Source organism: Eubalaena glacialis, chromosome 2 (genome assembly GCF_028564815.1).
Source record: "Eubalaena glacialis isolate mEubGla1 chromosome 2, mEubGla1.1.hap2.+ XY, whole genome shotgun sequence".
Taxonomy (NCBI): Eukaryota; Metazoa; Chordata; class Mammalia; order Artiodactyla; family Balaenidae; genus Eubalaena; species Eubalaena glacialis.
The window spans coordinates 186,577,171-186,649,259 of record NC_083717.1 but is presented as its reverse complement, the minus strand read 5'-3'; the positions used below and the strand labels follow the sequence as shown (position 1 = coordinate 186,649,259).

Below are 72,089 nucleotides of genomic sequence, written 5' to 3'. Positions count from 1 at the left end.
GGCATGAGATGACTAGATCCATGACTTTAAGAGGTCACTCCAGCAAAAGGATAGAAGGAGAATTATACCAAGGTGAGAAAACTATAAGAAAACCTGGCTGAGAGGCTGAAGAAAGAGTCCGTGAGAGAAAGTAAGACAGCTGAACCAGTGCCCCTGGCGTGAAGAGGGCAAAAATGGGGTGATTGACCTTTCAGAACCATAGACAGCTTCTTTTATTCCAGTGTCCTTTTGCCAGAATATTTTATATTTTATTCAATTGTTTTAAAAATAGCTACCATTTATGGAGTGCCAGGAAACTTGCATATATTATTCCTTTTAATCCCAAATAACAATTCTAAAAGGCAGCAGTTATTGGCCCTAGCTTGCTGGTGAAAAAAAAAAAAAGCATCTCACTGAGGAATCACGCAGTATCACACAACTGACAAGCAACACAGCCAGAATTTTATCCTGCTATTGACCATCACATTAGGCTACTACCACCAAATATCCTCCAATTCTGAAGTGTTAATTAGTTTTCCCACTTTCGTTAATTAAAAGTATATAGGAAGGTAGAGTGTTGGTTCCCATAGGCTGGGGGTGGGGTAAATGGGGAGATTTTGTTCAAGGATATAAACTTCCAGTTACAAGATGAATAAGTTCTGGGGATCTAATATACAGCATGGTGATTATAGTTAACAGTACTGTATTATATACTTGAAAGTTGCTGAGAGAGTAGACTTTAAATGTTATCACCACAAAAAGAAATGATAGTTATGTGACATGATGGTAATTATATGATGTTAACTGATGATATGTTGGTAATCATATAAATGTATCAAACCAACATGTTTTATACAATGTTATATGCCAATTCTATCTCAATAAAGCTGGACAAAGAATATGGCATATAATATCTACAATGGAATTTAAGATTGTTTGTTAATAAATGGATTATTTCTGAGGAAAAAAATTAAGTTATTACCAAAAAAAGTATATAGGAATTCTAACTGGCCACCCAGAACTGCCACACTGCACTGTCTATATTTATAGCCTCAACCAAAATGAGTTGGCATTCCTTCTTAGCTGGGTTGCTTTATTGTGAGTAACTACCGGGATATCTATGTGTTTTTTGAAATATTGGGATAGATTTGAACACCATTAAATCCTCCTTCAAGGGCCCCTAGGCATCTGGGGTCCTTAGATTGAGAACCAGGACATTGGAAGGCAAAGAAGACGTAGCATGGAACTCTGGCACTCTTATTAAGGTTTATAAATTGGTCTTCTCTGGAAAGCTGAAAAATAGTCAGCCCTGTCACCCCCTTTTCCCATCTTGGGTACATTTCCTTCCATTTTCCCAAAGTCAAGCCTGTGATTATTTTCAATTCCAATATGAGCTTGCCCCTGCGTGTGGAATGAAAATGGGTTGGATGTCAGATAAATGCCTGATAAAGTTCCTGCCTCATAAACCAGGGGAATGTTCAGAGAACTTTCAACACAAATGAGAATTCTATTATGGTATGTTTGGGGACATCATTTGTTTCTTTGGTCAGAGTTCAGGCCCTTACCACTTCTCCCCGGGATTTTGCAGCCATTTCCAAGTTGTCTCCCTTCATTCTGTCCTGCACACAGCATCAGGTTAATATTCAGTAGGGCAACTCTATTAGAGTTACTTCCCTGCTTCAAGACCCTCAATGGCTCCCCATCTAGTTTACAGTCCTTTGCTGAGTATTGAGGGCCCTTCACAATTTAGCTATAGCCTGTCATTCTAACCTCATACCCTGCTGTGTCTCTCCACAAGCATTATGGTCCAGCCACATGAGTCTGATTGCTATTCCACAAATCTATTGCCCAGGAAGTGCAAATTGCCTTAGCCTCACCTTCTCATCAAGACAATCCCATAAGGCAAGTGATGGACAAGGCAATAGCTTCCTGGACCATTGCTCAGGGTATTTCATTGCTGTAATGTCCTTTGCCCATATAGGCACTTGTAATAGTTATCTATTGCATAACAAATCAACACGAAGTTAGCAGCTTACTACATCACACATTTACTATCTCAGTTTCTGTGGATCAGGAATCAGCAGAGCCTAGCTGGGACCTTTGTTCAGGATCTCTCACAAGACTATCATTGAGGTGTTAGACCTGACTGGGGTCTAATCTGAAGGCTCAACTGAGGAAGGGTCCACTTCCAAGCTCATCTATATGCTTGCTGACAGGATTCAGTTCCTTTAGGGTGGTTGGGCTCAGGCCCTTAATTACTAGGTGCCTATTGGCCAGAGGTTGCCTCCAGTTCTTTGCCACATGGATCTCCCCCAAATGGCAACATGTTTCGTCAAAATCATCAGTAAAGGGAGTCAGCAAAACAGAAGTCAGAATCTTTTGTAATCTGATCATGGAAGTGACTTCCCCTCCACACTGTGGTTTTCTATTCATTAGAAGCAAATTACTTAAGGGAAGGGGATTACACAAGGCTGTGGTTGCCAGAAGGTGGGGTCATTGGGAGTTATCTTAAGAAGCTGCCTACCTGTTGAAGTTCTACCAACTCTTTAAAACTTGGGCCAAATCCTACCTCTCAGAGATCTTTCCATATGTCTTATTAGAATAATTCTCTCTCGCTCTGTAAGATCAACTCCCACTTTGCTTTATTTTTCCTTCTAGAGGAACACTTGCCTTAACACCTGCATCAGAGACACTTAGAGATGTCTGTCTTTTCCACAATCTTAGGGCCCCTGGAGCCCAGGAACCATGTCTTTTCTCTGTCTTTGCATTTTACACAGCTTAACAGAACAGAGGAGATGCTCAGGAAATGTTTGTTGAAGGGAATTGGCCAACTCTTCTGCTCCTTTAGAATTAGTTTTTAGCCTTCTATAGCAAACATAGAAAGTAGTTCACCAAGAGGACGTTGATCTTGGGTGGCAAGGGAATATATGCTTTTCTCAGATTTTACAAAATCCAGCATTTGACATGCTAAGAAATAGGAATTTATCATGAACTGGAGCAGAGAGAAGCAAGTTTCTCTGCAAACATTCATGTTGACAATACATAAAACTCAACAAGTTAATAATAATAAGAGTCATAAATAACATTTACCATGCCAAGAATTCTATGTTTACCTGCCTTGTACTACTTAAACACCACAGTAGTCCTACCTTGTTGGTGCATTTATTATCCTCATTCTATAGATGAGAAAGGTGAGAATTAAAGAGGTAAGTAACCTGCCCAAGATTACAGTGCTCTTAACCACTCTCCTATGTGCCTCCTATAAATAAAGAATTTCCTTTTTCCAATTACTACTTGAGAGTTGCCTTGGGTGTGTTCTAAAGCATAGCTTCAGGGACAGCTCATTGGTCCACATGCCAAGAGAGCTGGACTTTTGTTTCACTTATGCCCCAAACTTGCAGCACAATCTTGGAAAAGCCACTTACCTTCCCAGGGTCCCAATTTTCTCTTCTGAAAACAGAGGCAACCTAGGTAATACCTAAGGTACAATACAACTCTAAAGTATATAAGATTTCATATAAACCATCATTGATATTTTAAATTGTATTGCTAAAATATGTATTAAAATTAGACCATTGCTACTTTTGTCAAAAATCCTCTTTTTAAGAAATTTTTTACAAAGGGAGAACCATTTAAAGTTACATTTCAAAACGTCACCATGGAATAGAGAATAAGCTTCAGTTATGTCATTTGGGACACTTTTTTTAATGAAGCCTGTTCTAAAAAATCTTATCAATAAGTTATAATAGACTGTGTTCCCTATGCCAGACCCGGAGCTTCCATTACAGACCATTTAGAAAGATTAAAGAACATTCTCTCCAGGGGGACTTGGTTCCCAGAGCATCTAGGATATCCCATTAAGCATCTGAAATACTCATTTTCAGTTCCTAACAGTGGATTAATGAATCTACAAAGAACACACTTATTATCAACGACATATGCTGAGGGATAATGACCTAATCCATATTCTCATCTGTCTCTTTCTGCCTGTAAGTAAAGAGAAAAGGAAGGTGAGAGTGAAGTAGCTTCCCACCCCGGCAGTCTTATCTTCTTAGTTGTGTGGTGGGGGTGGCGGGGGTGGGGGGAAGTGTAATGGATTGAACACTGTCTTGGGGTCAAGTACATGGATCTAAGTCCTGACTGCCACTCACCTTGTACAAATCACCTGACCCTCTCTAGCACTCCATTTCTTTGTTTTCAAAATAAGCCAGACCATTGATTTTCAAAATGTATTTCACGGAGCTCTAGGCATTTCTTACTCAGTGCCTGTGGGAATGCTATTGGGTGATAACTTGATGAAAGCATTTCTCAGCATTAAATGTTTTTGTTAAAAAACCACTGGGCTGGTTGATCTCTAGAGTCTTTTCCAGTTACTTAGGTCTTGGAGGTGCTAGAAAAAAATCTATTAATTTTTAAAAATTCTTAAATTTAAAACTTTTCAAAATTCTGAAATATGTATATTCTTTTCTAGCTAAAATAATGTATGAATTGGTACCACCTTGTCAGATTGAGCCTCACTGGGGCCTCCTAAGTGTCAATGTCAGAATTTTCTCTTATAAATATCATCAGATTCCCAGAGCCGGAAGAAACTAGGAGAGATTCATTTAAGAAGGAAACTGAGGCTCAGAGGTCATGCAACCAGGAGTGGTACAGGCGTCAAGTTTTCAGGCTCCCAGCCCACGATGCTTTCTGCTATGCCAGGCTTCTTGCCCTGCTCTTCATCCTATGACATCTCTGCTTTGTAGTATAATTACTTGTGGGCATCATAACATTCTTTCTAAACTGTTAGATCCTGAAGGGTCAGGACTCTTCTGCCACAACAACCCACAGTTTACGTTTCATCTGCCATCTTCTGATGGAGCTGCAGACATTCATCATCATCAGGAAAAGAAAAGGAAGACCTTGTGAAGATAAATCAGTTTTCTTTCCTTTCATGAGAAATGCAATAAACTGGAACCCATCTCCACAAAGTATGGAACACAGGTACCGAGGTGTCATCTTCTGCAGGAAACAATGATTCGCCCAAGTTTTCCTGACTAGAGATTTAAATTGGGCTGTCCATCAACTTGATGTCAACCAGCTTCTCCTATTCTGAGCCCCACGTGCAGAAATAGAATCAAAACGTCTTCCCTCCAAGGGTGAGCAGGGCTAGGTTTTGTCACTTGGACGTTGCCTTGTAATCCAGCCAGTTGACAAACGTAGCAAGTCCCTACTGAGTGTCAGGCACCATGTTAGGGTCCAGGGTGTATGGCCATGAGGAAGGCATGGACCTCCCCTGCATTCATTATCCATTGTTCTCATAACAAATTACCACAAATTTAGCAGCTTAAAACAGCATACATTTATTATCTCACAATTTCTTTAGGTCAGAAATCCAGCACTGGGCTAAAATCAAATGTCAGCAGGACCACATTCTTATGGAGGCTCTGGGGAAGATTTCGCTTTTGCGCTTATTCAGGTCGTTGGCAAAATTTCATTCCTTGTGTTTGTAGGACTGAGGTCCCCATTTCCTTGTTGACCATAAACAGGGGGCCTTCTTTGCTCCTAGAGGCTTCTCTGGGCTTTGCATGTGGCCTCCTATATCTCAGAATCAGCAATAGCCTATCAAATCCTTCTCATACTTGGACTCTCTCTGACTTCCCCTTCTGCTGCATCTCTCTGACTCCAGCCAAAGAAAATTCTCTGCTTTTAAGGGCTCATATGAATAGATTGAGACCACACAGATAATTCAGGATAATCTATTTTGAAATCCCTAACCTCAATTATATCTGCAGAATTCCTTCACAACAATACCTAGAAGTGTGTTTGATTAAACAATCAGGAGAAGGGGATCTTGGAGAATGTGATGGTTAATTTTATGTGTTGATTTGACTGGGCCACAGGGTGTCCAGATATGTGGTCACACATGATTCTGGGTATGTGTGCGAGAGTGTTTTCTGGATGAGACTATCATTTGAATTAGTAGACTGAGTCAAGCAGATTGCTCTCCCCAGTGTGGGTGGGCCTCATCTAATCGGTTGAAGGCCTGAGTAGAACAAAATGGCTGTCCCTGCCATGAATAAGAGGAGTCCTCCTGCCTGCCTGCCTTTGAGATGGGACTTTTTTTTTTTTTTCCTGCTTTCAGACTTGAATTGAAATATTGGCTCTTCCTGGATCTCAAGCCTGTTGACATTCTGACTGGAATACACCATTGGTTCTCCTGGATTTCTGGTTTGCAGACTGTTGGCCTTGGGACTTGTCATTTCCCATAATCATGTGAGCCAATTCCTTATAATAAACCTCTTTCTCTATATATACATTGTGCTGATTCTGTTTCTCTGGAGAACCCCAACAAATACAGGGAAACATCTCTGAACACACCCCTTCAAAGAGCTCACTGTGGCAGAACTCCAGCAGGGGTTGCAACTCAAATGCCTTCAGGGTCAGGGCAAGGAATTATGGGACAGGAAGTAATGCAATAGGGCAGTGGTGGGGTCTGTGGCAAAAGAACCTCAGAGAAAGGAAGGTTGGAGAACGCTTTCACCGGAAAGAGACTTGCATTGAGCCTTGATGGCTAAATATAAGTTGTCCAGGCCAAGCAGGAAGAAAGGCACTATCGACAGAGAGAACAGCATAAGCAAAGGCACAGAGTCTTGATAGTGGCCACGACTGCTGTGCAGTGGGCAGGCGCCTAGGGGACCAGGCGTGTAGCTCGAGGGGTAGGTGGGAGTCAGCCTCGGGAGGACTGCTGTCAGGACAATAGCCCTGCTGCCCTCATACTCCCTGAGGCACAAGGCAGGCCTGGGCTGAGGGCTGCAAATCAGTCAGAGATTCATTTCACTTTCTATAAAGGGATTTCACTGTGAGGGATTGGAGGAATGCGGCCAGCATAGCCATAAACACCTTGCCTCCTCTTGTTCCCAGCAGGCAGGGCTGACCTGCACACAGGGGCCTGGGCTGGAGGGGCTGGCCCCCTGGGGGCCTCGGCACCTCCTTCTCCCACCTTATTCATTCTCACCGCCAGCACCCCTCATTATTAATGATTTAATTCTCTTGATTGAATACCTGACCCCTAGGCAGGTCATTCCCCAGCTTAAGCCTAGGAAAGCCTGCAGCCCACCCAGGTGCTAGGAGGCAGCTCCTATGGGGGAAAGGACCCAGGCAGGGTCTGTGAGTTGGGTCCCTCTCCATCCTTGACCAGCTATCTTCCTGGGATCCCAGCCCTGCCCTAGTCCCAATTCCCATCTCCTGAGGAGTCATGGCCTTGGGCTGGTTACCTCCCAGGATCTGTCCAGGCTCCTGAGTTCTGGGGTGACTCTAAGTGCAAGTCCAGGCTTCCGTAGATCTTTAGGCAGAAAGAGAAGAAATCCTATAGAGGCAGCAAAAGTAGAGTGAGAAATTGCAGGAAAAGGACTGGGTTTCACTTTTGCCTAAGGTTGGGGTTTGGAGGAGTTGGTAAATAGGACTCTTTTTTTTTTTTTCCACACCAAGTTCAGAACACATTACAGAGAAAAGACACAGGAGCCAGACAGGGGAGCCTCAAACCTCGGCTAAGAAAAGTGAGGCAAGGGGCTCAGTTGTGAGACGTCCGGGTCATTGTACCTGTGAGTTACTGTGCCATCTCAGCAACTGGCTGTCAGAGAGGCCCCGGAACGCGCTGGGCCCAGCAAGCGTGGTTCCCTCTCCCAGGCGCCCGGTCAGGCAAAGGCTGCCCCCCTTCCCTGAGGAGGTGTGAATGAGTGAGGGGGAGAGACCAAGAGTCTCACCTTAGTGGAAGTCCCTTCACAGGGAAACACAAGGAGTGGGGAAAAAATGTTCCCCCCAAGAGCTGGTGAGAATAATGACGGTAACAATTAATACCATACATTAACTGCTTAACGTGCCAGGCTCTGAAAGCGCTATTATCTTGACTCCTCAAGACAATCTCATAAGACAGATGATGGAGAAATTGAGAAAACGTTATGGGGCCAAAGGCCACATGCCTGGTCACCCACGGCAGGCGGTCTGACTGCAAAGTTCTCCTTCCAAACCACCTTGTCTAGGGCGGCTCCCTCTTTACAGCTGTGGGACCCGAGGCAAAGCTCAGGACCATTCGGGTCTTGGGCCCCTTATCTGTAGAAAGAGAGTCACAGGAATACTGGTCACACCAGGCTGTGAATACAGAAACTCCTGTATTTTATAGTTAATCAGAGTGGAGAGACGGACGATGCAGCAGGGCTGCAGGGTTAACCAAGAGGCTCCGGGTCCTCACACTTCAAAAGAAATAATGATATCGACATCACGTAGCTCCACATCTGAGCACAGGACGATTGTGATTGTAATCTTATAATATTATAATGATTACAGCTATCGTGCAAAATGTCTAATAGCTGTTATTTTGTTGTTATTGCTGTTATCATAGCTTTGAAGTCTCCTGCCCTCCTTCCCCTTTTAGGCTCTGAACTGATTGAGAGAAGATGCTCTGTCTCTTCCCTCTGTATCCCCAGAACTATGACAATGCCTGGTGTATAATAGTCAGTTGGTGAATACTAGGTGAACTGAAATCGGCTTCATTTCCTTCCTGACCACGCAGCTCGGGTGAGGTCTTTGCACTCTTGTTCTCTTAGCATCCTGAGTTTCCACTTAGAAGAGCACTCACCACCCTTGTAATAGATTGTTGAAGTGCTTTCCCTATCACACTGGTGGAGGTCTATGTCTTTCTTATTCACCATTTACCTCCACTCTTGGCAGAGTGCGGGGAATCAGAAAATGAATGTGACCCTATGCAATTCCAGAAATGACCGACAGAGGGCGCTCTGCTCTATAGCTCGTAAAGATAATGAGATTTCTGTCTTGTAAAGATTTACGCGTACTGAGTGGCTTATGTTATCAGACATGTGGCTTTAAGTAATGCCCTATTTAACTGTCTCATCTGAAGCTGCCCACGCCCCACCTCTGAGCTCCCAGCATGGCTGGGGCAGTAAGACAGCCTTGTTAGGACTAAAAAGCCATTTATGCATTTTGAAGATATTGGAGCAACCCCAGTCTGGCATATGCAGTGGCCTAACTTTATCAGTGGAGTCTTCACATTTTTGAATCAGGCATTCGAGGTGGTGGGATTCGCACTGGCATGGAAATCCTGCTATTGTGCTCCCTTATACAAGACCTTGGGTAAGAGGCTTTATTCATTCATTCATTCATCCATTCATTCATTCCCCTTACGGAGCAAACTTTTTCTGAGTGTTAATTATGCCCCAAGCACAAGGATATTAGAGTTGAAAAACCAAACCCTTGACCTTAGGGAGCTCAGAGTCGAAAGGGGAAGATAGACATGAAACAGACATGTCAAATCCCAGCACCACCTAGGGACCTCGTGGGATGCTACAGGAACGCGGAGAGAGAGCATCTGCTTCCTCCAGGGTGTTGGCCAGGCGCGGGGTGGGGGGTGGGGGTCAGAAAACCCTTCCAGGAAGAGGTGTCCTTCAAGCTTAGCCGAGAAGGCGAGTGGACAGGCGCAGTGATGGAGTTGCTGGCGGGAGGACCAGCAAGAGCAAACACGAGGAGGCTTGGAGGCACCTATCCTGCTCGGAAAATTTTAGTAAGTACACTTATAGTGAAGAAGCCTCCTGCAGGGCCCAGGTAACACAGGGCCTTTGGTACCAACAGGGGAGGTGTCACTATATCCCAATGGCAAGGAGGAACTTCTGAAGGACTTTAAGCAGGTGTGTCATGAATTCAGCTTAGAGTTTGTTTTTTTTTTTAAACTTTGTTCTCATGGAATTTTTTTTTTAATTAATTAATTTATTTATTTTTGGCTGTGTTGGGTCTTCGTTGTTGTGCGAGGGCTTTCTCCAGTTGGGGCGAGCAGGGGCCACTCTTCATCGCGGTGCACGGGCCTCTCACTATCGCGGCCTCTCGTTGCGGAGCACAGGCTCCAGACGCGCAGGCTCAGTAGTCGTGGCTCACGGGCCTAGCTGCTCCGTGGCATGTGGGATCTTCCCAGACCAGGGCTCGAACCCGTGTCCCCTGCATCGGCAGGCAGACTCTCAACCACTGCGCCACCAGGGAAGCCCCTCAGCTTAGAATTTGAAAGATCATTCTTGACTACGTGGAAAGGAGACTAGGGGGAGGGGAAGGGCAAGGGTGGCATCGGGGGACCTCTCTCACCTGAAATGTCGGAGTCTGGAAGAAGATGGTCTTGAAGGTAACTTTGGACGCCGAAATCCTCTTTTTCTACAGAGATAGACATAGTTGAGTCCTTTAGAGTGAACAGAGGTTATCGGAAACATATCACAACCAGGGGAAAGAAAAGTTTCCACAAGCCAGCGTCTAAAAATACCATTATTTCACCGGGCCTGCCTGTCCCACACTTATTCAGCGAGTCTGACAGGGTGTCAAGGAGCTGGTGTCAGTTCCTGTCTGCAGCTCCAGTTAAGAAGAGGCTGGAGGTTAAGGTAAGCAAGAAAGGAAGATGTCACTCACCTTGCTTGATGGGCATCCTGCTGGGACGACTCTATCCCAGCAAAGTGTCCGAAGGCAGGAGGAATTAGAGTCAGATGCCTGACTGCAGTCAGCCCAGATTTTCCTGAGAGGGAGTGGCTTTGACTGCCTTCAGAAAACAGTCCCAGTATGGCCTTTTTGGAACCCGCCTGCCATTTTTTTTTTTTTTTGGCCATGCTGCGCAGCTTGCAGGATCTTAGTTCCCCTACCAGGGATCAAACCAGGGCCCCCCTGGCAGTGAAAGCCTGGAATCTTATCCACTGGACCACCAGGGAATTTCCCCTGCCTGCCCTTAGAATGCCAAGGGCTCAGGAAGCAACATTCTCTATCATTCATCCCAGGTGCCCCATATTCAGGAGGGCTCAGTTCTGCTCACAAGACAGGGTGGCAGTGAAGGGGACATCTGTGAGAAGGGGGCATGGTCCTTAATTTGCAAGGTCACCAGATGCAGACGGCAGGAAGGCTGTTCCAGGGAGAGGAAATAGCATCAGTAGTAGCCCCAAGCTGGGAACCATAGTGACCTAATGCATTCATTCTGGAACAGGGTTCGAGTGTTGCTTTTTCAGTCACTGGGGCTCCTCTAATGTCAGAGGAGACGGAGTGTGCAAGGGGTCTTGATGGCACAGTGATGAGGCTGGTAGGACCCGTTACACCAGGGATCTCCTAGTCCTTGCATACATTAAATATTGGAAACATTCTCCTCGAAAACCACCTGGTTCGGCAATTGTAACAAATGTACGTGCCTCTGGTTTTAACTAACAACTGAATGCCTTCTGGGGTGGCCACTGGACCGGCTGCATAGCTGAGGACGGATGAGTCCAAGCGCATGTCCAGCTCTTGGAGTCTGGGCTAGTCCTAGGACTGGTGCTGCTGTCCATAGTGGGAGAGGTCGTGGGTTGCAGGGCGCAGCAGGAAGCATGGGGAAACTCTCTACTTTCTGCTCAATTTTCCTGTGAACCTAAAACTGCTCTAAAAAATAAAGTCTATGTTTTCAATGAAAAAAAACCCAAAAAGCAAAAAACCACCTGGGCCTGGCAAGGGTGTGTGTGTGTGTTTGTGTGTATTTTTAAAACTTGCCACAGAGTATATGCAGTATGATTCTATGTGTGTACATTTGAAAAACATACAAGATACTACTATAAATTGTTTTGATATTTATCTTGAAATTGTGAAAGTGTAAAAATATGGGCAGGAGGTCTCTATGCTAACTTCAATACAGAGATAACTTCTGGGAGGAGGGAGGTGAAAGTTTGGTACTATCTGCAGTATTTTTCTTCAAAGAAAATATGCTGTGACATTGTCTTTACTTTTTTATAGGTGTTTTAAGAATTTCATAATTTAGTATTAAAATATGAAAACAGAAATCATTGTCAGCAGGAATGAAATGAGAGCTCTCTGCTGGAGTTCATTCAGCCTCTGGCCCAGCAGGGCTCCGCCCCCTGCCCCATCCCCTAGCTGGGGCAGCCAACCCCACCCCTACTCCCAGGGGCCCCAGTGGAGACAGCCTTTCTCCCACTCTCTTTCTCCCAGAGTAGGTGGCATCTTAGAATCGAGCCACTTTCTCCAGACCCCTGACCTATCAACACCATGGGCCTTTCTGAGACTGATCGGTGATGCAAAGATGGGGTCTGATGCCTGCATTGTCACTGGGTTCAATCCCTCTGCCACCTCCTGCTCAATCCCGGCACAGGCCCTAAAAGTGACCTTCTGCTTTGGATACTGTTCTGAGAGTAGATGGGCTAGAAGTTGCCCCTCGTGGGGTGTTTCTGATGCATGGGTACAGGATCAACCCCCTTGGCTGTAGGTAAGCCCTCTAAAGCTCTCCCTTCCCTCCCTTCTTGGCCACCATCCCACCTGTAAACCCCTCCACCTCCCTATATTGCTCCCTGACCCAAATTTCCTCTGCTCTCCTTACCTCCCCATTCCTCTCCCCATGCTCTGTGGAACCCCCTCCTGTGGAACAGAATTTCCATCTACCCTGAACCTCTCAGCCCACCCTCTGCATCCCACCCTGAGGCCAGGCTCTCCCCCAGGTACCATTTCCCTGACAGGCCCCTCCAATGAACGCTGCTTGTTCTCACGTCACGATCAGAGACAGGCTAAGCATCCTTCTCAGTCCCCGCAGCCCCCTCTAGACCAACTTCACATACAAACCTTTTTAAGAATCACATCCTCAGGCTCCATGGTTCCATGGCCTTTCCCTCCTGCTAACCATCTCCCAAGCTCCTGGACATTCTTTTATTAATGGAGAACTTGGGCACCTGAATTCCACCACGAATGACTTTGACTAACAGATTGCAAACTAGAGGGGCCGCAGGCTGAATCAGCCTGTACACATTTATATGTTTGTTTTAAAGAAGGAATGTGTGATACTCAATTTTGCATCCATAACAAATACCATAAACTGGGTGGTTTAAAGAACAGGTATTTATCTTCTCACAGTTCTGGAGGCTGGAAGTCCCAGACCAAGGTACCAACATGGTCAGCTCCTGGTGAGGGCTCTCTTCCTGGTTTGCAGATGGCTGCCTTCTTGCTGTGTGCTCACATGGCCTTTTCTCTGTGTGCACACGGAGGAAAGTGAGGGAAGGGGGCAAATGGGGAGAGAAAGACCTCTCTGGAGTCTCTTCTTACCAGGACACTACTCCTATCGGATTAGAGCCCCACTCATGTTATTTTAATTACTTCCTCAGTGCCCCATCTCAAATACAACCACACTGGAGGTTAGGGCTTGGACGTATGAATTTGGGGGGACACAAACATTCAGCTCCTAACAGAAGGTGAAGGCCTTTAAGCTTGCATGCACTCTCATTTGCTACAGTCTCCACCTCTCCCTATGTCTTCTCCTATCCTGCTGCAATCATTTGTCTATGCATCATGCATGCCGATCTGCACGGTCTTCACTCCTGTCCATCTCGGCATCCCAGTTCAGCTACATCCTGAACTGTGTTGTCACCCAGAACCCTTGAACCCCTGAATCCCCTAGGACCCAGCAATTCCACACCCCTCTGGTCCCAGCCTCCTAACTTTCTATCCTGCTGAACTGGATCCATTGGATAAAGCCCAGAACTCTGCTTCTAAGTCCCAGGTCTTGGGATGGCTTCCTAACCAGGAGCCTCAACCTGGCTCTGTTCTCCACACCTGAGTAAGGCCAACAAACCTGGCCAAACCCCAAACGAGAAGAGCCCTGGAACTGGAGTCAGGAAACTGGGGGTCAGGAGCAAATCACAGCCTTTGGGGGCCTCAACTTTCCCATTTGTAAATGGGAAAATACCAGTTCCTCCTTCCCAAGGTTTTTGTGGAAATTAAACTGGAGGTCTGTGGAAGCACTTTATAAACAGCAAGCACTGGGCACAGGGAGGCAGTTGTCACTCGGGAAGCATATGTCCCCCTAGTGGATGCTGGAGAGTCACCGTCTCCTTATACTGAGGTGTTCGGGTTTTGCAGAGTAGAACCAATTCGATGTGTAGTTCAGTCTGAAAGCCGGCAGGCTCATGGCTCAAGAAGAGCCAATTATTTAGTTCTAGTCTGAAGGCAGGAGAAGACAGAGTCCCAGCTCAAGCAGTCAGGAAGGAGGAGTTTCCTCTTTCTCAGCCTTTTTATTCTTCTCAGGTCCTCAGCGGATTAGCTGATGCCCACCCACATTGGAGAGGGAAATCTGCTTTACTCAGTCTACAGATACAAATGCTAATCTCATCCAGAAACACCCTCACAGACACACCCAGAATCATGTGTGACCAAATATCTGGGCATTCTGTGGCCTAGTCAAGTTGACATGTAAAATTAACCATCACAACAGAGGACATAGAATTCCCAAGGTCAGTAATTTCTTCTCCTTTTGTACACATAGATGAGAATCCTGGTCATTTAAACAGTCCCGCAGGTGCTTTGTCATCAATTGCCTTAGACTTTATTACGTTCAAGGATGACAAACTAACGGGGCCAAGACAGTAAAGTAAGGGTGCTTTGTAAAAGCGGAAAGTTGCCATAGGCATGTCTAGTGGTGTTGTATCAAACTGTATAACAAGTTCAAATTGGCTCAGACCAACGTTTACTTTCTGAGAACCAATCACTAGCAAGACCTGCCCACTAGAAGCCCAGCTGGAGAGAGATAAAGGTCTTGGCGTCCCTAAAGCATCCTGGTTCCATGCGCAACATAAGTCCGCCTGAGAGCAGGTTGACGGTATGACCTTGGGGCTCTCCCTGGGTCTCAGTGTCCTCATCTGAAAAAGAAGGCTCAAAACAAGGTAAGGACATGTCGTACCATCATAAACTGAAGGTCCAAGAAACTGAAGTCAAGTCCCTGACATCTCTGAGCCTCAGTTTCCTTGTGGGTGAATGAAATGAGTCATCATTGCCGTCATTGTTTGTTGTGAGTATTCATGAGGTAGTGTCATGAAGACACAGGGCATGTGTGGCAGGTGCCCAAAGGAACTTTACAAGTGCCACTTATTCGTGAGTTTGAACACTCATTAAACATGGATTGCCTGAGGGCTTTCTATGAGGAGGGGCTGTGCTAGGGGCTGGAGAAGCAACAGCAAATCAAGAAGCTAAGTAAAATTTCTACACATGGCATGTGGGCAAGGAGGGGGAAAAGCAAGTAGGAAAAATATTTGCAGCAAAGAGTTACTGTCTTTATTCTGTAAAGAATTGATACCCATTAGTAAGAAAAACATTTAGCTTTCTGTAGTAAAATGAATAAAAGACACAATTTCCAAAAGAAAAAAGGACACAGTCAGTAGGGAGGCCTATGAGAAGATGCTCTTCTTTGTAGTAACAAAGAAAATGGAAGCTGAGATGAGGATGAGCTCCCGTCTGCATCTAGCAATGCGGCTAGTGTAGGACAATTCCAGGCTGACAAGCAATAGAACCAAAAGCTTTCTGCTCCTTTGTCTGTGCCTTGGCCGGCGGGGGGCGGGGGGGGGGGCATCATCTGGTGAGACAACTTGTCTTCTTAAAAAGACTTTTGATAAACACATAATATACAGAGGGCTTTGTGTTATAGGCAAGAGAGAGCAACTTAATATTTCCCTAGAGCTCCAGGGCTAAACTAAGAGAGATGAAAGGACTTGTCAAGGTCATTCATTTATTCTCTTACCCATTCTACAACTATTTATTGAGTATCTGCTATGTACAAGGCATAGAACTACAGGATCTGCCGGTACAGCTGTGAAAAGATGGACATGGTCTCCCAGCCAGCTCGTCCCTGCCTTCCCCCTCAATCCATCTATAATGTTGTACTGAGAAGAACTTCAAGCAGCTTTTCGGGGCATTAGGGTCTCCCCTCCAACATGTGAAAGAGGCAGAGTGCATCTGACCCTGCAGAGAGCCAGGAGCCTCTGGTAATTAGAGTCTCTCAATAATTTAGGTTGACACGACACCTTGGGGATACTCACTAAGGAGGAGGTAGCTGCCATGGCAGGATCTGGAGGCCAATGACCTGGATTCGGGACTTGACTTGGCTCTTTTCTGCCTGTGAGCTCCTGAGTGAGTCACTAACCCCGTGGCTGTGACCACCAGCCCTACCCATGGAGTGAGTGGCAGAGGGTTCAAGGTACCCCTGGTGTGAAAGCATTTGGCAAACTGTCATGTGTCCAATAAATAGGAGGGATGTTCCTTACTCAGGACACCAAGCGGCTGTTTATTTCGATTAATGCCGCAGAATCTGACCCCTCCCGCCAGGGCTGCAGCATCCCAGGTGAGGGCTGGGTTTCCCTTCTCAGTCTCGTGTTTGCTTACAGGAAGGCTGTTCCACGTGGTCATGACTCCACGTTCCGTCCAGCAGTTATAGAACTCTAACGACTTGATGGCTAATTCTGTTCTGATTCACATATTGGTTAATTAGGATTTTTACCCTGTAACAGATGGCTGTCTTCATTAAATCATGGTCCATTTGCTCTGACTGGAAGCAGCTGGTTTGGGGTGGGGGTGATGGCAATTTATTTCCTGTGTGTCAAAACTGAGCCATGAGGAAGGGAATTCAGATGGAAATAATGCAATTTGTTTCATTTCATGTTATCTGTTAAATTAGGGCTTTCCGCCCTCCCCCGCCCCCTTGAGCCTTTTAGAGGTCCCCACTATGATCTTTACAAACCTTAAGCAGTCGGGGAGGCTGGAGGCAGGGTCATCTCCTGGGAAACTGATGGAGGGAGCAGGCGCCGTTGATGCTGTCTGGGCCTCCAGGGCCTGGGGGTACAGCGGCAGCAGCCAGATAGCACCAAGGCAGACCAGTTTTGTCACACTGAGAGGCAAACCCATTGCTCTTGAAAAGGGAAGTGTTTTTTTATTTTTTCATTTCTTTTCTTTTACAGACAGGAGAGTAAGGCTCAGCGAGGAAGGTCACTTGCCCAGGTCCACAGACTGGATCCTCACTAGACATCATGGGGTCCCTGGACCAGTATCATTGGCATCACCTCGGAGCTTGTGAGAGATGCAGAGTCTACACCCCACTGACCTGCTGAACCAGAACTGGCACTTTATCAAGACCCTCAAGTGATGTGTGTGCTTGTGAAGGGGACGGCAGTGACTTGGGCATGACTACCTTGGCAGTTTTCATTTGTGGAGCACATACCAGGGACCAGGAGCTTTACAGCTGTTGCAAGATGCTTCATGTGTTTTATCTCATTTAATATTCACAAAAGTGTTGAATGCAAAGCAGGTACTTTATTCCCATTTTGCTGATGGAGAAATCGAGGCCCTGAGAGGTGAGTTTATTTGCCCAAAGCCACACAGATAGTAGATAAGATTTCAAGCTAGCTTTGTCTAATGGCTAAGTCTGGGCTTAACAACTGTTATAGCCAACATTATCTCGAATGCCAATGACTTTTTTAAAAATTAATTTTATTGGAGTATACTTGATTTACAATGTTGTGTTAGTTTCTGCTGTATAGCAAAGTGAATCAGTTATATATATACGTATTTCCACTCTTTTTCAGATTCTATTCCCATATAGATCATTACAGAGTATTGAGTAGAGTTCCCTGTGCTATACAGTAGGTTCTTATTAGTTATCTATTTTATATATAGTAGTGTGTATAGGTTAATCCCAATCTCCCAATTTATCCCTCTCGCTCCCCCTCTTCCCCCTTGGTAACCATAAGTTTGTTTTCTACACCTGTGACTTTATTTCTGTTTTGTAAATAGGTTCATTTGTACCATTTTTTTTAGATTCCACATATAAGCGATATCATACGATATTTGTCTTTCTCTGTCTGACTTACTTCACTCAGTATGACAAGCTCCAGGTCCATCCATTTCACTGCAAATGGCATGATTTCATTCTTTTTTATGGCTGAGTAATATTCCATTGTATATATGTACATCTTCTTTATCCATTCCTCTGTCAATGGACATTTAGGTTGCTTCCATGTCCTGGATATTGTAAATGCCAATGACTTTTTAACCACAGGTAGAACCAAAGATGTCTTCAGTATCTTTCTAAATGTATTACATTCATCCCTGCCCTCTGAAATTAAGTAGCTGAAAATTAATGTTACCTTTCAAAATTATAAACTTCATAATGAATATCTATTATTTTAGAATACAAGGAGATCCTAAGAAAGTGTGCAGAACTGTTTGTCCCTTTACTGAATGAACGTAGTCTGCTGAATTTTTAAATAAACTTTTAATTTTAGAATAATTTTAAATTTATAGGAAAATTGCAATGATAGTACAGGAGTTCCCATATACCGTGTATGCAGTTTCCCCTATTATTATCTTACATTAGTGTGGTATATTTGTCACAATTAATGAACCAAACTTTGTTCAGATGTCCTTAGCTTTTAATCATCTTCTTTTTCTGTCCCAAGATCTCATCCAGGACACCACAACACATTTAGTTGTCATGTCTCCTTAGACTCCTCTTGGCTGCGATGGTTTCTCGGATTCTCCTTGTTTTTGAGGACTTTGCCAGTTTTGAGGAGTCAGGTATTTTGTAAAATGTCCCTCAGCTGGAATTTGTCTGATGTTTTCCTCATGATTAGGCTGGGCTTATGGGCTTTAGGGAAGAAGATCACAGAGATCATGACATCATAACAGGGGAGGGTACACACTGCCAACATGACTTATCACTGTTGATGTTGACCTTGATCACCTGGCCAAGGGGTCATGTTTGTTAGATTTCTCCACTGCAAAATTATTCATTCCCCATCTGCACATTTCCATACTGTACCCTTTAGAAGGGAGTTTAGGGGAGGAAAATCTCTACCCATCTTAGCTTCATTGGCTGAGGCCCTGCAAATTAGATTTACAAAAGACAGATTAACAAGAGAAAAACAAAGAAGTTTATTAACATGTGCATCGTGCATACAAGTGGGAGTACTCAGTGATGAATAACTCAAAGGGGTGATTAGAACATGGGCTTTAAAGCATTTTAACAAAACAATGAATTTTGTAGAGAAGTGACAGGACAAAGGAAAAGGATTTTGAGTTTCTAGGGAGGGCAAATGGTGGCAACGCAAATATATGGGGGAACTAATGGAAGATAAGGGCTAGTTAATATAGTTTGTTATGTAGATTTCCCTGGTGCTATCTTGGGGCTGAGACTAGAGTTGTCTCCTATGATTAACTCTGTCCTTCCTGGTAGAGAGGGGAATGGAGACATCTTTACAAATTTATGCACTGCTTTTCTACAAATAGAGAGACGTCAGAGAGCTTTTCTTGTGTCTGCTTATTCTCAATTGCCTTCAGCTCAGAATAATCCTTATGCCAAAATGGTACATTTTGGGGTGGCATATTCTGCCATCCTTCAGAAGTCATTGTGAGGTGTCCGCTCTTGAGGAGTGGGGAGTTGTGCTCTACCTTCTTGAGGATGGAAGATCTATTGATACATAAAATATTCGGAATTCTTCTGTAGGCAAGATTTACCTTTTCTCCCTCATTTATTTAGTCAATCATGTGTTTATATCACCACGGACTCATGGATATTTATTTCATGCTTTGGGTGATAATCCAATACTACTTTATTTATCTTGATGCTCCAGCTGTGGTCACCGGGAGCTTTTTCAGTGGGCTGCTGTATCCCTTTGGCATACTCCCATCACTGTGGATTTTCTTTTTTAGCACTTCCTTACTTTCTGACACTCCAAGATGCTCCAGGTTCACCTTGTCTATTCCCTTCCCCAGCCCTAGAATCAGCCATTTCCCCAAGGACCACATTATGTTTGAGTTTGTGTTTACATATGCCATCTAGTCTGATCTTCCCAACAGCTCTGTGACATGGGGAGCTTTATCCTCCTTCACAAATATGGCTCAGAAAGGAGAAGCTGTTTGCCAAGAGAATGAAGGTTGGAGCCAGTATCTGAGTTAACATCTGCCTGCTCCAAAGCCTTCGCCACCTATACTGACCTGTTATATTACAAAATGGAGCAATCTCTCTCAATTTGGGGGATCCATGAGGTTCCAAGGAGAGGAAGAATGGAGAAAGAGAGCTGAGCGGAGTCACTGAGAGGTAAGAAGGAGCTGGGGGTCCTGCTTTTATGAGATTTCTACGTCTACAGAATAGACACACAGCCTCCCTCTTCTTCAGCCCACCACTCAACCTACCTTGTGGCTACTTTTAGATATCCCCACCCCTGGGGCTTCCCTGGTGGCGCAGTGGTTGAGAATCTGCCTACTAATGCAGGGGACACGGGTTCGAGCCCTGGTCTGGGAAGATCCCACATGCCGCGGAGCAACTGGGCCCATGTGCCACAACTACTGAGCCTGCACGTCTGGAGCCTGTGCTCCGCAACAAGAGAGGCCGCGATAGTGAGAGGCCCACGCACCGCGATGAAGAGTGGCCCCCGCTTGCCGCAACTAGAGAAAGCCCTCGCGCAGAAACGAAGACCCAACGTAGCAATCAATCAATCAATAAATAAATCTTAAAAAAAAAAAGACATCCCCACCCCTTAGGTCTCCTTCCATGGAATCCTAGAATTCCGGTTCTAGAAGACACTCGGCAATCACATCATGAACTCTTCTCCTTTTACAGATGATACAATTGAAGGTCAGAGAAGGCAAGAGGCTTGTTCAAGGGTGAATAGCAACTACTTGCCAGAACTGGCGCTGGGATCCAGGTTCCCTGATTCCTAAATCACTGCCCCCAAGGGGCCTTCATCGTAGTAAGCTGGTTTCACCTGGGAGCCAGGAACCTGGGCGTTGCCATGAGGAATGGCGTCACTCATCCTTCGGTCCATCTCTTTTTGTGTCCTGGGCCTGCAGAGTATACCCTTGAAGATGGGGAGGGGTATTAACTTCCACCCTTTACCCACCTAAGGACTCTCCCTCAGCCCTACAGTTAGGCTTTAGCAAAAGACTCTTTTCTCGAAACTCACTCTGGGTCCTTCTCCTGCATTGCTCTTTTGCACATCCTCAAAACCCAGCCAGAGCAGCAGGGACTTGGCTATGGAGCCTGGAGTTCTCAATTATTGTTGGATCAGAATCCCTAGTTCATCAGGCCTGACACCCAGTGTTCGCCGGAGACAGAACCCACAGAATGATGGATAGTAACTGATTAATTTCCAGCCTGATGGCAGTAGAGCCGTCCACCTTGCCATTAAGAGAGCCATGTTTGGCAAGGGACATGCAGGCAGAGATGAATATTTTTATGATCCAACTCTGAGTGAATTCATCTGAGGGCCTGTTTAGCTTCAGGGCAAGCAGGAAGAGATTAAATAAGTTAATGGATGCGACAGCACTTTCTAAACTGTAAACTGGTTGTGAAAGCACTTTCTAACTGTAAAGTGTTATGTAAATTCTGAGAGAATGTTGGTGGAGTGTGGGTAGCAGCATTCCAGAGCTGAATACAGCAATGTCTGTCTGCTCCAGTATCTCCAGCTACTTTATGAATTTAGGTTTATAAACTTTGTAATCAAGTGAATCTTTTTTCTCCCATTTCAAATAACTTTCCTTTGCAGCAGACTGTGCCTCCCTTCCTTTATGGCTTCAACTTAAAAGTGCATGCAGACTGCAAGGGAAATTTTCAATGGCTCCCTCCCTTAATAAAATATCTAATTCTATATGAAATCAGCGAAACGTAGTAAATCCTAGAGAACAACAAACAATTCCTTGAAGATTTATAAAAGGCAAAAACGGCTCTATAAAGAATTTGATAGTTTTCTAACTAATAATTATTATTAGTGATTACATGGCTATTTACCTTGGTTAAAACCCATAAAGTTATACACTTAAAACTGGTAAATTTTGTAGTATGTAAATTACACCTCAATAAAGCTGATTTTTTAAAGGCATAAACACCCAGGAACAGTTTGGTATTTTTCAAATAATAGTTAAATTTCACCTAATATATTCCTAGGCATAGAATGTTTCTTTCCACATTATTTTAAAATTTGTCTTCAGGACAAACATCTCAAGCTGAGATAGAGTTCTGAAACTTTGGACAAGCTTCCCATCAAAAACTCCTCTCTAAGAATTTTCTCATATTTTGTAGCTTTGTATTTCAAATTAAAAAGCCATTGTTTTCTATAATTACTTCCTGCTAATTACAGGAAAGCTCTTGTTTAACTTCCTAACACATTTCATCAGGTAGAAAATTTTACCTGACTCTCTGCCGCATTCTTTACCGGGTAGATGCTCAGAGAGGAGATTTAAAGATTGTTTTCAACGGCACTGAGGGAAAGTGTGTCCCCTTCATCAGCTGTATTCTAGCCTAAGTTCCTAAGGATTCATAACTTTCTAGTCAGGCATGATAAACTTCTTCTTTGCAACAATCTAGCACTGACAGTGTGTCTAGCATTTTCAGTGATTCGTACTGTTATGTGGGAACACTTGTTTCTTACTCTTGGTATTTCCACTGTTAAGGAAGGAACATCATTAATGTACCTCCCAATGTTTCCTGGTTCCTTCCATGTGGAGGAACTTTGTTAGTGGCCTCTTTCTGCCCCTTTCCTCAATCCTGCTGAGAGGCTGAAATGACTTATCCAATTGGCAACTATGGAGAAATCAACCAGGCAAACTCAAGTTAATTCCTCCAGTCTTCATCTTGAGAGTGAGCCTCCCTGCTGAAGCATGAACTCTCTGCCCCTCCATGTCCTAAGACTAACCTGGGCAAACCCCCCCAACAGATGGACCCAGTGCCCTGTCCCACCCCAGCTGCTAGGACAGGGTTGTTAAGTCAGTCTAATACTAGGGTTTAATTTTAGTAAGCTCACTTACCCAAGGATAAAAGCCATGCCCCCCAATCTTGATGTTCCATCCACTTTCTTATCTGAACAGGGAAGGGGGTGTCATTAACGAACTACCCTCAAAGACCCCAGCACTTATAAGAGAAAGCAATGGACATGCACTGAATTCTCAGTCCAACCACCTAACTAGATTGTGACTATGGACCTGCTCCTTGAACTTTCTGAGCTCCATCTGTAAAACACAGAGGAAAACAGTACCAGCATCACAGCATCATCACAGTGTCAAATGAGATAATGAAAAGGAAAGAGGTTGGTAAACTGTGATGACCTCTGTACTTATGAGCTATGCCTAAAACTGTTTGCTCTAGACTAAATATTTGTGTCCCTCACAAAGTTCGTATGTTGAAACCTAATCCCTAATGGGATGGTATTAGGAGGTGGGGCCTCTGGGAGATGATTATGTCATGCAGGTGGAGCCCTCATGAATGGGATTAGTGCCGTTATAAAAGAGCATCCAGGGAGCTCCCTTGTCCCTTCCGCCACATGAGGATACAGCAAGAAGACAGTGAGTGGGTCCTCACCAGACACCGAATCTGCCAGCATCTTGATCTCAGGTGTCCCAGTCTCCAGACCCGTGAGAAGTAAATTTCTGTTGTTTAGAAGTCACTCAGTCTATGGTATTCTGTTATAGCAGCCCAGATGGGGTAAAACAACATTGTAACCAATCTTTAGTAAACAGATCCAAATGTACACATGCATGCAGAGATCTAATCTATTTACATGACACCTGTTCTCTTAGCATCTCATAGATCATCGACCAGTTTGTAGTCTTGGCTCTGGGACTAGCCCTGACAAGACTGTGTAGCAGGTGAAAGCACTGTTTATTGGATGTCACATAAATATAGTGAGGTGGCTGAGAGCATAGACTCTGGTGCCAAACCGAACTGGCTGGACTCCTGGCTCCACTACCCACTAGCTGGGCGTCTGTGGGTGAATTTTTTTTACCCCTTTGTCTGCAAAATGAGAATGATAATAAATGAGGGTAATACTGGACCTGCTTTGTAGGGTTATCATGAGGAATAAATGAAGTAAGGCATGGGATAAATTCAATTTGAGTTCTGGTACATCATAAGCATTCATTACATGTTAACAGACATTAGGATGTCTACCCACCATCTCCACATGGCACACATGATATTCACAACCCCCAGGCTAGTCAGGATTCTCACTGAAACTCCGCATCTGAGCCTAGCCTCCTTCTCAGCCCTTGTAGCCCACTCATCTCAGCACCACTCATGCTCTCAATTGCCCCACTCAAGCAGCCAGCTCATGCCCTGTTTGCCCCAAGCTCCTTGCAGGTGATCAGGAACTATGCTCGTTTGTTCATGCATTCATTCATTCAACAAGTGCGTACCTAGCACCTCCTCCATGCCAAACCCTGGGCTGGCAGTTGGGGCCATGGAGACACATCAGTCTCCTTCTCCCACCCTTGCTGAGCTCATCTGAATGGGTAACAGACACAAATGGCTCCACTCCACAGCTGGAGGGACAGGCGGTGCTTTGGAAGCACAGGACATGATTCCTTCCAAGTAGGTCATGTTCAACTAGAACTTGAAGGCAGGAGATGCTAAGAGCCTCCTGAGCTAAAGAAAGGGTGAGGAAAGGAACCAAGGTGGTCAAAGGCATGGAGGCAGGAAGCTACAAGGATTGTGAGAGGAAAGGTTCTGTGATGCAGAACCCAGGCCCACCAGGAAGAACTCTGTAATCAGAGATGAGGCTGCTAATTCCATGCTAAGGGCTGCTAGATGCTTGAGCAAAGGCTTGATGTAATCAGGGCTGCTCCGCAGGATGATGAATAGGGCAAGTTGGGAGGATGGGTTGTGACAGGGTGGGAAGGCTCAGATGCCGTCTGAAGACCACTGGACAGTGGTGGTCTTCATTCACTTGTTCACTCATTCGTCCGAGAAACGGTTATTGTGTTCCCGATGACAGGCAACAGCTGTGCGTCTTTGAATGGGACCCCTGAGCCTTCCTGGGCCTCCAGGAACCTTCTTCCGTCCATGAAGGAAAGATGTCAACATTCAGGGACTGAGGTTGTGCTGTCTGAAGCCAGGTCTTGGGCACAGGTTGCTTTCTGGAGTCTCCTGCAGCCTCAGGACTCCGCCCTGCCCAACCAGCAGTATTGGACTTGAGGACTTAAAAATATTTCATCAGCCTTTCCCAAGCTCCACTACAGTCTCATCTCTCTGATTGCAAAGGAAGATATTTCCATATCATCGGGGCACACATGGTGGGTGCTTGCTCAGAAACTGGATATCCCATGAATGTCAATATCCTCTGAAAGGAAATCCTCTCCAGACAGATGAGGAATCACGGATGCAAAGAGGGGATTTTAATCCGTTGAGCCTTGACATCACGCACAGATACTATGACTGGGAACTTTAATGGCCTTCACTTAACCCTCCAAAAACCCTAGGAAGAAGGTATTTGTACTCTCAAGTTCCCAAGGACCAAACTGAGGACCAGGGAGACAAAACAAGACATTTGCCTCAAGTCACAAAACAAAGACACAACAGAGCTGGGACCTAAGTCAGCTGGGGCTGGTTCCACATCCCACGTTCTTTCTGCTGTATCACTGTTTGGAATCACACTGGCCTCCTCCCCTGTCCTGCACATCTCATCCTCTGGGACTTGGGGTGGCCCCTGCATATCTCAGGATCTCTGGTATGATGGCTCACCCCGGCTCAAGGAGAAGCGTACTGCTGTGGTAACATGATCCAGGGAGGAAATACCACTTTAATGCATCTCGTCCATCACCCACTCCAACAGGAAAAACAAGTTATTAAACATGCCCCGTGTGCCCTTTCAAATCCTGGCAGAGAGCAACAATGAAAACTTCTCATTGCAGGAGTCACCCTGGAGACAAATGAAAGGAAACTGAATGTAAAATGGGGGGAGAGAGGATTTCTGTGGGGATCTGGGTAACTTCAGGGTTGTTCAGAGAGATGAGCATTTTACAGATGGTTTGCCAACAGTCTTTGGATAGAAACTCTCAAAAACAAGCCCAGAAGACTTCTCTGGTGGCGCAGTGGTTAAGAATCCGCCTGCCAATGCAGGGGACACGGGTTCGAGCCCTGGTCTGGGAAGATCCCACATGCCGCGGAGCAACTAACCCCATGCGCCATTAACGACTGAGCCTGTGTCTGGAGCCCGTGTGCCACAACCACTGAGCCTTCATGCCACAACTACTGAAGCCCGTGCGCCTAGAGCCCGTGCTCCACAACAAAGAGAAGCCACCACAATAAGAAGCCTGTGCACTGCAATGAAGAGTAGCCCCTGCTTGCCGCCAACTAGAGAAAGCCCATGCGCAGAAACGAAGACCCAGCACAGCCAAAAAAATAAATAAATAAAATAAATTTATTAAGAAAAAGCCTAGAAAATGTGTGGTCAGTGAAAAATAGCATTTATCAATATGAATATAAGTTGTGCACACACATTCATTTATAACAATGCTTTCTAACTTAAACAATAAAAGATGTTCATTAAAGAAAAAAATGAAAGTAATAGAAGCAGGAAGGGAGGAGAAATCGCCTTTGGTTCTACTCTTTTGCTTCCTTCCCTCGGCCAGTAAACAGGTTCTCTCAGAAATAGACTCACAGGTAACATCTGATTCACTTCATTCTACTTCTCTTTTCACCTGTTCAAAGCTATGATTTGGAGGGAAGAGGAAGTATTTATTTAACATCTACAATGTGCCAGGCAAGTACTTACTGCATTGCTCTTGTTGCCTTATTTAATTCTCATAATGATACTGTGAGGTCAGTATCATTATCCCTGTTTTATGGAGGAGGAAACTGAAACTCAGAGAGGTTCAAAAACTTACCCAAGTCATACGGCTTCTAAGTGGTGTAGACAGATTCCCACTGGGCTCCAACAAGACTCCAAAGTCCCTTTTACGCCTGGTACCTTGGGGGAAACACACGGAATAAGATTAAGACTTGGCCCTTATTCTCCAATTGCTCACAGTTGAACAGGGATGGTTAGATACACATGGGATTTATCTGAAGGCCAGACAAAATACAAATGGTAACAAAATGCAAATGGTAAGAAGATGTTTCGTTTAATTTAAATCCTTTGAGAATTCACAGAAGGAGCGTGGTACTTTCAGTTGGAGGAAGGCAAAGGGGGATCAGATTAATGGAAGGGGTGACATTTGACCTGATTCTTGAGAACAGGGTGGGATTTTAAAAGCCATACCGGTGGGGGGGAAGGAATGAAGGGCATTCTAGGCAGAGGTAACAGCCTGAAGAAAGAAAAGAGGTAGAACACTCAACAGCCACGAACAGGGGTTAGATTCATTTGGCTGGAACTTAAGGATGTATGAGTGGAAGACACAGAAAATGAAGCTGGAAATGAGGTTAGAGACAGATATTGAAGGACCATGAATGCTTGACTAAGAATCTGAATTTCTGTTATTGAACAGGGGAGTGACATGCTCTGACTAATAGTTTAAGAAAATCTCTCTAGCAGTAGAAGGCTGCAATCATCACAGAGAAAAGGGTGTTGATAACGGTGATGGGGAGGATAAGAGGAGGAAAGTACTGGAATATGAGATACGTTAGAGATGAGATTTCTGACCTGAGTTACAGATGGTGGAGCCATCAGTTGGGAGAGGGAACTTGGGGAGAGAAGCCTACTTGGAGGAAAAATACGACATCAACTTTTGTCCATTTGAGTTTGAGGTGCCTGTGAGGCATTTAAAGTGGAATGTCGAGTAGATGGTGGCTGTATGTGTCCAGCAGTAGAGACACTGGTCTAGCCAGTTTTAGCATATCCCATCGTAGACCCAGTGGGGGCTTTGGAGATGATCCATTCCAGTCTCATCATCCCTACAGCAAGCTGCATTGATTAGGTCTGCTAAAAATTCATGGTCTTTCCTAGATCAGGCCACCCATGTCATTGTTAAAACCTTTTACTTGTCCTTTTTCAGCTTCCTTTCCCACTTCATTTCCTCTCTCCTTGCTCCATAAATTCTCCCCTCTTTTTTCCTGCTTCTTTAACCTCCTCTTCTCAACTGCCTTCATGCTCAGATCTCTTTCACTTCAGCTGTCCTCCGATCTCTCACCTGTTGTTCTCTTCCCAACTTGTCAAGAGTTATCTTTAATGCCATTCACTGTCTTCCCTTCACTTCTTAGCCCATTAAAACTGGCTTTTACCTCCACCATCCTCTCGGAACTGCTCTTAGCAAGGTCAACAGTGAGCTTCTGAGAACCAATGGGACGTGTTCCTTCCATGCCTCGTCCCACTATGCTTGTCTCTGAGATTTGACTCTGCTGATCCCTGGATTTTTTTGAATCTCCTTATTCCCAAGGCTTCCACAGCATTGCAGCTTCTGGTTTATCGCATCCCACTTTCATTCTTTCCCGGGATTCATCATAGGCTCCTTCTGTTTCCATCCTTTACATGTTATTTCTTAACATTCTATTCTCAGCCTGTGGCTCTTTTAATTTTATACACACCCTTGCTTGGGGGCTCTTGTTCAGTGCCATTGTTCAAATGACCAACTAAATATTAACAACTCCAAAGATCGTATCATCATGCAAAACTCCTCAACAAAATACTAGCAAACAGAATCCAACAACACATTAAAAGGATCATACACCATGATCAAGGGGATTTATCCCAGGGACGCAAGGATTCTTCAATAGACACAAATCAATCAATGTGATAAACCATATTAACAAATTGAAAAATAAAATGATCATCTCAATAGATGCAGAAAAAGATTTTGACAAAATTCAACAGCCATTTATGATAAAAACTCTCCAGAAAGTGGGCATAGAGGGAACCTACCTCAACATAATAAAGGCCATATACGACAAACCCACAGCAAACATCATTCTCAATGGTGAAAACCTGAAAGCATTTCCTCTAAGATCAGGAACAAGACAAGGATGTTCGCTCTCACCACTCTTATTCAACATAGTTTTGGAAGTCCTAGCCATGGCAATCAGAGAAGAAAAAGAAATAAAAGGAATACAAATTGGAAAAGAAGAAGTAAAACTGTCACTGTTTGCAGATGACATGATACTATACATAGAGAATCCTAAAGATGCCACCAGAAAACTACTAGAGCTAATCAATGAATTTGGTAAAGTTGCAGGATACAAAATTAATGCACAGAAATCTTTTGCATTCCTATACACTAATGATGAAAAATCTGCAAGAGGAATTAAGCAAACAATCCCATTTACCACTGCAACAAACATAATAAAATACCTAGGAATAAACCTACCTAGGGAGACAAAAGACCTGTATGCAGAAAACTATAAGACACTGATGAAAGAAATTAAAGATGATACAAACAGATGGAGCGATATACCATGTTCTTGGATTGGAAGAATAAATATTGTGAAAATGACTATACTGCCCAAAGCAATTTACAGATTCAATGCAATCCCTATCAAATTACCAATGGCATTTTTTACAGAACTAGAACAAAAAAATCTTAAAATGTGTATGGAGACACAAAAGACCCCAAATAGCCAAAGCAGTCTTGAGGGGAAAAAAATGGAGCTGGAGGAATCAGGCTCCCCTACTTCAGACTATACTACAAAGCTACAGTAATCAAGACAGTATGGTACTGGCACAAAAACAGAAATATAGATCAATGGAACAGGATAGAAAGCCCAGAGGTAAACCCACACACTTATGGTCAACTAATCTATGACAAAAGAGGCACGGATATACAACGGAGAAAAAACAGTCTCTTCAATAAGTGGTGCTGGGAAAACTGGACAGCTACATGTAAAAGGATGAAATTAGAACACTCCCTAACACCATACACAAAAATAAACTCAAAATAGATTCGAGACCTAAATGTAAGACTGGACACTACAAAACTCTTAGAGGAAAACATAGGAAGAACACTCTTTGACATAAATCACAGCAAGATCTTTTTTGATCCACCTCCTAAAGTAATGGAAATAAAAACAAAAATAAACAAATGGGACCTAATGAAACTTCAAAGCTTTTGCAAAGCAAAGGAAACTATAAACAAGATCAAAAGACAACCCTCAGAATGGGAGAAAATATTTGCAAACGAATCAATGGACAAAGGATTAATCTCCAAAATATATAAACAGCTCATGCAGCTCAATATTAAAAAAACAAACAACCCAATCCAAAAATGGGCAGAAGACCTAAATAGACATTTCTCCAAAGAAGACATATAGATGGCCAAGAAGTACATGAAAAGCTGCTCAACATCACTAATTATTAGAGAAATGCAAATCAAAACTACAATGAGGTATCACCTCACACCAGTTAGAATGGGCATCATCAGAAAATCTACAAACAACAAATGCTGGAGAGGGTGTGGAGAAAAGGGAACCCTCCTGCACTGTTGGTGGGAATGTAAATTGATACAGCCACTATGGAGAACAGTATGGAGGTTCCTTAAGAAACGAAAAATAGAATTACCATATGACACAGCAATCCCACTACTGGGCATATACCCAGAGAAAACCATAATTCAAAAAGACACATGCACTGCAATGTTCATTGAAGCAGTATTTACAATAGCCAGGTCATGGAAGCAACCTAAATGCCCATCAACAGATGAACAGATAAAGAAGATGTGGTACATATATACAATGGAATATTACTCAGCCATGAAAAGGAATGAAACTGGGTCATTTGTAGAGATGTGGATGGATCTAGAGACTGTCACACAGAGTGAAGTAAGTCAGAAAGAGAAAAACAAATATCGTATATTAACGCATATATGTGGAACCTAGAAAAATGTTACAGATGAACCGGTTTGCAGGGCAGAAATAGAGACACAGATGTAGAGAACAAACGTATGGACACCAAGGGGGGAAAGCGGCAGGAGGGTGGGGTGGTGGTGTGATGAATTGGGAGATTGGGATTGACATATAGACACTAATATGTATAAAATGGATAACTAATAAGAACCTGCTGTATAAAAAAATAAATTTAAAAAAGTCTAAAATAAAAAAAAAAGATTGTATCATCAGCCAGAACTTCTTCCAATGAGCCAGACTCATACATATCTGCATTCCAGACCCTTCCACCTTGACACATCATTGGCTCCTCAAACTCAACGTGTCCAAAAGTGCCCTCTCTCTCTCTCTCTTAGTCAGTGGCATGACTATCTACTTGGTTAAACCTTGAAGTCATCCTTGACTCTTCCTCCCCTTACCCTTCACATCCAATAGATCTCCCAGTTCTGATTATTCTACCTCCCAAACATCTCTGAACCCGTTTCCTTCCTCAATATCTCCCAATGGTTCATATATTCTTAACGTCTCTCCCCGAATTCCTATAACCCTCTCCTCACTAGTCTCCTCTATACAGCTTTGTTTTCTTCAAAACTATCCTCTATACTGTTAAAGATAAATCCTGCAGAATCACTCTCCTTTGGAAAACATTTCCAAGACCCTTGATTACCCATAAACAGTGTTTGCCAAAGAGATTTTTAAAATACTGGTTTTTCAGAGTGTTACAAATTATTACCAAGTCAATAAATTGAACAGTTTTCTTCACTGAAGGATTCTCAGTTCCCTAATGTGCTACAGTTTATTAGGAATCTCTAAAGCATTGCCCATGCATACTTGGCCTTGGGACTTTTTCCCAAGGACCATGTCACAAGGCCAGTTTTCTAAGAAACATGCTTCAGAACTCAATTAGTCTACACAATAAACAGGGTTCCATACTGTTCTCCATAAAGAGAAAGACAAATATCATATGATATCACTTATATGTGGAATCTAAAAAATATCGTACAAATGAACCTATTTACAAAACAGAAATAGAGTCACAAATGTAGAAAACAGACCTACGGTTACCAGGGGGGAAAGGTGGGGAGGGATAAATTGAGAGATTGAGATTGACATATACACACTACTATATATAAAATAGATAACGAATAAGGACCTAATGCATAGCACAGGGAACTCTACTCAATACTCTGTAATGACCTATATGGGAAAAGAATCTAAAAAAGAGTGGACAAATGTATATGTATAACAGATTCACTTTGCTGTACGGCAGAAACTAACACAACATTGTTAAACAACTGTAGTCCAATAAAAATTTTTTAAAAAAGAGAGAGTTCCAGAGCTGGACATGGAAGGTCCTGTGATGTTCCTCCTGTGACTGCTCTAGCCTAACTCCTACCATGCCCTGCCTCACCTCCTAGGCTGTGGGAATAGCATACACACGTCCCACCCTACCTTTGTCATCCTGTCTCTCACCTCTATGAACTAAGAATGTCACCTGCCATATCAGTAAACAAAGGATGTCGCAGCCATCAAGCCATCACATTACAGCCACCTGGATGGTGAGCCCTGAGGGAACTCAGGATGGAAACAATGCCTATCCTGCAGCCACTCCCTGAGGGTGCACCCTGAGGAAACTCGGGGTGAGAAAGCACAGGATACTGGCCCCAGATATCTGAAGTGCACATCAGAGGAATGATTTCAGTAAGCCCAGACTCTTGCATCTTCCCATACATAGAAGAGAGCTAATTTCATTAACTTGAGATATCTGGTTTTCCTTATTTAACAGTAATCTTTTGATGTTCCGACTACCTGGTCTTTTGTTGCAAAAACCCCTATATATCCTGGCTCCCCCCTTGCCTCTCGGAATTATCTGAGATGCTGTGTCCTGGGCTTAAGTCTTCAGATTTGTCCACCAAATAAAACATAACCCTCAACTTTTAGGCTGTGCCTTTTTTTTCAGTTGACACCTCCTTGCTGTGTCCTCTGTTTGGATTGTTCCTCCAATCTATCTTCACATGACTAATTTCTAAGAGTTCTTCACATCTCAGCATAATTGTCACCTGCTCCGGGAAGCCCAGATCATGGAATTACACAATGGGGGAGTCAAGTAGCTAGAGGAGAATTGGGGCCAGCTCATACCCTGCCAATCATAGAGGGGCCAAGAAAGCGTCTAGTGAGTTACCAGGACTGGCCCGGGCCCCATCCAGGGCTGCTTACCCCATGGAGGAGAGGAGTGGGAGGGAAGCTCTACCCTCTAGAGTCTGCATAGGCCAATAGGAAGAGCCCAGAAGGGTCCAAGACACTCATGTACAGTCCCTTTACCCATCCCTCCAGCCAATTAAGTCGTTCTTCCTGCTTCCAGAAGTAGTCAATTGATAGGAGTGGACTAAAGGGTAGAAGCCACTTTCCAACATTTCCAAAAGAAAAAAAAGTTTCTATTTTACAGACCAAGGTAGAAAACTTGATTAAGAGAGAAAATAGTTTCTCCTTCACAAAAAACATTCTTAATAATAGTCTTAACAATAACAGGGAAATTGGCCATTTAAGTGCATCAAAAGAGCCACATAGAAGCCATGGCCTGCTGGCTTAACACAGGTGATGCCTTCTGAAATTCTTCTTGTGGCTCTGAGAAGGGGGACACAACAGAGCCTAGAAACAGAAAGTAAATAGGGATCAAATGGTTCCCTTTCCTGGCTGTTTGGAGAACTGAATTTTAAGTCTTTGATGAGCATTACCACGGTCTGAGTTACAGAAGTCACTCTCACTCCCCGTTTCTCATTTTCTCTGCAATCCCTCTGGTTATTCTAATTAGGAAGGTGCTTGGACTACATACTCAGCTTCTGTTTCTCTTTCTCCAAATGTATTCTGGATGCCCACTGTTTCACTCCGTTGTCCATGCCCTGAGGATCACTCCTTCCTTCCAAACGTTGGCTTCTTTTCCATTTTGCCTCCACTCAGCCCCTCTGGTTCCCATCAATCTAATTCGTCTCTGTCTCCCAAACCTTGGACTGCCCACGACGAGAGGAATGCAAAATGCTAAGTGCTAAATGCTGTGAAGCTGTTTCTCCATTGAATGCATCAGCAACTCTCTCCCCAGAAAGATGCCATTGTCTTTCCTTTGGTCCAGACCCACCTCGTTTCTGGCTGTCCCACCTTATTCTGATAGAGGTTGAGACACAGCTTGGTGCCGTGTAAGGGGCAGGCCTTGGTGTCCACAAAGCTCTGCTGCTTTAAGCAGTAAACAGCTGCTTCAGTTTAAGACACTTAACTAGTCTGGGCCTCAATTTCCCCATCTGTCAATGGAGATAATAATATACAAGGCAGAAAATTTGTGATAACAAATTAAAGGACCTCAGCACTGAAAAGCCCATAAATCCATCAGTTCACTGGAGACAGGCTGGGGTTTTCAGACCTTCCTGAAGAGTCATTCCTCATCATTAGGTGGTTGTGAGGCTCAGACGTGAATATGAGTGCGATGCCTGCAGTTCAATTCCAGGCTGATAGGAGCTCCCTTCCAGCCCTCGATCTTCCACGTGTCCCAGTGTCCTGTTCCTCCTGAACCCCCCAAGACCCTCTGAAAGATGCAGTTAACCCCCCGGCCTCCCTTTGAGCTGGACTCCCACCCTCCATGCCCTCTACTTACTTTACGTTGCCAGCTTACTGAGCCCTAATCACCTGTTTCATTAAAAATGGCTAAATTGATAAATGCCAATTGCTCAGAGAGAGAGAGAGAGAGAATACTTTAAAGAATGGTGTATGCAATAGACTCAGGGGACAAGCCACATAAATGAGGGCTTATCTTCTGTCTGGAATTTAGTGAACTCTTTCCAGATTTTAATTACATTTCTCAAAAACAAAAACAATACCCATTCTGCTATGAGGGGTTCACCCCCGTTTCATGGAGAGCAGAGCCAGCTGTGTTAACTGGCAGAAAAACAGTCAAGAGACAATCACAGGGGCTTCCCTGGTGGCGCAGTGGTTAAGAATCCGCCTGCCAATGCAGGGGACACGGGTTCGTGCCCCGGTCCGGGAAGATCCCACATGCCGCGGAACAACTGGGCCCGTGAGCCACAACTACTGAGCCTGCGCGTCTGGAGCCTGTGCTCCGCAACAAGAGAGGCCGTGACAGTGAGAGGCCCGCGCACCGCGATGAAGAGTGGCCCCTGCTCGCCACAACTAGAGAAAGCCCTCGCACAGAAACGAAGACCCAACACAGCCAAAAATAAATAAATAAATAAATAAATTTTTAAAAAAAGAGACAATCAGCTCACGGGGAGTGGGCAGGACAGCTGCCAAGCGCTGTGCTGACGGCTCCGCGTGGCATCTTCACAACAAGCAGGGGAGGTAGTGACTATTATTATCCCCGTTTTGCAGGTGGGGAAACTGAGGGTCAGGCAGGTTAAGCCATTTGCTCAAGGTGAGAAGGTATGGGCCCAGCGGAGCTAAAGCATGAACACGGCCGTCAGATCCCAGAGATCGTGTTCCCACTCCCAGGGCACCCTGCCTAAGGGAGGGAGAGAGACATACACGTCCCCCAGAGTTCACCATCGCAAATGACTGCAGGAATTGAACAGCCCCAGATCCCTCCTAACTTTGTAAACAGCAGCTCTGCAAGTGTAGAAACAGCCCTTGGACCTGGACTCAAAGGACCATCATTTGAGATTTGAATGATTCGAGGTTTCAGTTCTTGTTGGAAAAGTCACTCAACCTCCCTTCATCTCAGTCTACTCATCTATAAAACGGAGCTAATGATCTTCACTCTATGAACCTTCCAAGGTCGTTGGGGTGAAACAAGGAAGACACCAGACGTGAAGAGTCATGACCCAGGAACCCCTCGACAAGCTTTGTTATTGAAGGTAGAGGAGTCACGCTCAGCAAGGCTCTCTGTTCTCTGAGTTCAGGCAATGGGTGCAGAGAAGAAGGGTGATGCCCCACTGGTAGCTGCGGTGATTGAGGAATGTGGTGGCTTTTGTGCCTCCTGGTTCTGGGGGGTTCTCTCCATGAGTAGCTGGAACTGACCAAGTCCCCTGAACCTGACCGGAGAGATGCCCGTTTCGGTTCCATCAGGATGGGCTCTGTGGATGCTGCCTGGTGAAACATGTCAGCATGGAACAGTCTTGCTGGAATGCGCCCTTCAAGGCAGCCTGGATGGCTCACCCCCATCCCTCCAGCCCGACCTTTTGATCAGGAGGTAGGGGATGCTGACAGCTCAGGTAGAGTTCTCAGCCACGTTTTCCTTAAACAGGTACAATAGTGTCTGGGGATTCGTGTGCTGCGCCTTAAAGAGAGCTGGAGCAAGAACGAGGAAATGCAGCCCTCACATCTACACTTCTCATGAGGAATTCCCTAGATCAGGGGTTCTCTACTCCAGTGATTCTGGTCCCCAAGGGCATTTGGCCGTGTCTGGAGACATTTTAAGTCGTCACAACTCGGATGTGTGTGTGAGGGTGCCACTGGCATCTAGTGGATGGAGGTCAGGGATGCAGCTGAAAACCCTACAGGGCACAGGACAGACCCCCCCACAAAGAGTGGTCCAGGCCGGAATGTCAGTAGTGCTGAAGTTAGGAAACTTTGGTCTGGATAATATTTCAAGGTCTCCTTAACAGCAGCTGCTGTTACCCCCACTATCCTTTGCTTGTCTTTACTTAATGGCAAATGGCCCTTGGAGGGGGAGGTCCTGACCTACAATGCTTACCACCGTGAGCCCCCAAATGAGAGTTATTACCAAAGAAAGAATCATCTCTTTTGCATGGAATGATGATATTTGCCACCCTATTTTAGATAAGGGTTTTAGACTCATGCTACAGTAGCATACAGGCTAGCTTAACTCATCCAGCTCACTCCGTCTACCATCTCCCTAGTCTGCCATCCCATGAATGATGGTGTTAAGACTTGATCTGATGGTCAGGACAGGTAGGCTTGCAAGGGATAAAGGTCCTTTACATTCAAAGAATTTTCCTTTGCCAGTTAGATCTCTTCTCGTACACAATGAAGCATCGCCTTTGCAAATCACAGTGTTAGTTCAAAATTATATTAAATTCAAATAAGATCCAGCTCAAGCATTCATGCACTCATCAACCTGCCAACAGAAATGTACAGAGCACCCTTTATGCCCAAAACCTTCTGCTCCAGCCTGGAATTCTAAATAAGAAGCGGCGCTGCAACCCACACCGCCGACCACCCCCCTAGCGTGCACACTCGGATGGGAACACATACCTGCAGGGGAACAAGATGGATTTGGTGTGGAGGCTCGTGGTGGAGACTGACAGCTCCAAACCTACTTCCTTTCGTCTTGTGCATGCAGCTAGACGCCATTTCTCACCTTCCTCTGCAGCTGGATGCACCTGGGTCTCTGAGTTCTGGACGGTGAGCTGGAAGTGAGGAGAGTCGCTCACAACTTAGCCCATGAGAACCTCTCGGGCTTGGTCTCTCTTCTTTCCCATCTCCAAGCCAGAGACAGAGGATCCAGCAGCAGACTCCAAGACCCCAGGGTATGGCACAGCCATAGGATGGAAGGGTCCCAGGATGGCCGGGGGAAATACCACCCCTAAGCAAGAATGCCCACGTTGGAGTGAGACGTCAATTTGTATTGCATTAAGCTACTGAAATTTGGGGCATTGTTTTCACAGCAGCTAGGGTTACTTGTCCTAACTAATAGCAGATGTGCACCCAACCGTCCACCCAAGAGGAGCTGATTCTCCTTTGTGTCCCCATTATGATTTATAAAGACCTTTATCACAATACCTGGAAGGCCTTGCTGCACTAATTTGTTTATCTCTTTGTGTCCCTCCAGTGGTTGCCACAGACTTTTTTCATGGTAGGGGCTTAGGGGTGGCCATCTTACCACCAGGGGAGATAGGAAACTTGTCTTGAAGCTATAACTGCCTAGAAAATGCACCATTTCACTCTCAACCTAAAAAATAAGAAGATACATTTTGTTGGCATTTTTTCCAGCAAGGATTCTCCCCTAGATTCAACTAGGAAGGCAAAGTCAACATTCTACCAGGGTTCTTCTCCATTTTTATTCTCCTCTTAAAAAAATATAATAAAAGACTGTAATGCTATTTTGTTTGGAGCAGTCGAAGGTATGAGCCTACGTCCTCCCTGTAGCAATGCATGTTGCATTGAAGAATCACCCAGCTGTGCTACCTGCTTTTGAAAAGAGACCAGAGACTGCCCTAGGGGTCCAGGAGCCATCGGAGGATCTGGGCGGAAGACAATGGTCAGACTCGGGGGCTATTAAAACCAGAAGAGAGAGGCGGGGCGGAGGCGCCGCGGCCGCTGTTATCGTTCAACTGGGCTCCGCTGGGCGCTGTCTCGCTTGCCTCCGACCGTGTCGATTTCTCCCGCTTCCTCGCGGCCCTTCACTCCCGGCGGCGGCGGCGGGCGGAGCCCGGCGTTTCGAGGCCGAGCGGCGCCGTGGGGAGGGGCGCGGAGGAGGAGGAGCCGTGTGCCCTGTCGCCGGGCAGCCGCGGCCATGGCGTACGTCTGTCTCTTCAAGTACGTTATCATCGGCGACACAGGTGTTGGTAAATCATGCTTATTGCTACAGTTTACAGACAAGAGGTTTCAGCCAGTGCATGACGTTACTGTTGGTGTCGAGTTCGGTGCTCGAATGATAACTGTGGATGGGAAACAGATAAAACTTCAGATTTGGGATACAGCAGGTCAGGAGTCCTTTCGTTCCATCACAAGGTCGTATTACAGAGGTGCAGCAGGGGCTTTACTAGTGTATGATATTACAAGGAGAGACACATTCAACCACTTGACAACCTGGTTAGAATATGCCCGCCAGCATTCCAACATGGTCATTATGCTTATTGGAAATAAAAGTGATTTAGAATTTAGAAGAGAAGTAAAAAAAGAAGAAGGTGAAGCTTTTGCACGAGAACATGGACTTATCTTCATGGAAACTTCTGCTAAAACTGCTTCTAATGTAGAAGAGGCATTTATTAATACAGCAAAAGAAATTTATGAAAAAATCCAAGAAGGAGTCTTTGACATTAATAATGAGGCAAATGGCATTAAAATTGGCCCTCAGCATGCTGCTACTAACGCCACGCACGCAGGCAGTCGGGGAGGACAGCAGGCCGGGGAAAGCTGCTGTTGAGTTTGTTTTTACTGTCTCGCTGCCCAGAAGGGGCTCCTCACCTATTCTTTCACCCTCTCCTCCTGCCCAGCTGAGACATGAAACTCTTCCAAATGGCTTTATGCCACAGAAGAAGACTTTCATCCTTCAAATTCTTGGGTAACTTTGAATAAATGGTTAATGTTCACTTAAAAAGACAGATTTTGGAGATTGTATTCCTATCTATTTGCATCTGATTTCTAGGTCAATTGACGTGATTATTTTTGTTAAACGTTGTCTTGTGCCCTTACCTACGAACTGAATTGTATTGAACACTACAAAGTCATCTTGAGTATTTTAAATCGGTTCGTGTAGTTAGGTTTCCCCACACCTGTGGTTACCTAATGTTTAATATTATGGAATTGTCCTCAAAAGTTTTGTCAATTTTCAAGGCTATAAGGAAAACAGAAGGACTCTTTTAATTCTGTATTTATCATTTACTTTCTGTATATATAGTTTAATAACCTGCTTGGGTGTCATTTGCCAAGCTTGGATTCTTTAATGCATTTGCATAAATTCTATACTGTTTAGAGCTTAAAGCTACAGAAGCATCGTTAGGAATTGCTTGGACACTGAATTTTAAACTTTTTGACATTGTTAACAAGCATGGTCATCTTTTTCTTGTCACTAGTCCAAGAGAAATATGCTTAATGTACATTTTAAAGGCTATGTATGTGTTAACCTGTTTTAATGCCAAAAGTTTGCTATTTGTCCACAGTTTCTTTAAGACCTCTTCAGAAAAGGATTTATTTGCCTTAATGCATACTGTTGGGTAAAAACACAGTATAATGAGTGAGGTGGGCGGAAGAAAGAACTCCCCCCCCCCCCCCCCCCCCCGCCTGAGAGACGCCAGGAGGAATGACTGTCCACATTTAGATGGCACATTATGAGGACTTTAATCTTCCCTTGAACACAATCACGTTTTCTTTTTCTTTTATTCACATGATTTCTAAGTATATTTTTCACGCAGGACAGTTTTTCAACCTTGATGTACAGTGACTGTGTAAAATTTTTCTTTCAGTGGCGACCTATAATCTTTAAAATATGGTGAGCATCTCGTCTGTTTTGAAGAGGATATGACAATAAATCGACCAGATGGAAAATCCTGTTAAAAGTAGAAAAGCTTTAGTAATTTGCTCAGTGTGGTGGTTTTATCCTTCTTTTTCTTTTTCTCCCTTGGACTATAATGAAATTGTTATAGCAGTGCAAAATAAAATCCTATGTATAAAAAAAAATTAAAAAATTAAAATAAAACAAGAAGAACCTTAGGAATCATCTCAGGTTGTAGATGGGAAAGCTGAGGCCCCAGGAGGGGTCAGATCACCCAAGGTCATCAGCTGGGAAGCAACAGGTGTCCGAAAGTCTTCACTCTTAAGCATCCCCCACTAAGGTCCAGGTGAAAGCACCTGGGTTCTTCCTAAGGCATCCTTCCACCCTCTGTCCCCAGGATCTAGTGCAAGCAGAGTCATTCATGCTTGCTCCTCGAGAGGAAGGTGTGGGTGTCTGGGGACCTTGGCCCCAGCCTGAAGCCCTGATGTCACACTAGAAGACGACTGGGCCAAGGAGCTGAGTAAGGCTCATGGCAAACATTTCCAGGGAAAATAACCTCTGAGTCACAAGAAGGGTAGCCAGGTGGGTCATGTCCAGCAGCAAAGAGGGGGTCAAAGCCATGGGTCCCAGTACCCCTTGGGGTCATATTGCCTGCAGAATAACTTAGGGGATGGGGTGGATGGGGAGGAGGGGTGAGCGCAACAGAAATCTTGCTCATTGAGCTGCATCTGGGCAACCTGTCCAATTCAGTCCATCTCCAACCCCATGTCCAGTCCGATGTTCATTCGTCTAGACAGGTCACACTTGCTAGAGGTTAAAAGTACAACTCTGGGGCCAGACTGCCTGGGCTTGAATCCCTGTTCTCCTGCTTACCTGTGAGACTTTGGATAATCACTTACCTCTGCTTGACTCAGTTTCCTCCTCTGTAAAATGGGGACATTAATTGTACCTGCTTCATAGGGCTGCTGAGAGGATTACAAGGAGGCTGGCAGCTTATGAGCACTATATAGATACTATATATATACTATACATACATATATATATGAGCATAAATATATGTAAATGTGTATATACGAGATTACTTTATAATATACCTTGTGCTTGTCCGTTTCATGGTTTTACCCCAGGACGAGCCCACCTACCCTGGGGACAATGACTGTCCAGGCTGCTCTATGCATCACGAAAACTCTCTTTTTTGACTTAAACCAAAGGGAACAAATGTCTTCTGCTATCTGCAGTGTGACTGCTGCCGTAAGCTTGGTGGCCCACTGCCCCAAGACTGGCTTTTGGGGAAAAAGACCCAGGAGATGTGATCTAAAGGAGAATAAATATTTCCCCCTGTGTCTGGAATCAAGGGGCATTTGCTTTCAGCTTTGAGGAATCCATTCTTTTCTGTAGCCCCAAATAAATCTTTATGGAGGGAGGAAATTACCAGAGGTAAAACTGAGTCTGTTTAGTGGTGCCTGACTCACTTGGGGACAGCACTGGAATGCCAGTGGGCCCAGGCCCTGCTGGTCATCCCTCTCCCAGAGCAGGCTGCCCACTTAGAGGGCGGAAGTGGGGAAGGGGGCTACACTTCTGTCCTCTGGCCGACATCCTGCAGTGACCTCACCGCTGATGCTCTGGGTGGCCAGGAGAAAGATGCTTCACCTCTTTCTGGGCTTCTCTTTCCTCTTCAGTAAATTTAAGATAATAATGATGAGTCCTGCCTTGTATTATTAGCGTTGATTAAATCACAGATGCAAACACCTTTGCAAAAACACAAAGAGGTATTATTCCAATCAACTCATGGCTGATCTGCCCTCTCCCACCCACCAAACTCAGCCTCTCCTTCCTTTGATAACTCCAAAGGGGTTAAAAGATTTGCATCTTGGCTCTGCCATTTACTAGACTATGCCTTCAGACAATGCATCACTTCTCTGTGAAATGGGGATAATAATAGTACCTCCCTGCAGAATTGCGGTGAGAATTAAATGAACAAATCCATGGTAAAGCACTTAACTCACATCAGTACCTGCCACAAAGCAAATAGACATTGACAGAGATTAGCAGTAAGGGCACACTTAACATCTTGTGTGTAATTTGTCTCTTTTTGTGTCATTCCTATGCGATTGTGGGCTCCTCAAGCACAGGGGCATGACCTTTCTATTTTAATATATTCTCCTTTGCAGTGGGTATGGGATGCCTCCTGCATACCTCTCTCTCTAACGGAGTACAAGGCTCTCACCCCCCCCACCTCACCTCTTTTCCAGCCACTGCTGCCCTGGCCATTTCTGCTGAGCTTTGATCAGCTTTGTACAGGGGTCGCTTGGTCTCAGCTTTTGGCCATGTGTCTCTTATGCCCTGTCCCAGGGCTTCTCTCATGGGTGTCACAATCCTGGGCACTCATCCTTGCCCAACCGGAAGTGTGGGAAGTTAACACCGACGGGCAGGTCTTGACCAATGGGATAGGAGCCGATGCCTCCCACTGCCTTCCCCCAGGAGCATAGTCCTGAGAAGCATTTCATAAAGTGACTCAGAGTGTCCATGGGATGGAGCAGTCACTCAGAGTGGTGGCCAGTTTAATAAGGCCTCCTTGCATTGGGTTCTCCCTTCCTGTTTCACTTCCCCAGGCCCTCCCTCCTGCTCTCTGGTACTGTGTTCTCCAATAAACAGCCCCACTACAGGCCTTTCTCTCAGGTTCTGTCTGCAGGGGGCCCAGGCTAAGACATCCTCTTGCTGTGTTTCCCATCACAGGGAATGGCAACCCCATCCACACTGGTTCCAGGAAAGAATCTGGGGCGAGATTCCCTACTCTTCCTTTCCCTTCTTTACTCCTCCCCTCCAAACAAACCCATCCAAATGATTTTCTTTCTGTTGATTCTATTTTATTTTCTGTTGGTTTGATTTGACTTCCTGTTAATGTTATCCTCCTACTTATTGATTTTACTTTATTTCCTGCTGCTGCTTTTTTATTTCCTGTTGATTCTACTTCCTGCGAGCTTTTTCAACAGCTAGTTTCTCAGCATCTCAGCTGCCTCTGCCTTTGTATGGGCCACCACCATCCTTCTCCCAGCACACAGCAGCAATCTCAACGGTCTCCCTGCTTCCAGCACTCAACAAGGCCAGATCTCAAAGATTCTTGTATAGCTTGCTCTGTAGTTTGAGCTTTACCCTTACTCTGGTGGGAGGGGTATGGCGGGAGTGGAGGGTGGTGATAAGGAGAGTCTAGAGGCAGGGAGGTAATTCAGGAGGCTCCCACAAGAACCCCAGGCAAGAGGTGGTAAAATCCCAAGAAGCGGGAGATTTGGCAATAGATGTTTTGAGATCGCCCTCCACTTCTTGCTTCCTGGGAGTCCTGCAACTCATAACATTCACCTCCCAGATTTCAGTGGGAGGGAGCAGTCTCAGAATCTGAAGAATCCTGCACGTTTGGCATCAGGGGACTCAAGAACCCACCGTGAACAGGCTTCTTGTCCTCAAATAAAAGTGCTGCTTCATCTCCAGGCAGGGAATGGAGCCGCCAAAGGGAATTAAATTAATAAACTGCGTAAGGAGCCTAGACCCACTCCAGCCCTCTCTGTGAATCATCCCAGCACCAATGCCCTCAGCCTCTGTGCTGATTAACAGCAGCACCAGTCTGGGGGGCAGGGAGTCTGAGGTCTGCTATTTATATGTCTATCATTGTTACCCACAGGTGCTTGGTGGGGAGGAGGTCCAGAAAAAGCTTGTCTATGCTTAAACTGAAACTATAATACACTGTTTATTTCGGGACCAAGGAAGGCCATCTAGGGCCCATCTTTTATTTTCTTTTAACTAACATTTTTATGTCAACCATCATATGTAACTCCCCTAATCTTCTGAAGGGACACTTTTCCCCTCCATTTTACAGATGAAGAAACTGAGTCTCAGAGAAGCCAAGTAACTTGACTAAGATCATGCAGTTATGTCTCCATCCCCGCTATATGCTGAAAGTCCCTTTTAATCTTTTCCTTTAAAGGGCTGGTCAGAAAGACTTCTCTGGGTGGAAAGAATAGGCTATAATCATTGGCCCACTTTTCAAAGGTTATTTTTTATCTGGAGCCAAAGGACCTATTCCCTTTCATCCAGAGGCTGCCTGTCTTTTGAGGCCATTCCAGTACCCCTCCCCCACGAGGACCACTGGCAGCTCTCCAGGCCACACCAGCCACTCTTACCTTCAAGTTCCTATAGCACCTAAGCCTGTGCTGATCTTTTGGCTTTTAATTATCAGAATTCCATATAACTTCTCTTTCTTTATTATTTAACACTTGATGGTCATTTCATTTTAACAATAGAAACCTTCTAACTGAATATAGTATACCTACAGCAAATTGTAAATATTGTGAGTGTATATATAGCATGTTAAATGATCACAGACTGCATCCAGCTGTGCCACAGGACCCAGCCCATAAAGGAGAACGTGGCCAGACCCCTAGGAGCTTCCCTGTATCCCCTTCCAGCCACTATCTCCCCAACCCAGAATAACCACTCTCTTGACTTCTGATGCTACAGATTAGCTTTGCTTCTCTTGGTGCTTTCCATAAATGCAAATGTAAATGTCATGCAGTACATACCCCTTTGAGCCTGGCTTCTTCTGCCCACACAATGTCTGCGAGTTCACCCATGGCTGTTTAACTTTCCTCACCTTTCTGTTTGTGGGATTCATCCATTTTGTTGTGCATAGCTGTAATTTGTTCACTCTCATTGCCAAGTTGTATTCCATTGTATGGAAATACCATGATGGAATGAATACCGTTTGACCATTGATGGGCTTTTGAGTGGTTTCCAGTCTGAACAGTTTTGCAGTGAACATCCTAGTCCACGACTTCTGGCGGACACAGGTTCACATTTCTGCGGGGTGTGTACCTGGGAATGGAATTGTTGGGTCATCAGGTACATGTGTTTTCAGCACTAGGAGAAATTGTCAGATGATTTTCCAAATTGCATGAATTTACACTTCTACCAACAGGGCATAAAGATCCAGTTGTTCACAAGCTTACCAGAAGTTGATATTTTCTTTTTCCTTTTATCAATTCTGGTTAGTACACAGTGGTCTCTAATACTGGGTTTAACTTGCATTAAACCTGATGCCTAATGAACTTGAGCTTATTTTCATATGTCTATTGGCCATTTGGATAACCTCTTTCGTGAAGTCCCTATTCAAGTATTTTGCCAATTTATCTACTGGATTGCCTTTTTTTATATTGATTTATAGAAGTTCTTTACATATGTTGTGTAAGAGTCCTTTGTCAGATACATGTACTGAAAATACCTTCTCCCACTTGGTGAGTTGACTTTTTATTCTTTTATAGTGTACTATGTGAGTAGGCTTCCTCAATTTTAATATAGTCCACATTTATTTATTTTTTCTTTATGATTAGTGATTTTACGTTCTACTTAAGAAGCCTGTCTACTTCAGGGTCACAAAGATATTCTGTTATGTTTTCCTTTTAAAGTTTTATTATTTAACCTATCTCATTTAAATCTGCAATCCATCTGGAAATATTTTTTGCACATTGTATAAGATAAGGATTCATTTTGTTTCATGTATATATCCACTTCCCCCCATACCACTGGTTGAGAAGACCATCCTTTCCCCACTGCTTGTCAATTAAAAAAAAGACTTCTAGGATTTTGATTGGGCCTGCATTGAATCAACAGATCAATATAGGGGGAATTACCATCTTAACAATAGTGAATCTTCCAACCCATAAATATTCTATTTCTCTCCATTTATTCAGGCCTTCTTTAATTTCTCTCAGCTATGCTTTGTAGTAGTCAGTGTACAGCTCTTGCACATCTTTTGTCAGATTTCTCCCTAAGCATCTCATATTTGTATGCTATTCTAAATATTTTTAAAATTTCTGATTGTTGGTAATATTGAGAAATACAATTGATTTTTATATACTGATCTTCTAAAATTATTACTTCTAGTAGCTTTTTTAAAAATAGATTTCATCAGATTTCCTACGTAGGCAATCATGTCAACTGTGAATAAAGACAGTTTTCCTTCACCCTTTCCAATCTGATGTCTTTTATACCAGGGGTCCCCAAGCCCCGGTTAGGAGCTGGGCCGCACAGCAGGAGGTGAGGGTGGGCGAGCAAGTGAAGCTTCATCTGCCACTCCCCATCATTGGCATTATCTCCTGAACATCCCCATTCCCCCCACCCCACCCCGGGGTTTCATCTTCCACGAAACCAGTCTCTGGTGCCAAAAAGGTTGGGGACTGCTGTTTTATGTATTTTTCTTAATTTATTGCCCTGACTAGAAACTTCAGCACAATTTTGAATAGAATTTGTGGGAAGAGACATTCTTGCCTTGTTCCTAAACTTAGAAAGCATTAACTATTTACCATTAAGTATGTTAGCTATAGATTTTCATAGATTACCCTTTATCAGATTCGGCAAATTCCCTTTTATTCCTAGTTTCCAGAGACTTTTTATCAGGGATGGATGATGGATTTTGTCAAATGCTTTCTCTGCATTTACTGAGATGATCATATTTTTTTTTCTTTTTTTTTTAGTCTGTGAATATGGTAAATTACATTAATTCATTTCTGAGTGTTCAACTAACCTGGCATTCCTGGGATTTGGTGGGGTTTTTTTGTTTGTTGGTTGGTTTAGTTTATTATGCTTTCTTTTAGTTACTCTTGACTTATGAAATCTTTTATCTTTGCTTAATTTTCCCTAATCTCTGCTAAAGATTATTAATACCTATGTCTTCTCTCCACCACTTCCTTTCAACCAAGATAAGAACTTCAGCATTGATGCACTTAGAGGGTTCCTAACCTCCTGCCCAAAATTATGTTGTTATGTTATGTTTAATACTGGATTTTGAGGAGGATGTTTCTTTAAAAATCATTCCTTATTCATAGAACAATAAGCCTTACATATTCAGTGCCCATTCGTTACTTCCCATTCCATGTCTTTGCCTGCATGATACATTTTGACCACTTACATAGATATTGCTATGGTTGGAACAAAAAGCATAGGGTGTGGGGTAGTGGGGGAGAGGGTAGTGGAGGTTAAAGGCCAGATTATGATGGGCCTTGGCTGCTAAACTAAAGAATTTTTTTCCCAGAAGGCAATAGGAAGGTATAAATCAGGTATAAAGGAAAGGTAATTTTGATATCAAAAGTTATCATAAATGTAAAGTAAATAAAAGTATGGTATTGATGCAGCAATAGATAAATAGGAAAATGGAACATGATAGCTCAGATATATGTCCACACCTATGATCCTATGATAACCTGGCATATGGAAGAAGTATCTCATAGGGCACTAGGTAACAAATGCACTATTTGCTTAATGGAATGAGGAAATTTTGTGTGGAAAAAGTGAACTTTTACTTTACGTAACCCCCCAAAATGGCTTCCAGGCATACTGAAACCTAAATGTTAAAAAAATAAACAAACTTTAATATTTCTGAATCAAATATAACTAAATATGTTTATGACATCAGGGTAGAGGACCCTGGAGGGCTGGGATGTATTTTCCATTTTAGCCATTGTGGTGGGTAGGATTTCACTGTGGTCTAATTGACATTTCCCTGGTGAGTAAGGCGGTTCAGCCCTTTTTATATGTTTGTCGGTCATTTGGATCTCCTCTTCTGTGAAGTGTCTGTTCAAGTCTTTTGCCCACGCTTCTGTTAATTTGTTAGAATTCTTCATGTATTCTGGATGCGAGCAGTTTGCCAGTTCTAGACGTTGCAAATGTAACACTCTGGGTTTTTATTCTCTTTGATGAAGAGAAATCCTTAATTTCATGAAATCCAATTTACCAATGTTATCAAAGGTGAATTTAGGGTTGAGTTTGGTGACTCCCTGTGTCGCTCCACTCCCCGCTCCAGGTGACCCAACAGTTGACGGGAGAATGTGCTTCTGTCACTTCCCAATATAAGACTTTTCTGGACAGTAGTTTTCCCATTCCAGTATTTCTTAAGTGTCTTCTGTGTGTCAGGTTCCCGTAGGTGCTCAGGATACAAGGAAACAAGAGCAAGTCTCTCCCCTTATGGAGCTTACATTCCCGTGAGGAATTAGAAAAAGAGTAACTTGGAAATCTTCACTGTGAGTAAGGTAATAAATCAGCAAGACTGCTAAGTGGGCTGTGTGGGATCAGACATGATGAATGTATCAAAGCAGAAAAAAGCTACGACCTTCTCCAGCAGTCCTCAGAAACCTGGGAAGAGATCAAACCAACAGCAGAGAGTTGTAAATTAGAATGAGGGGAAAAAACGGCAAATGTTCCAGAAATATATTCCAGTCTCCCAAGGTTACTGCCACAACTGGTTTGTTTAGTTTTAACAAAATGTAGCAATGCCCAGATGAATCCAGTGGTCAGATTTTTGGCACAGATACAAACCAGGAAATGAACAAGATCATAGTGAGGACACAAAGCTTTAAGAAAAATGGCCCTTATGCAGCCTTTGCCATCCTTAGCCCCTCATCCTGATAAGGTCATGTAAATTTAGACAACAGATTAGAAGAAGGAAGATACACAGGCCCTCATTAAGGCGTGGTGAACAGGAAGAGGAGAGAAAGGAACTAAATGCCTTCGGAAGTAAATAGAACTAAAAAGGCACAGGAGTAGGGGGCGTACAAGCTATTAGGGAGATGGCCTGGGTGTTAAAACTTCTTATGAATATTTCCAAAGCATAATATGGTTAATCACTTTACCTGATAAGTCAATAAGAGAAAGCTTATTTATATTTAGTCTACTGTCTTTATGAACTCCAGGACAGATGTCATACTCTGGAGGAGAGATATTTTTCCCTAAAAATGATTTAAGTTGTCCTAAAGGAGAGGGAAAACTTCAGTTATCAAGAATCACAAATCACATGATGGATAATTCTTAATTTTTAGAGTCTTGGACCCTCTTCCTAGAAAAAAGTCGTATATTTCCACACAAATAAAATTGTACATACAATTCCAGGATCCTGGTGCCTAGCTTTGAATTTCAGATTGCAATCTCTGACTCATTTCCCAGCAATGTGAATAAACAGTGTTGCTATTTTTGTTCCACTTTGCCAAAGTTAATGAACCTTCCAGGAAGCCCTCTCTGCAGTTTTATTCTTTAATAATAATGTGCTTAAAATCCATGTTTATAAATATAGTGTAATCTTAGCTAATCTTCCCCAGCTCTATTTCATTGCTGAGTAATTTACATAGGACTAGAATTTATTCACTGATTCGTGGCACCACCAGATGCCCCACCCACTGGAGACATCTGGCCTGATCTCCGCTTCCTTCCATCCTTGCAGGTCTGTTTCCAGATCCCAGCATGCCTCCTGCCCAGGTGCACGTAAGTGTTGAAGCCCTGTGTCCCGCCTCCACCCTCCAATATTGCATCTGTATCAGTCAGGGTTCTCCAAAGAAATAGAACCAATAAGAGCTATCTATCTATTTATCTACCTATTTACTGATTGATCAATCCTTTTGGCTTGTTGACAAGGATTTAAAAAAAATTTATCCTTGATAATTTTTTTACAATGTATTTAGATATCTTTTCCCTTATTTATTCTATTCTGATGACATCAATTGTCTTTAGTTCTGGAAATTTCTCAATTATTTATCAAATACTGCCTCCCTTTTATTCTCTTTTCTCTGCTTCCGGAATTCTTATTAAATAGATATTGGAATTTGTGCATTTATCCTCCAGGTCTCTTAATTTCACACTTCCCAACTTTCAGTCTGTGATACATTTAGGAAGCCAATCTTCCAGGCTTCGATCTTATCTATTCTGCTATTCCAGGTACCTAGTGAGTCTTTAATTTCAACAGTTGCATATTTTGTTTCCAAGATAATAAGAACAAACATTAATTGAGTACTTACTATATGTTAGGAGCTACTCTAAACACTTTACAAATATTAACTATTTAATCTTCATAAAAACCCCATGAAGTAGATGTAATTTTATTATTCCCATCTTCCAAACAACAAACTCAAAGCACAGAGAAGGTAAGGGACTTGGGTTACAGACCCAGTAAGTGACTGATGGAATGTAGATCCAGGCAACCAATTCCAGAGCCTGTGCTTGTACCTCTACAGTACTGCATCTCCAGAATATGATTTAAAAAAAAAAATAACCACTTATACTTGTGTCATTGCCATAAAACACAACCTTACTTTCTGTAGGCATATCAATTATGCTTGTTTTAAATACTGCTTCTGGCTGTTTGGGTTGCTCTGTTCTCTTAGGTGTAAGTTCTTCTGTTTTTTGCCTCTCTTTCACGGTGTGTGTGTTCTTGCACCCTCCTGTGATTCCTTTCTGTGAGTTCATCTCAGAAGTTGTGCTCCCCTGTAAGAGTTTCAGCCGTCCTGGCTTTGGAAATCTATCTGGGGGATGGGCAGAACTTCTATTGGGCTTGTTTCTCTTCTTCTCCAGGGCTAAGGAGTTTGACTGGGTCTCCAGTGGGCAGGGGTGGGGGTCTTCTGCTTATTTATGGACTTCCTGCCCCCCTCCAGGGCACTGCCCCAACTCCTATCCTGAGTACCATTCCTCCAGAGAACAGATGTAATTTTTCCCTTAACCAGGGTGGTGGGTGTGGAGGTGGCAGTGAGATCTTCACGACAGCTGGACCAAACGCCCTGCTGTAAAATTCTAGTTAATCCTTTTGTTGCCACTTCCATTCCCTCCTCCCACTAAGTGTGACCATTTCTGTGCATGGAGCTCCCATCTTGTGACTCACACCTCATTTGGATGTACTTCCTTGTAAGCAGGCTTGCACTGCTTTCTCCTTTGATTGAATTTCTTTTTTCCCTCCACCATTACTCTTCATAAACCCTGAGTCAGTTTTAAAATATCTTTGTAAAGTATCTGGAGTTTGAGGAGAGAGACAAAGAGACAGGGAGAGGTGAAGAAAGGGAGGATGCTGCTTATCTTTTAAGCCACTTTTTGTGTTTTGCTAAACAATTTTTTCAATTTATCATTCTTTTCCATTTTTGTTTGTGGGTCTTGTTTCTTCATGAAAAAAAATACATTTCTTCCCAAGGTCATAGAAGTAGTCTTATGTTTTTCTTGTAATAGTTTTTAAGTTGTATTCTTCACTTGCCTATCCCCCACCAAAAAAAAAAAAAAAAAGAAAAATTGTGGAAATAAAAATAAAACTCCTGAAATGAAAAACTCAGTAGATAGGCTAAACTGCATAATGGATACCAGTAAAGAGTAAATTACTGAACTGAAAAATCAGTCTTAGGAAGTCTCCTGGGATGTATTAGCTAAAAGAGAAGGAAAGAATAAAAATGAGCTAAGACATGGAGGATGAATGCAGAAATATAAACACCTATTTAATAATGCTTCCAAAAGAAGAAAATAAAAAGAATGTGAGACAAACAATAAGTGAAGAAGTAATAGCTGAGAACTTTCTAGATCTAAATAAAAAACAACTTAGGTCTCATGGGCCAGAACTAAGGCATGTGGTCACCCCAAACCAAGAACTACCTTAGAGAAATCAGGATTTACCGATGAGCTGGGTCATCATTACTCCCAGTTACATGAAGAGCTTAGAGGTAGAGACCCCGCAAAATGAGGGTTCTGCAGCATGAAGAAGAAGGGAAATGCGGGCTGGTAGCTAACCTACGGCATTACAGTAACCGCTACACCACAAATGTAGATCATTTCAATAGATGCAAAATAGGCATCCAATAAAATTCCACGTATATGTTTAAAAAAAAAAGCTGAAGAACTAGGAATGGTAGGACATTCTTTAACTGATAAAGCATATCTATCAAAACTTTCAGCTAAGATCACGCTTACTGGTTAAACTTTAGAATTCTTATTAAAGACAGGAACACCTACCATCAACCACTCCTGTTATTTAACATATTTTAACAAACACCAAAAGTCAAGGAGACAGAGAGACCTAGAGACAGAGAGAAAGGGACAGAGGGAGAATAAGGGACAGAGGGAGAGGGAGAGGGAGACAGATAGACAGACATTAGGAAGTATAAGGATTGGAAAGGAAGAGGGAAAAAAAACTATTATTTGCAGATAAACCAACCATCAAAACTAATAAAAGAGCTTAGCAAGGATGCTGGGTGCAAAGTCAACACCAAAATTTTACACCAGAAAGGAGCATAAAAAATACCATTCAACAACAAGAATTTACTATATAGCACAGGGAACTATATTCAATATCTTGTAACAGAATTTTTAAAGAAGAATATATATATATTTGGTGTGTGTATATATATATATTTTTTATATATATATATATTAACCAAATCACTTTGCTGTACACCTGAAACTAACACAATAAATTAACTATAAATCAACTATACTTTAATTTTTAAAAAAGCTTAAAATCTCTAAAAAAACTACCATTCATGCATTCCCTCATGCAATTTTCTGCATGTATGTTATAGGTCAATAAAGAAACAATTTAAGTGTATCCTTTCCAACTTCTAAGGCATAGTTATCTTCTCACTGATACAAACACAGGGAAAATATGTTTCCATTGGCATGCAGTGACAGAGATGGATGCAACAATTCTAAATAAAATGATGGCAAATTAAAAAAATATATACCATTCACAAAAGCAACAAAACTACAAAATATCTAGAAGTAAGCAAAACAAAATATGTAACACTTTTAAAGGAGATATTTCAAAATGTTATTAAAGAATATGAGGTTTTCCTTGAAAAGACAGCCTCTTCAATAAGTGGTGCTGGGAAAACTGGACAGGTACATGTAAAAGTATGAAATTAGAACACTCCCTAACACCATACACAAAAATAAACTCAAAATGGATTAAAGACCTAAATGTAAGGCCAGACACTATCAAACTCTTAGAGGAAAACATAGGCAGAACACTCTATGACATAAATCACAGCAAGATCCTTTTTGACCCAACTCCTAGAGAAATGGAAATAAAAACACAAATAAACAAATGGGACCTAATGAAACTTAAAAGCTTTTGCACAGCAAAGGAAACCATAAACAAGACCAAAAGATAACCCTCAGAATGGGAGAAAATATTTGCAAAGGAAGCAACTGACAAAGGATTAATCTCCAAGATTTACAAGCAGCTCATGCAGCTCAATAACAAAAAAACAAACAACCCAATCCAAAAATGGGCAGAAGACCTAAACAGACATTTCTCCAAAGAAGATATACAGACTGCCAACAGACACATGAAAGAATGCTCAACATCATTAATCATTAGAGAAATGCAAATCAAAACTACAATGAGATATCATCTCACACCAGTCAGAATGGCCATCATCAAAAAATCTAGAAACAATAAATGCTGGAGAGGGTGTGGAGAAAAGGGAACACTCTTGCACTGTTGGTGGGAATGTAAATTGATACAGCCACTATGGAGAACAGTATGGAGGTTCCTTGAAAAACTAAAAATCGAACTACCATACGACACAGCAATCCCACTACTGGGCATATACCCTGAGAAAACCATAATTCAAAAAGAGTCATGTACCAAAATGTTCATTGCAGCTCTATTTACAATAGCCAGGACATGGAAGCAACCTAAGTGTCCATCATCGGATGAATGGATAAAGAAGATGTGGCACATATATACAATGGAATATTACTCAGCCATAAAAAGAAATGAAATGGAGGTATTTGTAGTGAGGTGGATGGAGTTAGAGTCTGTCATACAGAGTGAAGTAAGTCAGAAAGAGAAAAACAAATACAGTATGCTAACACATATATATGGAATCTAAGGAAAAAAAAAAAAAGTCATGAAGAACCTAGTGGCAAGACGGGAATAAAGACACAGACCTACTAGAGAATGGACTTGAGGACACGGGGAGGGGGAAGGGTAAACTGGGACAAAGTGAGAGAGTGGCATGGACATACATACACTACCAAATGTAAAATAGATAGCTAGTGGGAAGCAGCCGCATAGCACAGGGAGATCAGCTCCGTGCTTCGTGACCACCTAGAGGGGTGGGATAGGGAGGGTGGGAGGGAGGGAGACGCAAGAGGGAAGAGATATGGGAACATATGTATATGTATAACTGATTCACTTTGTTATAAAGCAGAAACTAACACACCATTGTAAGGCAATTATACTCCAATAAAGATGTTAAAAAAAAAAAAGAATATGAGGTTTTCCTTAACTGTACAAATTCAATGAACTGCCAGTAAAAATCCCAAAAGTATTCAGAAAAAATACAGACAGGGAGATCAGCTCCGTGCTTTGTGACCACCTAGAAGGGTGGGACAGGGAGGGTGGGAGGGAGATGCAAGAGGGAGGAGATATGGGGATATAAGTATATGTATAGCTGATTCCCTTTGTTATAAAGCAGAAACTAACACACCATTGTAAAGCAATTATACTCCAATAAAGATGTTAAAAAAAAAGAAAAAATACAAAGATGCAAAAGTACAATTTTGAAAAAAGAACAAAGAGGGAAGACCTATCCCATCAAGTATTTCAAATTCAAATTTGTAATAATTTTTTGTGTGGTTTTACCTTAGTAACAGTCAAATGGGACAGAACAGAGTCCAGAAACAGACTCATTTGTACATGGGAACTTCATATTTAATAGGGGCGCTGTCAGGGACTTCCCTGGAAGTCCAGTGGTTAGGACTCTGTGCTTCCAATGGAGGGGGCGTAGGTTCGATCCCTGGTCGGGGAACTAAGATCCCACACGCTGTGTGGTGTGCCCAAAACAATAAAATAATTCTATTTTAAAAATTTCTGCTGTCAGAAATCTTGTGTGGAAGGATAAATTATTCAGCAGTCTTTGGGAGATTGACTAAAAGTTTGGAAAAATTAAGATACAACTAGATTCTGACCTAGCACACAAAATAGACATATTAGTATATACATACTATATTTATATACCTCATGTAAAAATAAGTCTCCCATGCTGTTAATTGATGAGAATTCCATTTAAAATATCCTAAAATTGAAAAGCTAGGTCAAGAGATATTGTGCAAATGGGACAGAGGACATTTTCAGTATGAAAACTAAAAGCACTATACAGTTAATATATTTATCTCAGTTTATATATGTTAGAAGCATGAAGATGAAGAGCCACTTTTCTAGGAGGAATAAAGAGAAATGCAAAATATTTTTCTGAGGTCAAATTAATGCAATCAAACTAAATTAAAGAAGAACTGAGGGTGGAGCGAAAAGAACCATGCTGATGGGCAGCCCCAGCGACAGGGTGGGTACAATACCCAACGTGTGGAGTAATCCCATGCTGGAAAAGGGCTTCGGATACAAATTTAGGTAAGTTTTAACCTGTCTCCGGGCAAATGGGAGCCCCATTTCTAGCTCAAAGTGTCCGTTACAATTCTCTTGATACTACATGCTGCGCACTCCCCCAGTTTGTCAGGGTCAACCATTTTGTGTGTTTTGAGTAGGGGTTACGGGTGTTTGCTTTTGCAGTTGTGTTGTGTGTGTATTGGGTTAGCATAGGACCTTGTTACTTGGAGGTGGCTCATAGACTATCTGTGTCAGCCTCACCTTGGAGCTTGTTAGAAATTCAGGATCTCAACCCAACTCTCTCCAATTAGAATCTGCATTTTACCAAGGTCGCCATATACACCTTAGAGTCTGGGAAGTGCTTAAAACTTAAAGAAAACTCTGTTAAAGTTTAGAGAGAGACAGTAGCCATGCAAGGATTAAAGCTATGATCAGTCCCTGAGTTTTACTTAGTATATCCTTGTCTCAGATTCTCCATTAACCTAGAGACAAAATTTCATCCCTATGGGTTAAAGCTATAAAATCCCTTTTACCCTGAGCTCACTTAGTCATCAGCCTTAATGATCTAAAATATGGCCCAGGTGTAGGAATTAACAAGAACTACAACAAAACACTCCAGGCAATTAGCATGGAGGCAGCTTGTATATTTCACACAATGGCGACATCTCAGACCCTCACAATCCTAATAATCTTGGTGTTATGGTTCCCTGTACACAAAAGACTGGAAGCAGCAAATTAAAAGCAGAGCCTAGGAAAGGGAGAGCAGGCTTGGGGTGAGGCTCAGAATGAGAACTGACAGTAGAAAGAATGGCTTTAACATTTTCACGGTTATTTAGTTTTATAAGTCTTGGTCATACCTCAAAAACAGTAAGTCAGATCTTAGAGAAGTGGTTCTCAACCCTGGCTGCCCTTTAGACTCACCTGAGGAATCCTTTAAAAAATAAAACCCAAAGCCTCCGTCTCAGAGATCCTGGTCTCATTGCTCTGGGGTGGAGTCCAGGCACAGGTATTTTATGAAAGCTTCCCAGGTGATTCTAATAAACAGCCAGGGTTGTAATCCATTAGCTTAGTGGTTTGGAGCCACTCACTGTAGGGCCCAGAGCATCCATCTAGCTTGGCTCATCCATTACAGAAGTGTGGAGATGGGGCCAAGACAGCAAAGGATTTGCTAAGTTCATACGTGACAGAGGCAAAGTCAAAACGGGCTCCAAGTCAGGACATGTGTCAGTTAAGGATGCTATTTAAAAAATGAGTCAACATAATTGCTTTGTGTTACTTTCTATATGAAAGTTACTTTCTTTTTTTTTTTAATGAAGTCTTTTTTTTTTCTTTTTTTTTTTTTAAATTTATTTATTTATTTTTGGCTGTGTTGGGTCTTCGTTTCTGTGCGAGGGCTTTCTCTAGTTGCGGCAAGCGGGGGCCACTCTTCATCGCGGTGCGCAGGCCTCTCACTATCGCGGCCTCTCTTGTTGCAGAGCACACAGGCTCCAGACGCGCAGGCTCAGTAATTGTGGCTCACGGGCCCAGATGCTCCGCGGCATGTGGGATCTTCCCAGACCAGGGCTTGAACCTGTGTCCCCTGCATTGGCAGGCAGATTCTCAACCGCTGCGCCACCAGGGAAGCCTGAAAGTTACTTTCTATATGAAATTTCAGCTTGATTATCCTCAGGGAGCTTGCAGACCAACAAAGGCCAGAGTTGGAAAGGAGCACAGAACTCTAAAGCTAGGCTGGCTGGCCGTGAGCCCTAAGATGCAGCAGATAACATGCTGAAGGGGCTCCCCTGTCTCTGAGACCCCACAGGAGGTATGTTTTCCCTCTCATGGAATTTCCATAAAGAAGGCTCAGGTCTCCAACAGAAGCTGCTCGATGAACTCCACAGTCATGCTTATTTCACTCATCATTTTTTGGACCCGCTTCTCAAATGATTTTCTAAATCCTACACAAGAATGATGTATACTCCCATTCAATGTTAAGAAGCCCTCGTGTGGAACTGAAGAAGTATATTATTCTTTCAAAATGGGGGTGGGAGGAGAGGGGGAATCATATTCCCAGAACATTCAGAAGCGTATCCAGCCAAATGAGTTTGATCCTTGGTCCATTATTTGTGGCCTCTTAGAAAAGCAGAACGAGTGCTAATGAAATCAGCAGACCCAGTGGCATTGTGGGTCCTGGAGCCATCCATGTGGCTGAGTCAGTGGCCACAATGGCTCCTGGGTGCCCCCTTCCCTTGCCACAAGAGGTCATCCCAGCAGCACTGTTTAAGCTGGACTTGCTCTCGTTTTTGACCTCAAAGCTCAGGACCGGGCTGAGACTTCCTCAACAGAGTATATGACCATATTATCTTGCTCCCAGTGGCTATCTGGGTCCAGAATTAAGAACCATTCACAGGGAAAGCCGCCTGAAAGCCACAAGTCTGAATATTAAATAGTAGCACCATTACGGGCTGCAGTGGTAAAGAGGTTTGCTGGGCTCATGTCACCTGCCTCCACTCCCAACTTTACTTGGCTTTTGTCTTCTATTTTGTGTTCATGGTAAATATAATTATATCTCCATTACCTTAGGCCACCTCAGCACCTTCCTGGGAATTAGGCTGTCTGGTTAGGCAGAGAAGCAGATACATACCTTTGCTGACAGAGGGATCAGGTGTTAAGCTCATTTTCACTTGTGAGACATTTCAAAAGATCATAAATTATTTTCTTAGTGCCTAGTCAGAGAGACAAGGAAGAGCTGGAAGGTGAGGCACCAAACTGCTACTACCACTGGTATCGTTTGAGCAACGAGGCTGGAGCTCATTTTACATGTTTTTCGTATTTTATTTTCTTAATTGCCTTAATGGGCATGTGGTACAGCAAAATGAAGTGAAATTGTTTTCCTTGTTTGATGTAATTTACAGAGAAATGTTTGATTCTAGAGCCCAGGGACTTTATTTATTTATTTATTTTTGGCTGTGTTGGGTCTTCGTTTCTGCGCTAGGGCTTTCTCTAGTTGTGGCAAGCGGGGGCCACTCTTCATCGCAGTGCTCGGGCCTCTCACTATCGCGGCCTCTCTTGTTGCGGAGCACAGGCTCCAGTCGCGCAGGCTCAGTAGTTGTGGCTCACGGGCCTAGTTGCTCCGCGGCATGTGGGATCCTCCCAGACCAGGGCTCGAACCCATGTGCCCTGCATTGGCAGGCAGATTCTCAACCACTGCGCCACCAGGGAAGCCCCCTAGGGACTTTTCAAATCCATTGATCTTGGGGTGGAGGGAGGGGTTTCTTTTTAAGCATTCATTTTGAACGATGTTTTCACTAATGAATTCAAAGACTATAAAGGGAAAAACCCATGTTTCTTCACGACCATGTTTCAGAATAGCTATTAGATGACCACAGCATCATCAATGAGTGGAAAACGTGTTGGGGAGAGGGAAGGGGGGGCTTCAAGAGCTGCAATTTACCAAGGAAACTGACTTTGGTGCCCAGATCCACAGGCTGGCAGTGGTGCCGTGAACCTGGGAGAGGCCAGGCTTCGTTCAGGCTTGCACCATCTCTTCTGATCCCAGATGTGCAGGGGCCCTGGCTCTGGGTGGCCAAATGTCGACTGTGAGCTCCAAGCAGAGGCTCCGAGTCCCAGTCTCGAGCAGCCACACATAGTGGCTGTCTCGGACAGCGGGGCACGGGTGTCGAGGGGAGCGGAGGACGCAGGTGCCTCCTGACAGAAGAAAAGGCCAAAGCCACAGACCCGAGTGCCTCCCCAGCAGTGGGGAGTAGGGGATGGAGGGCGAGGCTGGCTGGCTGTGGGTATGGAGGAAGTCCTGGGTCTGTGGGGCTGGATCTGCCCTCCTAGACGCTGCCAGGGTCTCAGGGCACAAGGCAGGCCTCGGTGCAGGGTCAGATCCTGTTGTGCCCTGTCGCTTCGGCACGGCCCTCCGCCCCGCCCCGCCCCGCCCCGCCCCGCCCTGCCCCGCCCCGCCCCGCCCTCCTCCCGCTGCGCCCCGCCCCGCCCCGCCCCGCCGCTTGGGGGCGCCCGCGCACCGTCCCATTATAAAGCATCGAGGTTACGTAGCCCGTGGACCAGCGAGAAGCCCGGAGAGGCTCCAATCATTGCTTCCTAGACCGCTCGCGGCACCATGGGAGAGCTCCCTTTCTTCAGGGCGCACACGGCCTTGCACCCGGACCACCTGTGGATCTGGGAAAAGGCCGTGTATGTGGACGAGAACCAGCGCACCTGGCTGCCCGTAACCATCGAGGTACAGCCGCTTTGGGGTCGGGCGCGCGGGGCAGCATGGGCGTCCCATCCGTGGCCCGGGCTCTGGAGCCGGGTCGCCCCAGGCCGTGCAGGCCCTGGAGGAGCCCCTCACATGCCGCAGGGCGAGGGCGGCGGGGAGGCTCAGAAGGGCAGGTCCACCCAGGGCGGCCGGGGACTCACAGATGAAACCACTTTGCACTGAGCGCAAGGATGAGCGATTCTCCGGGCCGGGAAGGAGGGTGGGAGAAACACAGAGAAAGGCACGTTGGCCAAAGGATGGGGACCCAGTGTGTCTGGAGTGTATGAAGATGATCTTGAGTTAAATAAGACTTCTCTGGGCCTCAGGGTTCTAATCCATAAAATGGGAATAATCTCCAAAGTAAGTGATTCACACACGTGGCCAATTATCAAAATCTCCATAGATGAGCCCCAGAAATCTGTATTTTGAAAGAACCCTCAACAGATTATGATCAACCAAGTTTGGGAACCACTGCTATAGAGTTTGGAATATTTCATACCTCCTCTATGCTTTGGAAGAAACAAACTTCACAAGGCATATAGTAGTATAAAAGCCAGTATTGAATAGACATTGACTTTGTTTTATGTGTAATGTCTTAAGATGGATCTTTAGTTAATTTTTTTTTTTTTAAGAAATACAACTCTCTTACAGCACTTTCCATCGGAGCATGGGTTTCCTCAAACAAACTTAGATGAAAAATGTTGAAACTTTCCATATATAAACCAAAGAAAGAACGTATAAAAGAAAAATTTAAATGTCGTATTAGAACATTTATGTAATGTAATAGCAGGACAGCAAAAAGTTACTGAGAGTGACTGTGTTCCCATTTTATAGATGAAGAAACAGAGGCATAAAAATGTAAATCTGTTCAAAGTAGTGCTGCTTGTAGGTAATGGGGTTGGGATTCCAGACTCATAACAACCATCTAAACTTTGCATCTTTATTGGCTTTTAAGATTTTGAAATACATATTTATATACACATATATACTTTTAAAAATCAAGTCAAATATTCACTGTAAGTCAAGTATTTGAGGAAAATTTAAGTGAATACCTTTTTTTAATCTCTGGTTGGGACGTATCTTCTTCAACATGATGCTGAAACTGCGAAGCAGAGTTTTTCACCTAATCATTATAAATTCTGGACAAAACATAACACTTCAGCAAACCATGGGGCAGGATTTTTCCCACATAATTTAAAGGACCAGTATTCTTAATATGTAAAGATTTACATAAGTCAACGAGAGAGATGAATAAACAAACGTAAAATGGTTAAAGGATATGGAAGGCTATATACTAACACAGCAAGAATGGTGATTTCCACACTTACACCTTGCAGGATGATCTGAATTATTTTTTAACAGTGAGTTCTAATTTATTTCATAGACAAAAATTTTGAAAAGCTATTTCCACTTTGGAAAAATAATCATTGAACAAAGATAAGAGTCCAATTTTTATGCCAAGCAGGATTCTAGGCTGTGGGATTTTGCAGTGAATGTGATTAAATCTCACTGCTTGTGAAGCTGACATTCTGCTGGGGGAGAAGGACAGCAAACTAATTGAGGCCGGTGGTAAGTTCTGTAGGATAACTACAGTGGGAGGGCAGGCAAGAATGAGTGGGGTGGGGTCTTCAGGCAAGTCCCCTCCAGAGTTTTGTTTGTTTGTTTGTTTTTAATTTATTTTTTTGGCTGTGTTGGGTCTTCGTTGCTGTGCTCAGGCTTTCTCTAGTTGTGGCGAGTGGGAGCTACTCTTCGTTGCGGTGCACGGGCTTCTCATTGTGGTGGCTTCTCTTGTTGCAGAGCATGGGCTCTAGGCTCGTGGGCTTCAGTAGTTGTGGTTCCCAGGCTGTAGAATGCAGGCTCAGTAGTTGTGGTGCACAGGCTTAGTTGCTCCATGGCATGTGGGATCTTCCCGGACCAGGGCTCGAACCCGTGTCCCCTGAGTTGGCAGGCGGATTCTTAACCACTGCGCCACCAGGGAAGCCCTCCCCTCCAGAGTTTTAATTTGCATGTGCCTGCCACACTTTGCCCATCATTTTCTTTGAAACCTTCCTGGACATCTGTTTGGGGCATGCCTCTTATGTATATCGCAGAGTTGGATTTTGCTGACATTTGTCTTTATAGACATACATTTGAGCAGAGACCTGCCTTAAAAAAAGGGTGTGAGCCCTTCATGGATTTAGGGGAGAATGTTCCAGGCAGAGGACAGCAGGTGTGAGAGATTTCTGGGTGTGTGCACGTCCCAGACACGGCGAGGAGGCCTGTGTGGCTGGAATGGGTGGAGGGTCCAGGATGGAACAGAAGGAGATGAGACAGGGAGCTGCTCTGGGGGCCTTCGGGCCGTGGTGAAGATTTCAGTTCATCTGCCTGCGATTGGAAGGTGTCGGAGGGCAGCCAGCAGGGGAGTGACGTGACTTTTAGGTGCACACCTGGCTGCGGTGCTGAGTCTCGGCTGTGGGCCACAGGGCCGAGACGGCGGCAAGTTGGGCAGTTGTCACAGTAGCCCAGCGAGAGGCGATGAAACAGGAACAGTGGCGGAGATGGTGAAAAGTGGGCTGTCACCTGATTCTGGGGTCCGGGGAGATCTTGTTTAAAAGGGGTTGTATGATAAAGAAGAATCCAAGAAAATCCCCCATCAGCTGAAATAGGCACCAGACTCCATAGTTACAGAAGCTCCGGGGCCCCATGGCATACCCTGGCAACTAGGCATTTGTCACGAAGTGGCCCTTTTGTGGCCCTGTCTGGGTATCTAGACCCATTCGAGTGCTGGTCATCTCGGCCCAGCCAGAGTCCCTGAGAGGAGCGTGCCTGGCTTAGGGATTGGAGCTTCTGGAAACAGTGACCACCAGCATCTTAGATGCGGGCTGGGCTGGGTGGGCGGCAGGATGGACCGTGGGTATTTGTGCCTGCAGGGCCGTGAAGGTGTGCCCTGCCCCTCTCTTCTCTTCAGATAGAAAGTAGCCTCCAAGTCCTCATGCGTCAGGAAGATGTGCCCCTGGGGGATCCCGTGTGCCCCAGCCGGCTGGGTCCGTACCTGCTGCCCGTCATGTGGCAGCTCTACCCCGGACGAAGGTACCGAGGCTCAGACTCCAGTTTCTGGCGCATAGTGTACCACATCGAGGCAAGTGTGCGCTTCTCCGGGGACCCGTCAGGTCATCGTGGGTGGCCCTGCTCCCCTTCCCCCATGTCTGGCCTCTGTGGTCTATCTGCTCCCTCCATTTCTGTACCGGAAGCTAAAAAAATGGAGGGACTTTACAAGTGCAGATTTTTAAAGGACCAGATTGGAGAGACGTTAGAAGCGAATGACCAACCGCCCTCGGGGGTCTCCAGCGGAAGCTCCTGGGTGGCAGGAGCCTCTGTGGCGGGCAGTCCCAGGGTGAAGGCTGGTGGGAGGAGGGGCCCCTGGGGTCCCCCCCATGCAAGTTCCCTCCTGCCACTCCAAGCCCAGGGGCCGGGAGGGGAAGGAGAATCCCAGACTCTGGCCTCCAGCTCGTTCTCTCTCACAGTTCGGCGACACGGAAGACATGCTCCTGGAGCAGATGCCAGACCCAGAGTATGCGTGACGAGGTGAGCCCCCGGGGCCAGGTCAAGAAGAGGGAACGCCCCTCCTTCCCTCTGTGAAGGCAGAACTGACCCCCACCCCCCGACTGCGCTGCCCTGCCCTGCGACAGTCCCCAGGGTTGGGGACCAAGGCTCTCTCCTTTAACACCTCAGGAGCCAATCATTTTTAGGCCCCCTTAATATTAGGGGCACACAGCTGCACGGTGCTTTACAGGTGTGGGCACTGTCCCTTGATCTTCGCATCAACCAAGCTGGGTAGTATTTAACTTTACAGGTTATAAAAAGGGGTTTTGAGAAGCACAATGACTGGTCCAGATCACAGAGCCAGGTTTCAGATCTGGGTCTCCAGACACCAAGCCGCTGGCTCGGACGCAAGGCCTCGGCTCTGGAGACCAGCACCGACCACCCAGCTCCCCCATCCAGACTCATCCCGGCAGCTCCACTCCCACCCACCCCGCACCCTGCCCCTTCCTCCCCTTTGCCCTTGACCCTGTCTTCTCTTGTCCCAGGTCCTGCAGCTCCCATCTCCTCCCGCCCCCTGAGCCCCACGCCTGCCGCGACGATGTTCCTGCTTGTGTTCACCTTCGTGTACCACCCCTGTGTGTTCTGCTCCGCCACACCCAGGTCCAGTGGGGAAGGACGGGCAGAGGATGAGCCCCCCACACGGGAACTGCCTGCCGGAGAGGACGTGCGTGGGTACAGCTTCCTCCACGTGCCCCGCCGTACCCGTGTCTCCGGCTTTCTCAGCTGCCCGATGGTCTTCAGCCTCTGTCTCCGTTCTGTCCCTCCCAGCAACTAGTGTCACATCCTGCCTGCCCTGGGCTGCTTCCCATTCTGTCACCTCAGCTCCGTGTCCTTCCGGCCACAGGGAATGGGACCTACTCGCCCGAGCCTGGTCTCTGAGCCCCTGGACCAGCTGTCTCCTGTGGTGCCGGCCCACACGTGACTACGCCTCGGCCAGCGCCCCCGGCCCCAGCAGCCTCGAGTGCGGTTCACGGGAAGGCCTGAGGAGGGCCCAGGTCTGTGCTCAGGACTCAGAAGCCTGCCGGTCAGCGGTCCCCAGCCTGGGATGTGGCAGGAGGCTGGGCAGGCGAGCGCTGTGGACAGGCCCTCGGGTTGCCCACCTGTAGAAGCATAGAGGTTGGAGGTCCCCCTGTTTTACAGGTGCCCGCAGACCTGGATGTTATGAGGTTGTATGTAGCGTGAACACTTTGTAATGTGGATTGATTAAATGTAAGACAATTCATCTAACTTTGTGCCGGACCAGCTTCTATCCTTGACCCAGATTCTAGTGGAGAGAATCAGGAGCAGGTGGTCACTGAGTAAGAATATTTGAAACGGAAAGAATATTCGTGGATTTACTATATATTTTTTTACTTTGGAGATAAGGTTGGAATTTTTTTTTTTCCATATAATCCAAATGCTCAAAAGCCCGGTGTTCTTAGAGGTATAATTTTGAGAACCATTGGAATAAGTGACCTCAGAAAGTCTCGGTCAGCATCTCCTGGTATTCAAGACCCCCCCACCCCCGGCCCCGTCCTCCTCACCCTCCTGGCCCAGCCAGCTCTAGCTCCTCTGTCCTCACCTGGGTAGTTCCAATCCCAGCAGGAGTCCCTCCTCCCTGAAACTGTACCCAGCCATCCAACCAGAGTCCCTTCCCTACTTCCTGTGCCCCGCAGTCAACAGCCCAGCCCCGGAAGCCGCCTGCTTCCTTCTCAAGATCCGCTGCCCCTCGTCTACCTTCTGAACAGGTAAGCAGGACCTCAGGTATTACAAAGGGATGCCTTCCAGTCGAAGGAATCCGTTCTGTGTGGAATACTGCTCCTCTCCACTTAGTGTGACTTTATAGCTCTTCATCACAGAGCGATGTCAGGGTAATGACACAAATAGGTTGTTAGGTATCTAATATGAGAATTATATAAGAAAATACTGCTTTTCCTATTTTTTATTCTCTGATGCCAGTCTTCTTACTCGGCGCTAGACAGATAAGCGTCGGGTACCACACGTGCCAGGGTGTGCATCTTTTATCATTTTAACCCTATCGCCTTGCATGGTGCTTGGCAGTGTAAAAGTTTGGTCTGTCGAAGTGTCAAAACATCAGAGCAGGAGGAACATCAGTGATCAGCCAGTGGCCTCATTTTAGGAACAGGTCCAGGAAGAGGAAGGTTCTCATTTGGGGCTAAATGCTTGTGTCCCCCAAATTCATATGTTGACGCCTTAACCGCCAACGTGTGTATTTGGAGGTGGGACCTTTGGGAGGTGATTAGCGTGAGAAGAGGTCCTGAGGATGGGGCTTTCATGATGGAATTAGTGCCTTTTTAAGGAGAAGAAGAGAGAAAGGTCTCTCTCTTCACGTGCACACACCCAGGAAATGCCAGGTGAGGACACAGCGGACAGACAGCTGTTAACAAGCCAGGAGGAGGCCCTCACCAGACACTGGATCTGCCAGCACCTTAATGTTGGACTTCCAGCCTCAGAACTGTGAGAAATAAACATCTGTGCTTTAAGCGGCCATCACCACACCACATGGTGTCTGTGGTGGTCTGTTACAGCAGCCCGAGCAGACCAAGACAGTTCTTGTGCAAACTTCTCTTGTTCACGAAACTTTGGCCATCACCGTGAACTCTCCTGAGAGCTGCAGATATGGCAGTGAACAAAGCTAAGCCGCTCTCATGCAGCTTTCATTCTGGAAAAAGAAGAACAAGAAGCTTGGAACGTGCAAAATCCTACAACGAAAACAGAACACAGTAACCTGGTAGCGAGTTAGGTCAGGTGGTGAAGGAATTCCCACCTCTGTAGGTGGCCTTTAAGATCGAACCTTGAAAATGAGAGGGATCTAGATTCTTCTTAAATCAGGGAGGAGAGTCCCGGGACGAGGAGATGCAAGTGCTGTGCAGGTTTAATTTGCTACGGAGGGCTTCCCTGGTGGCACAGTGGTTAAGAGTCCGCCTGCCAGTGCAGGGGACGGGTTCGAGCCCTGGTCCGCGAAGATCCCACGTGCTGCAGAGCAACTAAGCCCACGCGCCACAACTACTGAGCCTGCGCTCTAGAGCCCACGAGCCACAACTACTGAAGCCTGCGCGCCTAGAGCCTGTGCTCCGCAATGAGAGAAGCCACCGCAGTGAGAAGCCTGCGCACCGCCATGAAGGGCAGCCCAGGCTCGCCGCAACTAGAGGAAGCCCGCGTGCAGCAACGAAGACTCAACACAGCCAAAAATAAATAAATAAAATTATTTTAAAAAAAAATTTGCTATGGAAATTGAAACAGCAAAAGATTTTCTTCTCACTAAAAGAAAATGCTCTTTTATGAGCATAAGTGGCCCTAATAAATTAACTATAAATGCGATGCAGAATCTCAGTTTTCCACAACAAGAATGACTTTGGGGCTGTGGCTGAGACAGCTGGGCGGACAGTGGTGGTGCTGAGGTGGAGGAGGTGTGGGCTCAGGCAGAGCAGAAACATCCAGAGTTATGTTGTACCTGCATGAGGTTTGAGATGCTTGTGGCACCTCCAGTTGGCGAGTCGATAGACTGTTGATTGAATATGGATCTAGAACTCAGGTCAGGACTAAAAATATCAATGTAGAAATCATTAAGATATCAATAGCAGTGAAAGCCAGGGGCCTGACCTAGGTCCCTCTTGGAGAGATGGTGGCATCTTTGAAACCGTGGAAGCAAGTGTTTCCAGAGGGCCGCCGTGGTGGGCTGGGGAGCACGCTGATGAGGGGCTGAATAGAGAGAAGTGAGTATCAGATTTGGCCACACGGAGGCTGGTGGTGACACTGTCAGGGAAAGTTTGCTGTGACAGGGGCATGGCCCAGTTGGGGTAGGCGTAGGAGGGAAGGGGAGGTGAGGAGGGGCAGCCCTTGCTAGGAGCTTTGCTGTGGAGGAGTGTGGCGTCGAGGGGGCTTCAGTGGGAGGTGATGGGGCCCATGCGTGCAGCCCAAGGAAAAGGTCAGCAGAAAGGACAAGCTGATGAGGCAGAGCAGAGAGGCTGTAGTCAAAGGACCAGCATTCCTGAGGAAGCTGAGCGAGATGGACCCAGGCACAAATGTATGTTGGCATCTGACAAAGAGCTTGAGCCGTGATCAGCATCACGCCAGTCTTGTTTCATTTCCGCCCATACAAAGTTGGGGTTTGTGTTTTTGCTGAAGTATTTTAAAGGCTTTATAATTTCACTCACAAGTATTTTATTATGTATCTCCACAGAGAAAACTTTTTATTCCTGATAGCCACAATATCATTGTCACCCCTAACAAAATTAACTATAATTCCTCAATACATTCAAAGCCCAGTCTGTTTGCACATTTCCCCAGTTGTCGCAAATGTCTTTCTGCAGCTGGTTTAAGTCAAGACTCAAGACTGCGTGTGGTTGACGCGTCTCAAGTCTCTTGTGATCTATAACCCGCTTCCTTCCTTAGAACAAACCAGATAAACTGTCCTGTAGACTTTCTGGATTTGGTGGACGGCATCCCAGAATGTCCTTTAATATGTTTCTCTTCCTCTTATTTCCTGTCTTTAGAGACTTGATTAGATTCTGGTTTAATTCTTTGGGCACAGATACCCACAGGTGGTGCTGTATGCTGCTCATTGCATCAGGTCAGGATGCGCATGATGTCAGGGTACCACTCTGGGTAAGACTGATCTATCATCCGTCGTGACGTTCGTCATCAACCTGTCATCTGCGCCTTTGGCATCTTTATGATGTGCCATCATCCTATCCAAGAATATGGTCTTCTCTTTGATTTAATTATACATTTGTGTCTTTCAGGAATGTTTTGTAGTTTTAATCATAAAAGTTTTGCATATTCTTTTTTTTTCGTTTTTTTATTTATTTGGCTGTGCCAGGTCTTAGTTGCGGCACGCAGTATCTTCGTTGTCACGTGCAGGATCTTTTTTTTTAACATCTTTATTGGAGTATAATTGCTTTACAATGGTGTGTTACTTTCTGCTTTATAACAAAGTGAATCAGCTATACATATACATATATCCCCATATCTCCTCCCTCTTGCGTCTCCCTCCCACCCTCCCTATCCCACCCGTCGAGGTGGTCACAAAGCACCGAGCTGATCTCCCTGTAAAAGTTTTGCATATTCTTGTTGAAACTATTCTCAGACATTTAATTTACTTTTTGTTATTGTAATGGTGTCTTCCCTTTCATTATATCTTTTAATAGGATATTGCTTGAGGGGTGTATGTGTATGTGTGTGTGTATAAAATAGCTGTTATTTTCTGTATGTCAATTTTATATTCTGCTATATTACTAAAATATCTTATTATTTTTTAAATTGAAATATAGCTGATTTACAATATTGTGTTAGTTCGGGTGTGTAACAAAGTGATTTGGTTATACATATATGTATATATCTATATTCTTCTTTCAGTTTTTTTCCATTATAGTTTATTACAGGATATTGAATATAGTTCCCTGTGATATACAGTAAATCCTTGTTGTTCATCTGTTTTATATATGGTAGTGTGCATCTGTTAATCCCATACTCCCAATTTATCCCCCCCCCCCACTTCCCCTTTGGTAACTGTTTTCTATGCCTGTGAGTCTGTTTCTGTTTTGTAAATAAGTTCATTTGTATTAGTTTTCAGATTCCCCATATAAATGATATCATATAATATTTATCTTTTTCTGTCTGACTTCACTTAGTATGAAAATTTCTAGGTCCATCCATGTTGCTGCAAATGGCATTATTTCATTCTTTTTTTATGGTTGAGTAATATTCCATTGTATGTATATATACCACACCTTCTTTATCCATTCATCTGTTGATGGACATTTAGGTTGCTTCCATGTCTTGACAGTTGTAAATAGTGCTGCTGTGAACATTGGGCTGCATGTGTCCTTCTGAATTAGAGTTTTTGTCTTTTCTGGATATGTGCCCAGGAGCGGGATTGCTGGATCATATGGCAACTCTATTTTTAGTTTTTTAAGGAACCTCCCTACTGTTTTCCATAGTGGCTGCACCGATTTACATTCCCACCAACAGTGCAGGAGGGTTCCCTTTTCTCCACACCCTCACCAGCTAAAATATCCTACTATTTACAGTAGTTTTAATTTATTCTTTGGGTATTCCAGATACATGGTGATAGCATCTGCAAATAGAGATATTATTACCTCTTCCTTTTTAACTCTTATTGTTGTAGTTCCTTTTTCTTGTCTAACATCTCCAAAGCTATCGTAAGTAGTAATAGGCAGTCTTTTATTTTCTTAACTTTATTGGGAAGGCCTCTGGAGTTTCCCTGTTAAGTATGATCCTGTCTTTGCAGCTTAAATATTTATATTTTATCAAGTTAAACAAGTATCTTTCAATTCCTATTTTAGAATTTTTAACTTGAACAGGTATTGAATTTTGTTACATGCCTTTTGAAGTCTAAGGAGATGATTAGATGATACTTTTATTAAACTCTGTTAGTATTATATTGATATTAGGGTATTGACTCTTTCTTACATTCCTGGAATGAACCACACTTGATCGTGATGAATAATGCATTAATGTATTGGTGGATCTCTTTGCTAATATTTTATTTTAAATTTTTGCATCATAGTTAAAATGGTCTGAAATTTTTTCTTTTTTCCCCCCTCTCAATCTTTGTCAGATTTTGGCATCAAAGTTATATTCACTTCATAAAAATAACTTAGAGGCTTTTCTTTTGTTCCACCCTGTAATACTGTAAACTGCATTAGGATTATCTTTTTTTTTTAGCTTGGGAGAATTCCATTCAAGCCTGGTGCTTTTTTGGAAGGAGCACTTCTTCTACAACTTCCTGTTTCTTCTATGGAAATTGGCTGTTTAAGCTTTTTATCTATACTGGATTCAACTTTGGTTAAATAAATTTTCCTAGAAAAGTATCCATTTCAGCTAGGTTTTATATTTTATTTTCATAGTTATTCAAAATAGTCTCAGGAATTTTAATATTCTCTCTGGATTATTATTGCCCCTTGTCATTTCTTATTTTGTCTTTTTTGTGCTTTATCCCATTTAGTAAAATTAGGTTTGTCTATTTTATTTCCCAAAAAGCCAACTTTTTGACTCATTTATTAATTCTGTTGTTTTGTTCGTTTGTTTTCTATATCATTGATGTCTGTTTTTATCTTTAATTCTTTAGTTATATATTTGTTTGTTTCTGTTGTCCCTTTTCTAGCTCTTTTGAGTGTTTATTTTCTTTTTAAATTTTTATATAGATATTTTATGTAACAGCTTTACTAAAATGTAATTGACGTACCATACAATTCACTCTTTCAAAGCGTACAATTCAGTTGTTTTTAGTATATTCACAGAGTTTTACAACCATCACCATGGTTGCCTATTCTGGATATTTCATATAAATGTCATCATACAGTATGTCTTCTTCTGTGACTGGATTCTTCAGCATAATATTGTCAAGGTTCACATGTATTATGGTGTATATTAGTATTTAATTCATTTTATGACTGAATAATATTCCATTACATGCATATGCCCCATTTTATACAATCATGGACATTTGGGTTATTTCTACTTTTTGCCTATTATAAATAATGCTGCTACAAACATTCACACATTGAGTGTTTGTGTGGACATGTGTTTTCATTTCTCTTGGTTATATACGTAGGAGTGGAATTGCTGAGTCATATGGTAACTTTTTTTAAACTTTTTGAGGAACTACCAGACTGTTCTCCAAAGTAGCTGCACATTCCCACCAACAGTGTATGAGAGTTTCAATTTCTTCACATCCTTGTCAACACTTGTTACCGGGCTTTTTGATTCTAGCCATATAGAAGGTATAAAATATCTCATTGTACTTTTGATTTTGTATATCAAAAATCAAATGGCACGGCCATTTGTATATCTTCTTTGGAGAAATGCCTATTAAGAGCTATTAAGATCTTTTGCCCATTTTTTTTATTGAGGTTTAATTGACATAAAACATATTAGTTTCAGGTATACAACATAGTAATTTGATATTTGTACATGTGGAAAGATCACCACAATAAGTCTAGTTAACATCAGTCCTCATACATAGATTTTTTTCTTGTGATGATAATTGTTACTCTCTTAGCACATTTCAAATGTGTAATACAGTATTATTAACTATAGTAACCTTGCTGTACATTGTCATCATGACTTATTTATTGCCCATTTTAAAAAATTGGGTTATTTTCTTTTTTATTACCAAGTTATAAGAGTTCTTTATATATTCTGGATTAAACTTCCTTATCAGATAAAATTTACAAATATTTTCCCCCAATCTGTGTATTGTCTTCTCACTTGTTGATGGTATCCTTTAAAGCACAAAACTTTTTAATTTTGATGAATCTAATGTATCTATTTTTTATCAGTTGTGTTTTTGATATTATATTGGGTTGGCCAAAAAGTTCATTTGGGTTTTTCGTAAGATGTTACGGAAAAACCCAAACAAACTTTTTGGCCAGCCGATATCTAAGAAGGCTTTGCCTAACCTTCACAGTCATAAGGTTACTCTACATTTTCTTCTAAGAGTTTTAAAGTTTGAACTCTTACATTAATGTATATAGTCCACTTCGAGTTAATTTTTATGTACGTTGTGAGGTAGGGGTCCATGTGTATAGCCAGTTGCCACAGCACCATTTGTTAGAGAGACTTCTTCCTCCCACTGAATTGTCTTAGCGCTCTTGTCAAAAATCAATTGACTGTAAAAGTAAGGGTTTATTTCTGGATCCTCAGTTCTATCTGATTGACGTACATATCTGTCCTTATGCCCATATCACACTGTCTTGATCACTATGTCTTTGTGGTAAGTTTTGAAATTGGGACACGTGAGTCTTCCAACTTTGTTCTCCCTTTTTTTTTTTTGGCTGCGCAGTGCAGCATGCAGGATCTTAGTTCCCAGGGATTGAACCCGTGCCCCCTGCAGTGGAAGCAGAGTCTTAACCTCTGGACTGCCAGGGAAGTCCCTGTTCTTCTTTTTCAAGATTGTTTTCATTATTCCATATTCCTTGAATATCCATATGAATTTCAAGACCAGCTTGTCAATTTCTGAAAAGAAGTCAGCTTGTGTTTTGATAGAGACTGTGTTGAATCTGTAGATTAATATGGAGAGAATTGCTGTCTGTATTAATCTGCTTAGGCTGCCAAGTCAAAATACCATAGATTGAGTATTTTGTTTCAATGGTTACCTTTATACTAATATCTTAGGGTAATATTCTTACTCCTTCTTTTAAAAATGCTATCTGTTGTAGCATTGTCCAAAGAACTTGCTATAATGATGGACATGTTCTGTATCTGTGTTCTCTAATGTGGAAGATGTACTGGCTACATGTAGTAGCGTATGGAGCACTTGAAATGTGGCTAATATGACTGAGAAACTGAATTTTAAATTTTATTTAATGCTAATTAAAATTTAAATAGCCAGGACTTCCCTGGTGGTCCATTGGTTAAGACTCTGTGCTTCCACTGCAGGTGGCGCAGGTTCGATCCCTGGTCAGGGAACTAAGATCCCACGTGCTGAGCGGCATGGCCAAAAAAAAAACAATTTTAAATAGCCATGTATGGCTGGTGGCTACCATGTTGGATGGTGCAGGTCTTTTGGTTCCCTACTATGAAC

General features: G+C 43.9%; 2 protein-coding genes across 3 annotated transcripts; both read left to right on the top strand.

The window, feature by feature from the left end:
• The first annotated feature begins 37,838 nt into the window (after positions 1-37,838).
• Positions 37,839-38,841, top strand: LOC133085690 (ras-related protein Rab-2A-like). The gene has a single exon (XM_061182859.1). It carries the CDS (start codon positions 37,839-37,841, stop codon positions 38,469-38,471), a length of 633 nt encoding a protein of 210 aa, XP_061038842.1. The 3' UTR covers positions 38,472-38,841.
• Positions 38,842-48,792: 9,951 nt separating this feature from the next.
• TCL1A (TCL1 family AKT coactivator A) lies at positions 48,793-63,508 on the top strand. Of its 2 annotated transcripts, none has more exons than XM_061182857.1 (4): positions 48,793-48,839; positions 61,905-62,075; positions 62,461-62,521; positions 63,140-63,508. In XM_061182857.1, the coding sequence occupies exons 1-3, from the start codon at positions 48,819-48,821 to the stop codon at positions 62,515-62,517; spliced, it is 249 nt and encodes an 82-aa protein (XP_061038840.1). In that variant the 5' UTR covers positions 48,793-48,818; the 3' UTR covers positions 62,518-62,521; positions 63,140-63,508. The 2 variants fall into 2 exon arrangements, with proteins under 2 accessions (XP_061038840.1, XP_061038841.1); XM_061182858.1 differs by lacking the exon at positions 63,140-63,508 and adding an exon at positions 63,025-63,134.
• The last annotated feature ends 8,581 nt before the right edge of the window (positions 63,509-72,089 follow it).

What these genes read in the sequence shown, in the direction of transcription:
- LOC133085690 (XM_061182859.1), top strand. Translation starts at nt 37,839, where the DNA reads ATGGCGTACGTCTGTCTCTTCAAGTACGTTATCATCGGCGACACAGGT.
- TCL1A (XM_061182857.1), top strand. Translation starts at nt 48,819, where the DNA reads ATGCCTCCTGCCCAGGTGCAC. An exon ending in TGCCTCCTGCCCAGGTGCAC is followed by an intron (nt 48,840 to 61,904) that starts GTAAGTGTTGAA and finishes TCTTCTCTTCAG; the next exon opens with ATAGAAAGTAGCCTCCAAGT. An exon ending in GCATAGTGTACCACATCGAG is followed by an intron (nt 62,076 to 62,460) that starts GCAAGTGTGCGC and finishes TCTCTCTCACAG; the next exon opens with TTCGGCGACACGGAAGACAT.